The sequence below is a fragment of the Miniopterus natalensis genome, chromosome 4, assembly GCF_054644295.1.
Source record: "Miniopterus natalensis isolate mMinNat1 chromosome 4, mMinNat1.hap1, whole genome shotgun sequence".
Classification (NCBI taxonomy): Eukaryota; Metazoa; Chordata; class Mammalia; order Chiroptera; family Miniopteridae; genus Miniopterus; species Miniopterus natalensis.
In genome coordinates, this window is record NC_142084.1 from 72,872,341 (window position 1) to 72,944,429 (window position 72,089).

Sequence of the window (72,089 nt, forward strand, 5' to 3'; positions counted from 1 at the left end):
AATCAGAGAACCAAAAAGAAAAAAACAATTAAAAACAGGAGGATCTCAGAGGGCACCCATTTGGATCCCTGTGCTAAGTTAAGGGAGCTGTGGGACACGAAACATAACAATATTTGCATCAAATGAGTGCCAGAAGAGGTCAAAAATAAGAAAGGGTTAGAGAACCTGTTTGAAGAAATAATGGCAGAAAACTTCCCTAACCTGGTCAAGGAAAAAAGTCACACAAGTTCAGGAGGCACAGAAAGTCCCAAGCAAGAAGAACCTAAAGAGGCCCACGCCCAGACACATCATAATTAAAATGCCAAAAATCCAAGACAAAGAGAGAATCTTAAAGGCAGCAAGCGAAAAGCAAGCTATTACTCAGAAAGGAGCTCCCATAAGGCTTCCAGCTGATTTCTCACCAGATACTCTACAGGTCAGAAAGGAATGGCATGAAGTATTCAAGGTAATGAAAACAAGGATCTGAAACCAAGACTACTCTATCAACAAAGCTATCATTCAAAATATATGGTGAAATAAAGAGCTTTCCAGGCAAAAAAAGGCTAAAGGAGTTTATCACCACCAAACCAGCATTTCAAGAAGTGTTAAAGGGACTGCTGCAGTAAGAAGTTGAAGTAGAGAGAATGAGAAACATAGATAACTACCTATCAGTAATAACCTTAAATATAAATGGATTAAGTGTCTCAATCAAAAGACATAGGGTAGCTGAATGGATAAGAAAACAAGACCCAGATATATGCCATCTACAAGAGATCCACCCCAGAACAAAAGACTCATACAGGCTGGAAAACAAACAAACAAAAAACAAACAAAAACAATCAACCAAACAAACTTCTGGAGGACTTTAAAGGTGAGATCGACAGCAATACAGTCAAAGTAGGGGACTTTAACATCCACTTACTTTACTGGATAGATCTTCCAGACAAAAAAATCAACAAGAAAACAGTGACTCTAAATGACACACTAGATCAGATGGATTTAATTTAATTTATAGAACATTCCACTCCAAAGCTGCAGAATATACATTCTCCTCAAGTACACATGAGACATTCTCTCTCTCTTTTTTTTTTTTTTTTTAAATATGTCTTTATTGACTTCAGAAAGAGGAAAGGAGAGGGAGAGAGAGATAGAAACATCAATGATGAGTCATTGATTGAGCCCGCAACCCGGGCATGTGCCCTGACTGGGAATCGAACACAGATCGCCTGGATCCAAGGCCGATGCTCAACTGCTGAGCCACGCCTGGCAGGGCAACACATGAGACATTCTCAAAGCTAGGCCACATGTTAGGACACAAAACAAGTCTCTACAAGTTCAAGAAGATTGATATCCTATCAGGCATCTTCTCGGACATTTATAGATGGAATACTGTGCAGCTGTAAAAACGAAGGATCCCTTACCCTTTGAGACAGCGTTGTGGGACCTGGAGAATATTATGCTAAGAGAAAAAAGCCAGTCAGAGAAAGACAAGTGTCACATGATCTTACCCATATGTGGAATCTAATGAACAAAATAAACCAATGAACAAAATAGATCCAGAGACATAGAAGCATGGAACAGACTGACCAATCTCAGAGGGAAGGTGGGGGTGGGTGTGTGGGTGGGGAGAGATTAGCATAAGAAGTTATATGCATATATGCATCACCCATGGACACACACAATAGAGGGTGAAGGCCTGGGGGGAGAGGTACTGGGTGGAGGAGATCAATGGGGGAAAAAGGGACATTTGTAATGCCTTCAACAATAAAGATAAATTTTAAAAAAAGACAGAGAATAAAAAGTGTTGGTGGGGATGTGGATAAGTTGTAACCCTCCCACACTGATGGTAGAAATGTACAAATGGGGCATCTGCTTTGAAAAATAGTCTGGCAGTTCTTCAAATAATTAAACAAAGGGTTATGATTTAACTCAGCAATTCTATTCCTAGTTGAAAACATCTGCCCACACAAAAACTTGTACCAGTGAATGTTTATAGCAGCATTATTCAAAATAGCCCCAAAGTGGGAACACCCCAAATGTCCATCAACTGATAAATGGATTAATAAAATTAGGTATATCCATACACTGGAATATTTGACATCAAAAAGACCACATAAGATTCTATTCATATGAAATATTGAGAATAGGTAAATCTATAGAAACAGAAAGTAGATTAGTGTTTGTCTAGGGCTGGGGAGCTTGGGAAAAATTGGAATTGACTAGTTAGGTTTGTGATTTGTTTTTGAGATGGTGAAAATGTCCTAAAATTGGTTGTGGTGATGGTTGCGGAACTCTGTGAATATGCTAAAGCCATTGAATTTACACTTTAAATGAGTTAATTGTATGATATATGAATTATATCTCAAGAAAGCTGTTTTTTTAAAAGATAGTTGGAGGTGGATAGGGGTTGATTTGTGGCAGATACCAGAATGTCACCAAAATAAGTTGAAAAGGGCAATGACATACAACTACAATATGAGTACATATGAGTGATGCAGAAGAGGCAGCAAGAGTTTATGTGTGAAGTGCCTGCAAAGTTAATTTTTAATACATGAGCATTAGCAATGGTTGTCTGGTGGTCACATGAGCCTTTTAATGGGAAAGGAGAGAGTAATTACAGGATAGTCAGTTCCATCATGAGGAATAGATTTTGGTCTTAATGAATATGGCTTATTAGGAAGCTCTACCTTCTCAAGGTACACACCAAGATTTCTCAACCTCAGCACTATTGACATTTGGGGAGTTGGAGAATTCTTTGTTATGTGGGATTGTAGTAAGATGTTTAGCAGCATCTCTGCCTTCTACCCATCAGATGGCAAAAACAGCTTCCCCCTCCTCCCACTTGTGACAACCCAAAATGTCTCTAGACGTTGCCTTAAGGCCAGAATCACTCCTGGTTTAGAACCCCTGATTTATATGTAGGTTTTATAGGCTAGGAATAAGTGGTTTACTGGTAAATATTTGACAGCCGACTGTCTTGGGGAAAAAGTCTTAGTTTGTACCGTTTGCCAATTTCGGTGGCGTAAATGTTCCCTTGGTGGCTTATTTCAAGCTACAGATGCCATTAATCTGTTTTCAAAACTCCTAAAGATTTAACAGTCAGCTTTAGCAAGCTGATATAAGCCAGCTTCAGCACATTACAGACTGGTCTTTACAGTGCTGAGTGAGCAGAGCATTTCATCTTAGGATATCTGAGAATGCTGAGGTCAAAGTGACCCCTAGTGACCCCTGGGGCTGGGGTCCTAGCAACCAGGAATAGGCCCAGAACTCCAGATTTCATTGTGGACCTTGCCATCTGTTCTCAGTCTTTTTCTCTATCAAGTTGTTTTTTTTTTTGGTGTCTTTTTTTAATCCTCACCGGAGAATATTTTTTCCCATTGCTTTTCAGAGAGAATGGAAGGGAGAGAGAGAAACATCGACGTGAGAGAGACACATGGATTGGTTGCCTCCTGCACGTGCCCAGACTGGGCCCAGGGAATGAGCCTGCAACTGAGGTACATGTCCTTGGCCAGAATTGAACCTGGGACCCTTGGATCCACAGGCCGACGCTCTAACCACTGAGCCAAACCAGCCAGAGCTTTTCCTCTATCAGGTTCTAAGGACATTTGCTCCTCTTGGAACTCCTCAGTGGAGCTGCCGGAGCTGAAGTCTAAGACAGAAACGCCTTTCTCATTCAGGCAGGACTGAGCCCATGAGACTGCCTATTTTCTCCTGGCCAGTCAAGCAGACAAACTGGGTTCAAGGCCTCTAGAGAAAGCCTTTAATAATGTAGACTCAAGGTCCTGGCAGATTTGTTCTCCTCTTACATTGCTATTAGGTAATAAGTCAACTGGGTTGAACTCCTGTAGCTTAAAATGGTCCAAAGGTTGCATAAAGGTAGGGTACTTCCAGTAGGGTTAAGATAGCTGTGTAGAATTTTGGACAAGGGTCAGTCAAATCCCTGTATAGTGAGAAGAAAATGGTGATTGACGTATGAAGTCAGAGAGCACAGGTTTTAGAAATAATTTTGAAGGTCAATTTATGTACTGATTCTCCCGAATTTTCTTTGAGAAATTAGGCTAGGTCCAGGTAAATTCTCAGTTCTAAGTATGATGCTTTAGCCTTTACAAATGTGAAGTCTGCTAATATGTGACACATTGTGTTATTAAACTGTTTAAATATCTTGAATGGAAGGTATTGGAATTGGTACTGAACAACATATAAATAAGTTTTTGATAAAATAGTACTATAACTTTAGCAGTGATAAAAATGGCAATTAGTTTTACACTAAAATATCAAGTAGGAGAAAAATTACCTATAAAATTATATTAGTTTCTATAACATATCGAAATCACATAATAAAAGTAAAAGCACAACCATAAAATCACAGATGTCTAGGACAATTCTGCATTTACCTCTGCTTTCCTCCCTCCCTCCCTCCCTCCCTCCCTCCCTCCCCTTCCTTCCTTCCTTCCTTCCTTCCTTCCTTCCTTCCTTCCTTCCTTCCTTCCTTCCTTCCTTCCTTCCTTCCTTCCTTCCTTCCTTCCTTCCTTCCTTCCTTCCTTCCTTCCTTCCTTCCTTCCTTCCTTCCTTCCTCTACTCTCTCATTTGTTCACATAGATGTTTGAGTATCTACCCTGGTACCCAGATCTATGTTCGGTGCTAAGGAGATAGATGCTCTGAGTGGATTTATTTTATTTTATATTTTACTTTTGACAGTATTCCAGATGTCCCCCAATTCCCCCCCCCTTTCCCCCTCATCCCAGCCCAGGCCCCAGCCCAGGCCTTCACCACGCGGTTGCCTGCGTCCATTGGTCATGCGTATGCGTATGTATGTTCTTTGGTTAATCTCTTCCCGTCTGCCCCGCTCCTCTCTGAGATATGTCAGTCTGTTCCCTGCGAGGCTATGAGTGGATTTCATCCCAACTTCATGAGTATAATAATTAAGAAATGGACACTAATTTGCAGCACAAGGAGGTGATGACAAACTGTCAGAGGGAAAGCTGGGAAACGATAGAGAAAGAGGTACTTAACAGCTTGGCAGCTCCTCAAAGACTTAAACACAGTTACCATTGACCCAGCACTTCTGTTCCTGCGTGGGTACCCAAGAGAATGAAAAATATATTGTCCACACAAAAACTTGTACACAAATGTTCATAGCAGAATTATTATACTATGTTCTTAGTAGCCCCCAGATGGGAACATCTCAGACATACAACTGATAAATGGATAAATAAAATGTGTTATGTCTGTACAATGGAATATTATTTGGCAACCAAAAAGAATGTACTAACTCAAGCTTCAACATGGTGAACCTTGAAAACATTATGCTAAGTGGAAATGGCCAGTCAGAAAAAACACATATTATGTGTTTTCATGTGCATGAAATGTCTAGAATAGGAAAATCTATAGAGACAGAAAGTAGCCTAAGGCTGGGGCTGCGGGAAGGGGGTGAGCAGAGTGATAGCTAAAATGCTTCTTCGGGTGTAATTAAAATGTTCTAAATTTGATCATGTTTACACAACCGTGTGAACATACTAAAAATAATTTATTTGTATACCTTAAATGGATGTTTTGTGTGATATGTAAGTTATATCTTAATAAAACCATTTTGTATCACTTTAGTCATAAATGTAAAATTCTTGGAATAATGCCTGGCACATAGTGACTGTATGAGAATTAGCTATTATTATTATTGTTATTATTATTTACAATGAAAATTAAAACAAAAGGCCATTTTTCACTTTCCAGGTTGGCAGAGATTAAACAGTTCACTCATACACCATAATGGCCAGAATGTCTACAGTCACTTGCTTTTCCACACTGTGGGTAGAAATCCAAATTTATACATGTTCATTAGAGGACCTAGTGGATTTGCTTATGAAAAACATTTATACTTTATGACTCAATAATTTAAAAGAATTTGTCTTTGTTCATTATAGCATGGTTTATATTACTAAAAAGACCTAAATAACTATTAATAGGTGTCTGGTTAAAAAATGATGGTACAACCACAGAGAAGAATCTTACATGGCTCTAAAAAGAAAAGGGGCCCTTCTGCATGAGCACCTTATAGGTGAAAAAATAAGTTATAGAACAGTGCTTATGGTATGTTGACATTGCTGTAAAAAATAAGTTGTAAACGTGTGGATGAATACACATTTATGCTTGTAAATGCGTAGACTCTTCTAGAAAATACACAGGAGAGGGAACTTGTCGCTGCTGGGGAGAGACTAGAGACTAGAGAAGGACTTAAGTTTGGTTGCACACACTTTTGTACTTCTTGACATTTTGTTTTTTATGGTTTTATTTTGGTCAAGAATATATTTTTTAACAAAAGAGTTAATAAAAAGGAAGAAGAGAAACATATGAGGCCAGCAAAAAGCCCCAGATAAATGAAGTTGTCCTCCATTTCCCTAACCAGATAGATTTGGTCTAAGTAGACTAGATTATGGCAAGGACGGTGTGTGTGTGTGCACACCCACACATGCACGTTCAAGTTTCATAATTACTAAAGCTAGTGAAAATTTAAAATAAAAAATAACCCGATTTCTCCCCCATTTAGCACTGCATCATCTTTTACTCAGTGTTATTTATTCACCCAACAACTACTAAGAACCTCCTAACTTCCCAGCACAGCTGGATGCTGTGGGAAGTAACCACAGAGGTGAGAAGAGCAATGCCTCCTTCATAGATACATATAATTTTACAAAACAAACAAGAAAAACTCCAATAAAAATACAAGAGCTTAATGACTAAAGTCAATTGTTTCAAGCCTCTTACAATGGCTTTTTTGAGATGTTGCAGTGTCACCAGAAGTCAGCAGGGGGCACTTCAAGCATATCTGTGCTGGAGTCAGGCTCAGCTCCGGTTAGGCTAGGGTTTCCATGATTTGTCTGAGGCCATCTCAGAATGTGAAGCCCTCAGCAACATACATTCATGGTCTTGCATATTTAAGTCATCAATAGGTCTCATAGAAAGTCTCCTTTGATTTCCTACATGGGCTTAGGTTTTTAAGTTTTGGGGGTTTTTTTTGAACAGGGAAAAAACTACTTATAAATTAAAACATGAAAAATCCAGTGGGCTATTTGTGGGACTTTTTTCTTCAGTTTGTCTGAGTTGTCTTTTAGAAAAGGCCTGCATTCTTCCCCCTTGACCTGTGGCAGCTCCTCTGTGACAGCATCTGTCTCTCTGGCATGTTCTGACGTGTCCCTCTCACCATAATGCCTTGATCCAGCACAGGCCATTGCAATACATTGACATTTAAAAAAATTCACTCTTTAAAAAAAAAATTTCAGCCCGGCTGGTGTGGCTCGGTGGTTGAGCGTTGACCTAGGATCCAGGTGATCGGGGTTCAATTCCTGGTCAGGGCACATGCCTGGGTTGTGGGCTCGATCCCCAGTTGGGGGCGTGAAAGAGGCAGCTGATCAATGACTCTCTCATCATTGATGTTTCTATCCCTTCCTCTCTCTGAAATCAATAAAATCATATTTTTAAAAAATTCACTTTTAAAAAAATCTTTTATTTCTCTTTACTTAGTCAAATTTTTTAATGCTGATAGTAAAGTATTAATTAATAAATTAAGCTTCTTTTGTTTTGTTTTTGGAAGAGGGGAGGGGATGAATATTCTCAAACCAAGAAAACAAAAATCCTTATTAAAGTATGTCTGGATTATTTAACACCACATTAAAAAAAAAAGTCTTTATTGATTTCAGAGAGAGGAAGGCAGAAAGAGAGGGGAGAGAGAGAGAGAAACATCAATGATGAGAGAGTGATTGATCCGCTGCCTCCTACGTTCCCCCTCCCGGGAATGGAGCCGGCAACCCCGGCATGTGCCCTGACCGGGAATCGAACCCTGACCTCCTGGTTCCTGGGTCAACGCTCACCGACTGAGCCATGCTGGCCAGGCTAACACCACACTTTAATCATTTGAAGCAATTCTCTTCACGCCCCACAATTCCTTCACCCCCAAATCAAGGGACCCTTCACTCAAACTTGGTGAAGGGAGACAGTAGCAAACTGGCTACATATAATATTTATTTGTACTTTAACTTTTCCAGAATATGACACCCAGCTTTCCCAATGAGGAACTATATTCTGTCTGAGTTAATTTTTCCTTGAACCGTTACTTGGAATTTCTTAAACAGCTTTGTTGGGTAAGGAATCAAAGAAGGGGTCTGCAACACCAGCATCTCCACTTAACTGCTTAGTGGGAACAGCTCCAGCCTCGGGCACCATGTCTCCTCACGGTCACATCCCCGTCTCTGTCCAGGCGCAGCTGACCCTCCTCCCTGTCTACCGTTTAATGCTGGGTATGGATGGGTAGCAGCGGAAAAGTCTTTTATGACAATTTTTAGTAAACATCTTGGTTTAAAAAAGTTAAAAGTCAATAGATTTTAAAATAGTTTTTATATTTATGGTTTTGTGTTTGTAAATTTTATTTGTATTAGCCTTACTTTTTTCCTGTAATAAATATAATTTGTGTGATAGACACCAGACCCACTTCAGTACTACTGATGCTCTTTTAGAACCCAGACATTTCATCATAATTTAGCCAAAAATCCCCAAATAAAATCTGTAGTGAACCATACATGTACAAAAACCATCTGCTTTCCAGACTTTTCTGCTTTGCAAGTACAGCGACATCAAAATAGAACCCGTCAAGTATACTTTCCTTCTTTCTTGGGATCGCTATACAAAAAACACACCCAAAAAACCCCCACACCACTTGATGACTCTTGTTACTGTTAATATTCCTTGCATTTTATCTTCCTGCATCTGTACAAGAGGAATATTATTAAGGTCAGGATGTTTTTGTAATGATTAAATGTGGAAAGGAATGGAAAGTGCCCAGTGTGTGCAAGTAGGCCCACTATCGAAATAATAGATAGATAGATGATTGATAGATAGGTAGATGATAGATGATTGATAGATAGATAGATGATAGATAGATAGATGATAGATAGGTAGATAGATAGATAGATAGATAGATAGATAGATAGATAGATAGATAGATAGGTAGATAGATAGATGATAGATAAAATTTCCCTAAACGTGGGCTCCTGGAGTTTCTGGCCGTTTCTTTAGGAATGCCCATTTAACTTTTTACTTACGTCATTTTAAACTTATACCAGGAGCAAGCGTCCTGCCCTGAGTTTGTTAATACTTTTATAAAAAGCTTAGCTTCTTTTAATCGGAAGCTTTTTAAGTCTGTTACAAAGGAAAAGTCAATTACGGAAACCGCCAAGGCTCACGCTCTGGGCGATCAAATAACCTTGGAGAGTTTGGCGGGGGCGCGGCGCGCGCCCTGGCAGCGGAGCGGGGGCATCATGTGAGCCCCGCGCCGGCCGGGCCCGCAGCGCCCAGAGCAGCCAATCAGGGGAGCGCGCCGCCTCCACACCCACCTGCCGACCCGGGCTCGGGGTGCGGGCCAACCTGTCCGCGTCCGCGGCCCGCGGAGCTACTAGGAGTTAACTTTTTCTTGGGAATCTCCGCAGCCCCAACGGACATAGAGTGCGACACTACAGGCCACTCCAAAACTGGTTTCCTATTAAAAATAATAATAAAAAAGCATTACTCAAACTCTTTGATTTTGCTACCTGTTAACCTGGAAAATCATTTTAAACATACGCCATAAGCATCAGACTTCCCTTTAGCAATCTTCTTGCAGTTCTCTGAAAGGCACAGAAGAGTAAATTGGTTTGGTTGTATTAGCAAGTGATTTTCTAAAAAATTTATGTGTGAAAATAGGCTGCATGAATGTTCTATATAATGTAGTAGGCATTTTGCACTTCCGTTTATATGTCCTTTGTACCTGTACATGCAAATACAGTTACACTCCTCTCGTGTCATTTTTTAAAATTCAAATTTACTATATAACTTTTGGAGGACTGCCCCATCACAATTACTCATCCCTTGCATGGTCCTTCTTTACTTCTATTGTTCTTCTGAGGGATTTAATTTTCGGCACTTTTCAAAATTCCTCCACATATTTTGCAGGATAGAATGAATGTGCACAATATATTGTTTAATAATCTCAATACAAGACAATGTATTGTGTTGAGGCATTTAATGTATCAACTTAAAAATAGAAATCTAGTCTTCAGAATAGCACACTTTGAATGATTTGGATATTATCAGGTGTATTTCATTTTTGAGATAAACTTTAAACGTGAGCCTAGTTTAAAGAATATGTCACTTCACCTTCTATCATACAAGTGTGTTTGTGTGTGTGTGTGAGACAGAGAGAGAGAGGGATGAGTAGAAGGAGGCATTAAAGATATTCAGAGAAATAATCCAATATAAGACAGTGAATTAGAGGTTTTGATTTTCGAGCCTGTTTCTCAGATATAAAGTGGAGCGTATAGAGTTAATTGTCCTTTCCGGCTAATTCAAGTCCTTTACACTTAAAAAGATATTTGATAGTATTCTGGGCATTTTAGCCAAAAATACAATTTCCAATATGATTTCATTACTCTTATTTTAACTGCATACCTCAATACATCTTTGTTATAGCTTTATTAAGATATAATTTACATACCCAAAGTTCACCCATTTAAAGTGTGGAAGTCAATTTTTTTTTTTAGTGTATTTACCCAGTTGTACAACCATCACCATAATGTAATTTAAAACATTTTCATCACCACCCCCCCCCAAACTTCTCCACGTTCCTCTTCTCCTATTCCCCAGCTCCAGGCAACCACTAATCTCCTTTTGTCTGTAAGAGTTGCCCATTTGTGGATATTTTACATCTGTCTTTTGTGACTGGCTTCTTTCACTTTGCATAACAATACAGTTTTAGGTTCTTTGACCTCGATATTCTGCCTCTGAGGAGAAAATGTTATCCTTGCACTCTTTGATGAGTTTGGGTATAATCTGCATGAGGGAAAAATTAGAAATTAGTTACAGTAAGAGGGCTTTTCTCCACCACATCGGCTAATGTATTTTGCCAATGTTAAAATGCCGGATTGTCCAAGCACAAAGCTACAGAACAGGGTGTGTTTATGGACCCCCAAACTGACATTGTCCAGGATAATTTCGGGGGAAATAAACCCTACAAAGGACAAACGGGATCCATCAAAAGAGGAGTGGGTTTCAGTTTGGACCAAATGTAGTTGAACAGCTTAACTTCCCCTCCTTGGAAAACTGCTGACTGTGGAGTCCTTAACGTAAATCCGCATAAGCCTGTGTTTGGTGCTGTGCAGAGGTCCCGGGAGAGCAGACCCCTTAGGAAAAGCGAGTAGGAAATCCACAAACCCCTCCTGCTCTTTCACCCTCTTCTCGCTGGCAGGCCTGATCTTCATCACAGTTTGCTCAAACATTTGGAAGGGAATTTAGGGCCCTCCCCCCAACTTATGATTTTATAGCCAATAGGTGATGAGGTTTATTTGCATATTTCCAGTCACTTAAGCAGCCGTGGAGTGGGAACAGTGTCAGACTCGATTCCTCTTGCTCCGAGGAAACCCGCCGCTTCCCGCTGTCTGGCTCTGCGCTGTGTCAGGCGACTCGAGCGCCGCAGGACCGAGGTCCAGCCTGCTCCCGCCGCCGGCTCCGCGGTCCATCGGTCTGTCCCGCGTCCACCGTGCCCTGCAGTTCCTACCGAGGGACAAACCCGGAGATGGAGAGCAAAGCGCTGCTCCTGGTGGCTCTGGGCGTCTGGCTCCAGTGTCTGACCGCCTCCCGCGGAGGGGTGGCCGCCGCCAACAGTAAGTTTTGCGCGCAGACCCCCCCTCCACCTGCAGGCTCGGCTCAGCGGCCACTCGCGAACGCGCCCGGAGCGTGGGCAGGAGGAAGAGGCAGGGGGATGCGGACGCGCGCCGAGGACTCTCCGAGCCCGAGCGCTCCCCGGAGAAGTGGCTGGGGCGGGATCCGGGAGCCGGAGGAAGGGAATCCTCCCTCCGGTCTCGCCGGGGCGGCTCGAAGTTCCCGCCCTCCGGGTTCCCGCGCCGTCCGCTCCGCTCCCGCCGAGGTCGCGTTCCCAGGCGCCCGGGCGCAGCCGGGAAGGGGCGGGGGGGCGCGAGGGGCGGGAAGAGGGAGGCGGAGGAAGGGCTCAGCTGTGACCCGCTGTAACAACCCCGCGGCGGCCGAGGGGGAGGGCTGGAATGAGAGGCACGCGGGCCAAGGTGACCCTGGCTTGGCCCGGGATGCGGCTCGGCCGCCGCCTGCTGGCGCGCGGGCGGGAAAGTGGCCCCTTCTGGAGAAGCGGCCCCAACGCCGAGGGGCATGGTTTTCTGCACCCTGGAAGCACAGGACGCGCTCACTCTCTGCGTCGAGGTGGGAGGGAGGGAGGCAGGGACCGGGGGCGCGCGGCGCGGGGGACCCGGACGCGGCGTCTTGCTGGCGTTAGGGCGCCGGGAGGCTCTCCAGCTGCCGCTCCTGGACGCTTGGCTTTCTTAGCGCCCAGCAAACCTAGCGAAGGGGTGACCCTCCTGAAGACGCGGACTTGGGAGTTGCCAGGTTTTCACCGGCTGCCCTTACTGTCTTCTTAGCAGAGCCCCGCTCTGGGCGCCGCGGGGAGGCCGCGGTTGAGCCGCAGTCGCTGCGCGGGAGCCGCCGGCTCGCCGGGGTTCAGGCGCTGGAGGCCACGTGCGAATTTCCTTACGGGGCGGGGCGGGGGGACCCGGGCGCAGCCCGAGACCCGCCCGCGGCAGAGGCCCCGGCCTCCCTGGAACCCCCGTCCAGCTAACACTCAACAGCCACTGAAAAGAGGAACTATTCGGCTTAGAGCAGCCACCCCAGAACTTGGTGCTGTGTCTTTTCTTTAATGATGAAACAGAATAGAAAAGAAAACGGCCGGGTGGTGTTGCCTGGACGTCCTTTCAGGTGGCACGTGCGCAGTGGTGCAAGCGACAGTTGACTTTGTCCATGGCTTTTCTTTAGGAGTTTATCTCAGTACTGCATCGTGTGAGAGAACATTTTTGTTAGGGTAAAAAAAAAAAAGAAAAAAAGTAGATTCCATCAAAGCGGACTTGAATGGGAAAGACAAGTGTGTTCTGTGCCAGGCCCCTAGAGGTTCACTCCGAGAGCCCTAAACATCCCTCGGTGGCCTGTTCCCCCGGAGAGCGTTTGACACTGGCCAAGAAGATGACAGGCACAAACTCCAAATTCTCATTTTAAAAAGCACACCATAGCACAGTGTTCCTTCTACCATCACACACACACACACACACACACACCCACACAGATGTGTCACCCAGAGTTTACGTTCTCGCTGGGCTCCCTTAGAGGTTCAGGACCCTAAATTCCTGGGCTCCTCGGTGTCACCTCTCCGGGTTTATCTTCCTTAACTCTAAAAGAGGAGTTTGGGCCAGACTCAAATTTCTCTTAGGCCCCTCTAATTTTACTCTTTGATTAAATGGACACGTAAGTGATTAATGAATTAAATTGGATTTTAACCAACGCATGCTTTACCTGGCTATACAGGTCCTGGGGAATCATTTTTAAGTAGGCCTGAAGTGAATCCCTCTCATCCTTCCCTCTCGCTCTCACTCCACCCGCCCCCCCCTTTATATTGCGCTTCTCCTAGTACAGCAGCTCTCCCCCCTTTTCTTCTCCAAGCGAATTTTTCTAAGAAAGTAAGAGTTTCCGAGAAGAAAGGTAGAGCTGGGAGGGACTGGTAAGTCTGGGCTCTGGCTTCACTTAACTCACTCTCCGGCTCGTTCTAGGAAGAGCTTGGGGATAGGAGGCACTGCCCCGTGTCCTTGTTCTTGGAGCCACCACAGTCTCTACTGCGCCTCATCAGGAAACTTGAAAAAGGAGGAGACGACCGTATGAGTGGGTGCTCGGTCGCTGAGGTTCTGTTTGACTGGTCCCGGTGGATTTCCAGGCTAAGATCGGAATTAAACGTGTCGGGTGATGACAGCAACGTGGCAGATGCCACTTGCAGTGGGCTGAGCTCAGTAGGGACTGCCTGGTGACCGGCTGTATTGACAGGCGGACTCGGGCGCTGGGGAAGAGGTGCAGAGGAGCACTTTTCACTTTCAGGCTGGGTGTTTTTAGCTCAGCCCTCCTTTCTGGCTTCATTCCTGGAGGAGAAATCGGGCCGTATGGCTTACTACTATTTTAGATAACAGTATCGATTTTGTTCCCCTCGCCAAACTTGGTTTTTATTTTCATCAGTTCAACTTGTTCTTCAGTTCTTGACACTCTGCAGAAGCTGCCTGAGGCAGTAATTGTGACCATCAGTCTTAGCGAGGCAGATGAATGGTGATGAGGGTCTTTAGGAGTGTGTGTGTGTGTGTGTGTGTGTGTGTGTGTGTGTGTGAGAGAGAGAGAGAGAGAGAGAGAGAGAGAGAGAGAGGGAGAGGGAGAGAGAGGGAGAGAGAGAGGGAGAGAGAGAGAGAGAGAGAGAGAGAGAGAGAGAGGGAGAGAGAGGGAGAGAGAGAGGGAGAGGGAGAGAAAGTAGAAACCTCAGAGAGAATTGCATTATAATCGAGCTCCTGTACCTCTTGTCTTCTTATAAATGTCAATCAAATTCGTCTGATAATTGTGAGCTGCCTTTAGAATATCTTTTCTGGGATGCTCCCTGCTTTTCCTTTTCTAGCAATAAAAATGTACCCTCTCTAAATTTATCCTTAAAGTGCTTTGACTTCTCAACCTAATTTTATACCTGCGAGTTATTATCCACATCAAGATCAATTCCTTGTCTTTATGTACCTACTTAGATTTTTAGCTATCTATTTAGGAATTTAGGAATAAAGATTACAGTGATGAAATGCATTAACTTATAATTTTTCTGGCACCCCAAAATTTCCCCTTAGTGCTTAATAGGGACATGTCTGATGGGGCCAGGTTGGCGTGGTGGTGCTGATATGAAGAGCTGAATTCAGGATGGAGGTTCTTATAAAGAAATACACCTTAGGTACCCCCCTTTTTATGATTCTAGATGGCTTTAATTTCCCAGGGGACCTGTTAAAAGGTTCTTATCTCCTTAAAAGGATAAGTGTATAGTCACTAATATCATTTCCATGTATGGAAACAGTAATTTCCTTGGTAACAGTGAAGTCGTATCAGTTCATCTGCCAGCCAAGCACAGTCCCAGCGTGTAATGGACAACTGCACACATCCAGTGCTCGCGATCAGTACCCATCTTTCCCTGTCTCTACGTGGCCCCAGTCAGTTGTGTGAGGGCCGATAGAGGTTTGTAAAGCACATTTGTCTTTAGGATGCTGAGACATCCTTGAGGGGTAACAAACACCTGTAGTGTGAAAATTCCTATCAGAACGTCAGAGGGAAGGTAAGAGTGACATTTATGATTCCATTCATAGAACTGACATAGGATTGAAAACTTCACATACCGTATAGAGTGGTAGTAGTTTCCTGGCAAAGGCTTCATATGCTTTCTGTAACTTAAAATGAAAAATACTTTCCTTGGAAAGTGAAGTAAAGGTCTCCAAATACAAATTTGCTCGAGCATGTATGAATTTCCTATTATTTTTCTTTGCAAGCTATGTGCCCAACATTAAATCTTGGTTGTGGGAAATTGGAGTTCTCCATCAGCTAAACAGATAATCTGATACAAGATCTATGGACTAAAGAGACTGTGTGTGTATGTGTGTGTGTGTAAACGTACAGAGCCAGCCTTAATAATTACAAAGAATATTCTTAATCATTTCAAAATCACCAGCAACACCAGGGCCACCGTGTTGCATAATTCCAAGGAAAAATTGACTAAAAGTGGGTGACGTCCTGTGGAGTTGTGCAAGGCAGAGTCTTAAATATCAGTTTGGCAAATAGGTGGTGGGTGAGATCTATCTGCCAGGTTGTTCAGATTATTCCTGCCTTAAAAAGATTGCTAATCAAACATGTTAAAATAAGACAGAGAGGAGGCATGAGTTATTTCATGTGGAGAGATGTGGGAGAGGAAAACTGATTTAGTTTTAAATATTCTAAAGCACTTTCTAACAATAAAATAACTTCTTGCATATTGAAAGCAGAATCAGATTTAAAAATCTACAATATATTTTTTCCACTGTCAGATAAATAATAAGGCCACCAGGGTGCTTTCTGGTTAGGAAGGAAAAGCAACACCTACCTACATCTTCAAATAAATGAGAAGCAGAGTATTCTTGATGGATGAGTGCATTTCAAGTGCAACTTTACTATATGAAATGGGGAAAAAAAAGCTTTAAATACCAATCTCTTATTTGAATAAATTATCTTAGAATGTCTAGATTCTAGAGATTGTGTGTGTGTGTGTGATCACCTTGTTATGTATAAAAAATACATAGCAAGAAGTAACCACAATATTGTTTTAGAAATTTTGAAGATAATTAAAAAGGAAAACATTGGCCAGTTGCCAGATAAATCTATGATAAGTTTGGTCTGAATGCTTGTCTTTCTGTGTACAATATCATTCTTATTTTTATTTTTTGGCCTCACTTTTGCAGTGTTATTTAAAATGACAGATTTTCAGCTTTTGAGTTGTGGAAAGAGAGTAAGTTTAGATTAAGAAATTAGAAATATTTCTAAACAACCTCAGTTATTTATCTTCTGAAAGTTTTAAATAGTGAAATCTGAAACCTACAAGGTATTACCTTCTGACAGTGAAGAGACAGGTTATTTTTACTTGACAAGAAATCACATATTTCCCCCTAATGTAACTTCCCTTTGTGTTGGTTTTGTAAAATAGTGATTTTATCTGCAATACAGTTTACTTCAAGTGATATGTATTATTTACAAATACCCTGTGAAGATTTATCAACATTTAGATTTATTGTCCAGAAAGAAACAGACTAAATTTCTCTTTCTCTCCTTACTCATTTTGGGATTAATTACGAAGAACCAAAGTGGGTTCTCTCCAAAACCAGCTTTGTGGTAGTTTTTAAGCTTTGACTTTGTGGAACACTAAAGACATAAATGGGAAAAAAAATACTTGGGGAAAGAGTTAACCATTGCTCATACATAGCACAGATATTTATGAACAATCCACTGAATGACTTTTAAAAATATCTTGAACTGATGTGTCCTGCCATGGGGGTGGGACCCATTCTATACAAAAGCCTCCTTGTGTCTCCAACTTTTCTTATTGCTAATATTTAAAAAATTATGCTGGTGAAAAGGAAACACTCTTCCCTCAAACAAGCTTTATTGTATCCTATTGTGGGAAAACATTCCTTTGATATACTCAGATTTAAAGAGGGTGGCATATAGATGAAATAAGTGGAACTATGCAACGCGAGAGCCACAAGCCAATGTTCCCTAAGAGAATGAACTTTGACCTGGAACCCGGAGACCTGGGTTCTGGTCTCCACTCTTTCTCCCACTATTAGCAGCACGACCTTGGCCAATTCATATTTTGAGAGAAGACTGAATTAACTAAGGAGTTTCAAATAGCAGTTACACACACACGCCCTGCTGAAGGAGAGGAAGGAAGATAGAGGAGAGATCAATATTGCTTAACTCACAGTTATTTGAAGGCCGTCTCTGTCAACTGTGATCATGGCTAGAGAATCCATCATTCTCTTGCAATCCACGTTCTTTTTTTTTTTTTTTTTACACATTCATTTAAAAAAAAATTTTAGAAGCAAAAATAGTATCGGTGCTGGCTGCTTGTGAACTTAAAACATACTGACGATGTCATCAAATTAAAGAATCCAGTCCTCCAATTGACTTTCTATCCATTTTTTTTTCCTTTTCAGAAATTACAGGAGAAAGAGATTTTGCAGACATTGAAAGTAAATTTGCTCTACGGACCCCCGAAGACACAGTTGAGGACACTTGCCACCTCATTCCTGGAGTCCGAGAATCCTTGTCTAACTGTCACTTTAACCACAGCAGCAAAACCTTTGTGGTGATCCACGGCTGGACGGTAAGAGAGGCTCTTTGGGAAGGAGTGGCTTGGGGTGGCCTCGTGTCACTAGCTGCTGGGAACCCAGTGATGGGTCTCCGCACCCCAAACTTCTGCTTGCTTTCCGATGGCTTTGCTTTAAACTTGAGTAAAGGCAATTCTGGCTCAAGCTGGGGACTGTGGAATCTAAAGTCACAGGGTGACAGTCACTTCCCGCGGACAGTGCTGACCTTCATTTTACCTTGGTACCTAGTTGGTGCCCTTGAGCCAGCCGTTGCTGTGAAATGGAAAACACGGCTTTGCTCAACTGCAGAGCAGAATGTAGGTTGTCATTTTGGGGAACTGGTGGAACTGGCAGGATCCTGATTTGCCCAGCACATCACCAAAGGTTCTTTCCTAAGGAAGACAACCTGTGGGAGTGAGGAGGTGTTGGTTCCAGTCCTGGTTTTGCTGTTCTCCAGCTCTGTGATGTGGCTCAAGGCTCTTCTCATCTCTGGGCCTCAGTTTACTGATGTGTAAAACAAAGAGGTTGGACTAGACATCCTTCCGCGTCCAACATTCTCCATTTATAAACTTTAGGGAGCTTTCCTAGAGATGGAAGAGGGCTTGTCATGGAACTGTCATGCCAGATGACTAGAAGTGGTAAAAACTGTAGTTAAATTTACTTTAAAAAAATATGAATAATCTAGTTCTCTCTAAATATGCCAGACAGTCACTCTATGTGGTGCAGTTCTTACTTAAATACTTCAGTTGGTTTTTAATATTTTAAATCCCTAGTGAGCAGGTTTCATTGTTTATTAAAGAGGACTTAAATAAAATGGATGGTGAAAGAGATATAACCTTTCATTATGTCAGAGCTTGCAAATATGGTAATAGGTACTAAATTCTAAATGATTGACATACTTCTAGTCCCAACTGTTATTGACAGTAAAGGACAATTGCTAAAACTTTCATGGAGATAAAGGTAACTTCTAATAGAATTTACATGGGTGTTTATTTTAATAGAAGTATATCTGTTTACTAGAGTTAATTACATATCTTTTGATAAATATACATATTCAAATTCCTAACAAATCTTTTCAGAAGAGTTAAATAGGAAAAAGTAATCTTTGGTGGTTTTAGAGACATTTGGGTTGTATATAGAACTTGGCTTTTAAACCCTTCAAAAAGTTTAAACTAAATAAACATTTATATGACAGGAATAAATTGAATATCTTACACATCTTATCCACGAGAGAATTTTATACTTTAGGAATTTTTTAAAAAACGTGGTGTTTTTTTTTTCTCATGCTAAGATGACACAGCTAACCCAGCATCAGTAAATGGTGCCCATTTCTATCCCTGGCCCTACTGTCCACGAAACCCATTTGTATACCTCACATTGTGGTCCTGACGTTTTGAGAACCTGGGCTCCGGGCCTTGGCCGCTGTCTGGGGGGCTGAGGTTCACCACATGGAGCTGGTTGGTCCTCGCAATCCAGCCATGCTGGATATGGCCCGGCTCACCGCCACCGAACTCCCGGTTGGTTCAGCTGACTCCCTGGCGGAGGTGGCAAGGAGGGCTTCAGTTCAGCTGTGGGTCTGATAATAAAAACTTAAAAATTGGTACTGGCTTAAGGAACCTACGAAGGAAAACCTAGAAAAGAACACCTTTCCAGATTGAAGAAGGCGGGTGCTCACTTGGATTTCCCACCCCTTTGGGTTAGTTACAGTATATATGTTGAATTAAAAAAGGAAAGATTAGGTTAGTTGACAGGCAGTTAAGACAAGTATCAGTCACAGCAGGAGTAAGCTGGGTTACTTGCTCTTTGACAGGCTGCCTCATTTGGAAACGTCGATAGTACAGAAAAACTTACAATAGGGCCTTAGAGCAAACAAGGTTTTCCTGCCTTGTCTGAGGCAGACTGCTCAGCGACCAAGGGCTGAAGACCGAGGGAAGCGGGGGGCTCTGCAGCTTTGTCATGAGGAGTCCAGAGGCGCGCTTAGGGTGCAGCGTGCCCGGGGCACAGCTCAGAAGGCGGTTTAGACACCTGCTGGGGCTTCCCAGGCCCGTGCTTTAAGGGCAGGCTTCTCATAGTGTTGTAGGAGGTCCTCGCCCCTGGCTGGAAGGAGGAGTGATTAACATTGTTTTCTGAAGAAATGACATCCTCCTGCCCTGAGAAGCAGCTGCACCGGGTGGCGCCTAATCTCGAATAGATTCAAATAGAGCAGAAGGGGGCTGGACCAATTTCTCAGGGTTTTGTGCAAGGTGAGTGCTCCAGCTGGTTCCCTCGAAGGCCCAGGCTGCACCCAGACTTGAAGCAGACTTGCTGAGATATGTTCAAAGATTTTATGATGTTCCTAATGGGCCAACACCGCTTTTGTATTTTTTCTTCTTTGTTTTCTCTTCATGCTTAAAATAGCTATAGAGTTGGGATTTTATCACTGCAAGTAAATTGGAAACCAGAATGGTCCCAAGGAGAAATTTATGAGGTGGAGGGTAACTTGGAGATCACCTGAGTCTGACGCCTTTGCTCTGTAGGTGGCCTAGCAAGGTTAAAGCAGCGCCTACGTGGCTCATAGTAGTCAGTGGAAGAGCTGGGGCTGGAACCAAGGTCGGATTCTCAGAGCACAGCAATGTGGTGAAAAGCGTGCAGTTTGTTTGTATGAGGCAAAAGCAAGCGACCATGTTTAGATAGTTTGGTCTAGAAAATACACGAAACTAAATGGAAGCGTAAGTCGGAAAGAACCCACCCTCTAAATCAGAGTTCCAAACGAAGTCCCTTGGTTTGGAAATTCAAGAATCCTATTATTTCCTATTAGAATTACCTTTAGAAGATGAAAGATTTTCCAGGTCTGCCCTGAAAAGCTGCCTGACACATAGATTTCAGAATCTTCTTTGTGGGGTACGTGGTGACTAACCTTGACAATATGATCTGCTCTCAGGTCTTCTAAGGGTGGGTAGATTTGGAGATTTAAATCAGGTTGTTGCTGTACAGGTTTATGGCAGGATGGTGTGTGCAATTTTATAATCTGCAGTTTTTAAATGTGTTTCTGTTATTGCAAAGTGTGCATCTTTCCACAGGTGTCCAACGTCTCCTCTCTACATAAAGAGAGTTAATTTGAGGACCCCACAGTTCTTTTGACTTTGAATTTTGGGGCCTTTATTAACAAGAAGCGAAGAATTATAGTTGGCAGTCTGCTTACCTCCAAACATGACCGATCTAATAATTAGGGAAATGTGACCATTAAACCTCATTAGTTTCCACGCTGATAATGAAGAATTTGAGAAACTTGTGAAAAAGTCTGAGCTGAAGTTCATCATTTTCTTCTATATTAAGAAAGGGATTGCTAAGCAAACTTACTTCTGTTAGGGGACATTAGCATGTTTAAGACTATTTTTTTCATTAGCACATCAAATGTGTATGTGACTCTCTATAAGAAAAAAAAGTGCATTTGTATCCCCCAAAATGATTCTTTTGGGAAACATTCAATTAGCCTAATTGATAGTATTCAAGCTGATTTTTAAAATATAGTCTGTAATTCTGCTGCAAAATTTTAACTTGTTCTGACTGATCTTTTCTTTTGAATACTTTAAATTATTGACGTTTTACTGAATTCGTAAAACGTGCTTCTAAAATTGAAAGCGCGGCAAGCTGCGGTCTGCCGTCCCCGAGCCCAGCGCGCCCTTCTTGGGGATGCTCTAATTTGTCACCCGAGGGGCAGCTGCAGGTCTCCGCGGTCTTTTGTGTGGTTTGAGTCTTCTGTCGGAGCCTACGGGCTTCCTCGGGGGGTTGTCTCCCCCACTTCGTGTAGGGGTACTGGGCTGACACATCTGTGACAAGTTGTAGGTGGGCATTTTAAGAAAGCTTGTATCACCCTCTGCAGGTGACAGGAATGTACGAGAGCTGGGTGCCCAAGCTTGTGGCCGCCCTGTACAAGAGGGAACCCGACTCCAACGTCATCGTGGTGGACTGGCTGTCGCGGGCCCAGCAGCACTACCCGGTGTCCGCGGGCTACACCAAGCTGGTGGGAAAGGATGTGGCCACGTTCATCAACTGGATGGCGGTAAGACGGGGGGCAGAGGCCTGTGTGTCCAAAACAGATCTCCTGGCCAGAGCGGGACAAATGGCGGGTCTTTGTCCCTTTCCACTCAGATATAGTTCAAATCAGATCACCTCCCTGGGCCTCAGGCTTCTCATCTGGTGAATGAAGAGGCTGGACCATATGTGTCCGTGGTCCCTTCCCCTGTAATATTTTCTGATTTTTAGTCATTGCTTGGCTGACCTTAAAGAATAGAGTGATGCAGAGTATTTAGAGTAGGGGAAAATGGGTTAAAGTTAAATTTATGTGCGTGTGTGTGTGTATCTATATGTATACACATGTGCATCTATGCATATACATCTATATGTAACTCTACGTGCACACACATATTTTCAGATGTATGGAAATACATTTCAATTTCAGATGTATTGAAAAACTTTCAAATTCAAATATGTTGTTAAGGAAAGAGTAAAATCTCAGCCCTAGACTATGTGTCTTTCTTATCGGTAACACAAAATTAAAATAAGTAGAATCAGTTTTCAGTATTGCCTACAGTTTGAAAACAAAATTTATATTCATTTTATTTCTTTTAGCTTTGATCTTTTGCAAAGAACTGTAAGAGCGCTTTTTTCTTTCTGTCTTCCAAAGGAGGAATTTAACTATCCCCTGGACAATGTCCATCTCTTGGGATACAGCCTTGGAGCGCACGCTGCTGGCATTGCGGGGAGCCTGACCAATAAGAAGGTTAACAGAATTACGGGTAAGAAAGCGGTGCCTTCGCCTTATAACAGAAGAGTCGAGACGCCTGTCATTCTGAAAGAGAATGGGAATGTTTGTCAGATGGGCTCTGGGTATGCCCAGCCACTCGATTATCTCAGGGGAGGGCTCTTTTTCTGGAGTGAGATAGAATATAGGCTCTTGCTCTCATGGGCAGACCATCTGCTGGCAGAAGGGAAACAGAGCAGAGTTAAGGGCAGAGAGCCCACCAGTGTCCCTCCTCCCTTTGCCCCGGGCTTTGGGAGTGTGTTGCCCATATATCACCCCTCACATCAACACTGGGAAAATGGAAAAAGACCAACACCGTTTGGAAAAGGGAAAACATTCACCTGGGCCAGTGGCGACAGATGGTTTGGCATACGCAGAGAGGAAGAAAGAACCTACCACAGTTTAAGGGCCTCTCACCAGCTTCAAAAATAATTTACAAAAGGAAATCAGGTCATCCTGAGTGAAAATTACTAATTCATGGCCACTTTGAGAGACTAAAAATTCCATTTTAGAAGAGCTAAGCTTACTTTTCTGACTCTCCGTCATTTAAAGATTTAATCACCTTTGAATAGGAACTAATAAGAATCTGTGGGGCTGCCAGTTAGATTCGAATGGTGAGCAATGGAATGCTAAGGTGATACTGATAGAGACTAAAAAAATAGGAATTTAAAAAATCTGTGAGGCCTTTTTTTTCTACCCATCAAGGCCTAGATCCAGCTGGACCTAACTTTGAGTATGCAGAAGCTCCAAGTCGCCTTTCTCCAGACGACGCGGATTTTGTAGACGTCTTACACACGTTCACCAGAGGGTCACCTGGCCGAAGTATTGGAATCCAGAAACCGGTGGGGCATGTTGACATTTACCCTAACGGAGGCACTTTTCAACCCGGCTGTAACATTGGGGAAGCTATTCGTGTGATTGCAGAGAGAGGCCTTGGAGGTAAATATGATTTAGAAGTTAATTTAACATAAGTTGTGTTCTTAACTCTTATTGACCCAGTGTTCTACCATTCTCTGCCAGTATGCCATTTTAATATACACATTTAGACAAGTTATGTTACTGATGAAGTGTCATGTTCAGCATGATCACCTTCCTGTGGTCAGTCAGACACTTCATCTTTCATGCACTATGACCTAGACTACATGGAGCACTTGCAGGGACAAAAGACAAGAAAGGTGAGGTTTAGACAAGGAAACTCCTCTGCCTTTCATAATAGCAGCATAAAATGTCATATGGCCACATGTTATCATACTTTGAATGCAGTTGCAAGACCAGTGGGGTTATTTTGAATTTTATAGAAAATAAGGGACATGTTAATTAGTCCACATTTCTTTTGTCGGCATTTTAAAGAGATGCACAAATCAGAGACAAATCACCATTCTCTAACAACAGACATTCCAAAATTTTAATAAGAAAAAAGATAATATTGGCTTAATATTTACTTTAATATCTATGCTAGCTTCTGTTAAATTTATTATTTGTCTTACGGGAACTTTGCATACTTTGTGGACAATAGGACATGCCTGTAGATCAGGAGTGGGGAATGTCTGGCCTGTGGGCCAAATATGGTCCTTGGAATCATTTGGTCTGGCCTTGCCAAGGCAATTGCAGGTGGGACTTGAAATTCAATAAATCTAGGAGCTTTTTTAAGTAGCTAATTTTAAGTTGATAATTTTGTAAGGCCTGAGAATGATGTTAAAAATATCCAAATGGCCCTTGGCCTAAAAAAGGTTCCCTACTCCTGCTGTAGATAATATGTTCAAGACTTTTGTGCACATTATAAAACTTACAGCATAAAGTTACTATTTTAAATAATTATAAAAGTTTATGGTAATAGATACACTCTTATGACATTGGTGATTATTTCTATGATTCACTTAATGTAAAAATCATTAGTAGTAACAAAACCCTTGAATTTTATATAGCATCTATGACAAAATACTATTTATTTAATAATTATGCCCTTATGATGTGGTTTCTAGAAGTATGTTTCTAGAAGCATCTGGAAGTATTATATGCTTTAACCATAAGAGAAGGATATGATAAACTGGGTGAAATCAGCTTCTACCTTGGATATCTCTTATTATATTTTCCTAGACATACTCACAAATATAAGACAGCAGTAAAGCCCAAAGTTCCCTATAAATTGCAACTTTGACATTATTGGAGGTAGGTGAGAAGCTGCCACCAAGAATGCCCCCTTAAATAGAATATACAATAAAAAAGTCATAGATCCTGAGGTCATTCTATTTTATTTTTTTAAATCCTCACCCGAGGATATATTTTTTTAGAGGGAGGAAGAGAGAGATGAGAGAAAAACATCGATCGGTTGCCTCTTGTATGCACTCTGACAGGGGGAATCAAACCTGCAACCTAGGTATGTGCCCTGACTGGACTTGAACCCACAGCCTTTTAGTGTATGGGATGATGCTCTAACCAACCGAGCCACCCAGCCAGGGCCTGAGGACATTTCATTCTTAACACCACACAAACTCTTTTAGACCTGCTAGATGAGGCACTCACTGAGCATTGCCACAGAGTTGAAATTTTCTTTGCTTCCCTTTTCCCCCAGATGTGGATCAGCTTGTGAAGTGCTCCCATGAGCGCTCCATTCACCTCTTCATTGACTCTCTGTTGAATGAAGAAAACCCCAGTAAGGCCTACCGGTGCAATTCAAAGGAAGCCTTTGAGAAAGGGCTCTGCCTGAGCTGCAGAAAGAACCGTTGCAACAACGTGGGCTATGAGATCAATAAGGTCAGAGCCAAAAGAAGCAGCAAAATGTACCTGAAGACTCGTTCTCAAATGCCTTACAAAGGTAAGCTCGAGACTGCTATAAACAGGAAAATCAATTTGATCCCATTTTTTGGTCATGCTCATTGCATTACATGTACTGATTCTGTTCATTGCAACAGAGATGATAAACTGATGTCACTAAACACTGAGCCCAAACTTGTCTTTCTTGGTGGAGAGGAAGTTGATCTGATCTACTTTACTGAAGCTCCGAATTCCTGTCGCCAGTAAGGTCCAGTGCACAACCTACACTACCCTGTACAGCAGCCCTGCTGGCCACCCTCCTCTGGAATTGTGACCCTTAGTTTGGGCCAGCCCATTAGCACCAGATTCAAAGCTAATTTGAAACCATCCATCCAGGGTCAGCAAACTATGGCTCATGGGCCACAATCTTTTGTAAATAAAGTTTTATTAGAATAAAGTCACATGCATTTGTTTCTGTATTGACTAAAGCTGCTTTCCTGCCACCACAGCAGAGTTGAGCAGTTGGGGCAGAGACTGTATGGCCTCCAAAGCCTAAAATATTTACTATCTGGCCCTTTACAGAAAAAGTTTTTCAGCTCCTAAAGTTTGCTATAAGTGAAGGCAAGAGCCACCTGTATTTTAAAATACAACTATTCCTGGGAGGGGAGAATATACCAAACCTCCTAAGGTATTTCCATTTCATTATGAATTTGTTCACACTTGAATTGCAAACATGGAACTTGATTAGAGCAAGACCTACAGGAACTGAGGAGAGACGGGAGAAGAGATAGTCAGATACCTGGCTAGAAGGACTAACATCAAAAATGCTGGCTTATGTGTAGTCAATGGATTTTTCCTATCCACTACAACCACACTTTCCTGAAAGGGAGTAGGATTCAAGGTTTGACTTTTTCAGTAGCAAACACTGTACAGACATGAAGAAATCTTTCAAGCCACACTGATAGTCTAGTGTGAGCGCTTCCTGCTTGATTGCTAGTGAGATCCTGTCTGTGGCTCTGAATTGCCTGCTTTTGGGGGGCTGTGGTATCTCCATAAAGACTGACCAGCGCTTGTTTCAATTTTCTCCCTACAGTCTTCCATTACCAAGTAAAGATACATTTTTCTGGGACTGACAGTGACACACAGACCAACCAGGCCTTCGACATCTCTCTGTACGGCACTGTGGCCGAGAGTGAGAACATCCCTTTCACCCTGTGAGTAGCCACATGCACGACCTCCAGCATGTGGGTTTGCCATGGCACTGCTAGCTGCCATCAGCATTGGTCTGAGGAACAGAAGAAGAGTAGGGTACCTCGAAAAAGAAATATTAAAAAGAATTTAGAAAAAGCTATATGGCAAAAGATGTTGATTACAGTGGTACATATAATAGCATACAAAGTAAGCGTCCAACTTTGAGGCCATGGTTTAGTGAATTGTGATTTAACAAATCAACTAAATCAATCTAGCCTCTAAAAACTATAATTACATAAAACTAGGTAAAACATGGCAGAAGCAGAAGGTAAAATATGAAATGAACAAAGAAAGAACAGAGAATTGTATGTACACTGTGACTGTTACAAATTTAAAGAGAATATATGAAAATGAAAATAATGTCTCTGACTAATTGGCTAATGGGTTTTTTTCTTTTAAAATTGTATTAAATAGTTCATATTGTTAGGATAAAAGTTGGAATTGATGAAAGGGATGAAGATATCTTTTGAAATACGCTAAATGCCATTGACATTCATCTTGAGTATTTTGTGGGACATGTTTTGCATTTTTTAAATACTCACCCCACCAAACAATAAAGCTATTTACACCTTGGGAGGAAAAAAAGGGAAAAAGACACTTGATTCCCAGAACTAATCGAATATGTTGATTTTTGTATTCAGGCCTGAAGTTTCCACCAATAAGACATACTCCTTCCTCATTTACACGGAGGTGGACATTGGAGAACTGCTGATGTTGAAACTCAAATGGAAGAGCGACTCGTACTTCAGCTGGTCCGACTGGTGGAGCAGCCCTGGCTTTGTTATTGAGAAAGTCAGAGTAAAAGCAGGAGAGACTCAAAAGAAGTAAGTACTTTTATTTTTATCTATTTTACTCTGATGTCCTTACTTAGAGATAGTGTTTCTGGAGCCTTCAACACTCCGGTGAAACTTTAGTAAGCTTTGTCTTTAAAACGATATCAGCTAGTGAGTGAAATAAGTCAGACAGGGAAAAATGAACACCATATGATTTCACTTATACGTGGAATCTAAAAAACAAAATAGACAAAACAGAAACAGGCTCATGGATACAGAGAACACACTGATGGTTGACAGATGGGAGGGAGACAGGGGGCCTTGGTGAAAAAGGGGAAGGGATTGAGAAATATAAATTGGTAATGACCAAATAAATAGTCACGGGCACGTAAAGTTCAGCATAGGGAACCTAGTCAATAATATCGTAATAACTGTGTGTGGTGCCACGTGGGTACTAGGCTTATTGGGGGGAACCACTTTGTAAATTATATAAATGTCTAACCACTGTGCTGTACACCTGAAATGAATATACAATATTGAATGTCAACTGTAATTGAGAAATAAAAGAAACTATATCAGCTAGATAATTACACCGATCATTTTTGGGGGAGTGTTCCTTAATTATCATACTAGGGAAGTAACAGTATTTTTTTTTTTTAATCCTTACCGGAGGATATTTTTTCCATTGCCTTTTGGAGAGAGAGAGAAACATCAATATGAGAGAGACATATCATCGATTGGTTGTCTCCTACCCACACTCCAGCCAGGGCGGGGATCTGAGGTATGTGCCTTTGGCTGGAATTGAACCCAGGACCTTCAGTCTGAGGGCCGACGCTCTAACCACTGAGCCCAACCAGCCAGGGCAAGTGACAGTATTTTAAAATTTCATGGAAAGCCAACATAAGCCCTGCATTGGTCACAGTTATGTGTGAACGCTGAGACGGGAAGTTGGGAATCTCAGCTTCTCATTTTTCACTGCTTCTTGCAAACACAAATCAGTTATGGATGGAACCTCGGAGGGGTTACTTTGACATCCAAAGATGAGAACCATCCTCTGCAAGGAGGATGAGATGCCAGGAGAATCTCACCCTGTCCCCCAGTCCCGCCCTACACGTGTCTATAAAATGAATTGCCTGGAGAGCCCCGCAGGGTCGAAAACTTTTGTACTAAATGTACAGGGGTTTGCAAACTACAGCGTTAATATAATATTGTTAATAAAAATATGACTTTTAAAATTAGGATTGATAAGTTATTTCTCTTTGGGCATTTTCTTTTATAATAATAATAATAATATAATAATAATAATAAAAAAGAGGGTATGGCTGGAGACGCAGAGCGTTTGTTTCTGTAGCTGCGCCAGTTGGAGGCTGGTCTGCGGATTCCCTCAGGCAGGTACTCAGGCCCGACACCGATCTTGTGCCGTCCCTCGGTGAAAGCCTTGTGGTTTTAAGGCTGCTCCAGGCTGTTTGTACGCCGTCTGGATCGATTAACCGGCTTTCTTGCTGAACAGTGGGTTAGGCCCTCAAAGAACCCTCTGATTCAGATGTGTTGCTGACCAGGATAGCCCGAGTGTAAACCGTTAATTATTGGAAATATCCGAACAATCACTCAGACCAGCCTGACCCAACCGTACATCTCTGAACAGCCCTTTCCGTTGTTCCATGTGGCATGTTCACATCCATCTTTCCCCACAGGGTGCTCTTCTGTTCCCGGGAGAAGGTGCCTCGTCTGCAGAAAGGAAAGACGTCTTTGGTGTTTGTGAAATGCTACGACAAGTCTCTGAGTAAAAAGTCTGGCTGGTGAGCATCACGGGCTAAAACTCTGGGTGCCCCGAGTGTGCGCGCCGAGGGGTGCTGCTCATGCCGGGCTCTTCACCCCAGAACTGCAGGCCTGCGCTGATGCTGGTGACCAGAACCCCCCAGGGGCTTCCTTAGCCCTTCCGTGTGCACGTCAGACTGGTCTGTTTTGCTTCGGGCGGTACTTTCTCTTTTTTCTGTCTCTGTTCTTTCTGCCAGCTCTGACCTTCATCCCTGGCACACTTTTTAGATTTTATTTTACTTCTTGAACGACCACAAAATCTTTTCCCTGTGCTGCATGCCTGCTACCTGTATGATCACATATGCAGAGCATACACCCAAGTTAGTAGTCATGTCGCTGTGGATGTAGCTCCTCCCAGGACAGCAAACCATCAGCTCAGCCACATAGTCCTTGGATGGTGCTCTATGTGCCAGCCGACTTGGGGACAGAGAGCCAAAGCATCCGTCTCAGAACTCCAAAGGTGGAGAGTTAATGGAGTTAGAGTGTAGGAGATTGTTCTTTTCTACCTCAAAACAGCTCCCTGGCTCTTTCCTACCTGACCTTTAAGGCTAATCCACGTGGCAGCTGGCAGCTAAATCTTTCCAGAGCGTCAGTACTAAGTGGAGACTAAGCATGTGACCTTCCCCAACCCTTCCCGAATTCCTGCACTGTGCCACTTTCATTCCTCCACTCATTCCCCTGCCAGATGCCAAGTGCTAATGAGAGGCAGGGATAAAGAGGAGAAAGCTTAGGTCATGTCCTACAAGCCAGTGACATAAGAGACAATGGGACAGGCTGGTCACATGTTTTCTGGAAATAGAAAAGGCAATTGCTTTTGGTTTGTCTTCTCCTAGTTACATTTGTGGACAAAAGTACAGAATAAGAATTGCCTAATCAGAAAAAACATATTTAAAGACCCTATATGGAATATCTCTATTATTTTTAATTTCTATTTTTAATGTAATTTATCCATGGATAATTTTGGCTAGATTAGGAGAAAGAGGCAAAAAGAAAATCACTGTGACTCTATCACCTAGGGACAACCCTCAATTAACATTTTAATATACAGGCAGACCTTGCTTTATTGCACTTTCCAGATAATACGTTTTTAACAAATGGAAGGTTTGTGGCACCCTGCATCAAGCAAGTCTATCGGTTCTATTTTTCCAACAGGCTCGGGTGATGCTTAGCATTTTTTAGCAATAAAGCATTTTTAAATTAAGGTATGTGCATTGTTTTTTAGACATAATGCTATGGCACGCTTAATAGACTACAGTGTGGTATAAATTTCCTATGCACTGGGAAACCAAAAAATTCATGTGACTCACTTTCACGTGACGCTCACTTTATTGCAATGGTCTGGAACTGAATCAGCAATATCTCTGAGATACGCCTGTATATATTTTCAGGCTTTCTCTATGCATGTATAATATTTATATAGTTTTTATTATTCGACAAAAATGGAATTATGGCATACATCTTTGAGTGGCAAGGTGAAGCCATCTGGATTAAAAACATTCATGTAAGACACTCAAGATAAACTTGAAATGGAAGATAGTCACTGGTACTGGGCCAGGCAGTGCCCCTGAACTCTTACCTGCATGGAGACTGTTCTACTAAGAGGGTCATTGCTTTATTTTTCCTCATTATAAATTTGAGGCAATATCACATTTGCTTTGCCTCTTAGCAAGGGACTCCTATATGAAGTTTCATACATGAATTTATGTCACATAAAAACATACACAAACATCCTCCCCAAATTATTCACAACTTTAATTCTATATGTCAATGTAAAAAACAAACAAATCCCAAATTAGGAAATAACTCCATCTGTTTACAAGGCATTTCTGGTTATATTACTTAAGTTATAAGAATTTATCTGAGGAAGCCTAATGATCCATTCCTCGTCTGATTATAGCATCACTGAGGCAGCATTTTTTAATGCATCTGAACTTTGTCAAGGAGGCAATTATGAATCAGCCTAACCGCCTCCTGCAGTTTCCTCTGTGATTAAATTAATTTAACAAAATTTCCCTTTCTGCTATAACTCTTTAGAAGTCTCATGTCACAAGAAAAATAAAAAACACACAGGCATTTCATTTGGCAAGCTGTAGAAGTGAGACATCGCCCTAAATTTCGAAACCGTTTGGGTCAGCCTCCTGAAAATGATACTCTTCACTGTTCCATGGCTGAGCAGGTGTCAGCGCCTTTCCTTTCTAGGAACCTGCGTTTTCTCCGGCCCCTTTCCGCATCTCCCCTGGCCTTATGCTCACAGTTTTTGTTCTGCACGTCTCAGTTGACATTTTTCCATCCTGAAGGGGGGGGGGGAGGGCCGAGGCTTGTAAAACACTAAGCAGATAATAAATCACCCTTCTTTCTCTCTCTCTTTTTTTCTCAGAATCTACAGAAGGAAGAACAGCACATGAATTCTGCGGAGAATGAAGTAACTTTTACAAGAGAAGCCCAGAGCTTTGGGTGGTTCAAAGTGAATTTTCCTGAGTATTAATCCCAGCTATCCTTGTTAGTTATTTTCAGAGACAATCTCAAATACGAAAAAGTGGCTAATTCAATTTGAGCAGTACAGTGGCCAAATAGCACATTTTCCAACATTAAAAAACAGCAGATATGAAAAGCACTGTTTGGGCTCGTGGTAAAATAATGAAGATTCTTTATGTAGTGAGTTTTGTCATAGCCTACAACTGATTAGAACCTCATATTTTTGTTGGAATTCTGAATTTTCTGGATCGATACATTCTCAAAGTTTACTCCAAATCTGAATCTAGAAAATAATTTTTTGTCTGACTTATTTCCTTACTGGTCAAAACACCTGCCTTTTTGGGCCTGGTTCCCCTCTTGCCATGGGACGTGGCCCAGGAGCTGACCAGGAACCAGTGACTTGGAGCGAGGAGCTGAACCGAACCTTTAAACACTCCCTGTGGCTGGTTGCATCATAACTGTTACAAACTAAAGGAGACAGAAAATTTAGAACAATTAGGTTTTAAAAGGCTTTAGAGTTTATGGCTTAACCTCTCCCCTTCTTTTCTTGCTGTTTCAAAGCTATATTTTAACAGTGTTCCCTGGGCGGGTGTTGAAATGAGCCTGTTCCACTCAGCTGACACATAATTTTCACTGTGGAGAAAGAAAATGATCCCATAATTTTAGGATCAGATTTTCAAAACTGTTCATCGGGGTGACGCCCTTTACAATCCAATGGTTTCTATTCGGTTTTAGGCTTAGCTCAGTCATACTTCAGTCATACTCGGGGCATGTCTCTTTCTCCCCTGGTTTTGATAAGAAAATGTGTTCAAAGTCAGATTTTGCATCACACAAACGCCTACAAATTTTAGATAAGGACCGTTTTTACTAAGTGGAGAGATGGAAAAGTCACTGGGATATATTCATAAACAGTGCTTACAGCCATTATGGGAGATGAAAAGAATCCTCAATTGCCACAGCCACAGGAAATGTCATGAGAGTTGTTTTTAACAACTAGCCAGGAATGAGTGAGCAATTATTTATAAACTAGATCTCCTGTGTTCAGAATGCTTTTCTGTATAAAGAAGTCAAATATCTCAGAGGCTATTGCTGGGAATCCAAACTGTGAACACGTGTGGGCGCCTGAACACATACATACTCACATATGAACCCCGCACGCATGTTAATTACTTGGTGCGGCTTAGAAGGTGAATGATCTAAAGATGTGTTGGAATTTGTTGGCGTGGAAATTGTTCCAGAGCTGCCAGAAAGTCAGCCCTTCGTCTGAGAAATGCAGTTGTACCTATGCAGAGTAGGACGAATGTTGTGGTTGATATCAGCCAGTTTGGCATGAATTCTCTCTAAAAATAAAATGTTGTGTGATTAGTGGTTGGCATCCCCCTTTATTGCTAATTCATTAATTTCCTGGATTTGGGTTTTGAGGAAGGGTGCATAAACCTAAGAACATATCAATCAAATCAGTGCATGGCCCTGGGAACTCTGGCTTCTGTAGAGTTCACTCTATATCATATATTAACAATGCTTTGGCTTTGAGTGTTATTTATTAGCTGTAAATATATGTGTGTATGTGTAAAAGTGGGTTGTACATATGGGGAAGGTCACCATGGCCATCTGCATTTGTAGATGTGTGGTGCTAACTTTGTACATGCCTTTATCAGTGACAGTCTCACTGAGCCAGCTGACTCTGATGAAGTAATACAATAAAATGGGCTTTAAGAAAAACAAACTTACTTAATTATGTGAAGTTTTAATAAAATTGACAACATTTTATTACAACACCAAGTCATTATTTTGTATCATTTTAGTCCCCTAAAATAGAAATTTATTCTTAGGGCAGATTCATTCAGCAAATATTTACTGAGTAACCACTATACTTAGTAAAAAATATGGCTTCTAAAATAACAGTGTACATTATATATATTTTTATATTTACATTTGGATAGGGCCTTACTTAGAGATCCTTTATTTTTGTGTCACCTAATTACAGCCCACAGGACAAACAAATCCACTGTGACTTATTTTTCCATGGCCCACAAGCTGAGAACTTTTTTTAAAATAATTTTTTACTTTTGAATCACTGTTTACATACAATATTATATTGGTTTCAGGTGTACGACACGGTGATTAGACATTTATATAACTTACAAAGTGACCAGCCTGATAATTCTAATAACCATCTGATGCCATACATAGTTATTACAATATTATTGACTATATTCCCTGTGCTGTACTTTACATCCCTGGGACTATTTTTGTAACTGCCAATTTGTACTTTTTAATCCCTTCACCTTTTTTACCCATCCCCTGACCCCCTCCCATCTGGGAACCATCTAAATGTTCTCTGTATCACTGAGTTTGTTTCTGTTTTGTTTGTTGATTTCTCTTCTTTTTAAGTTCCACATATGAATGAAATCATATGGTATTTGTCTTTCTCTGTCTGACTTCCTTAGCATATTACCCTCTAGGTCCATCCATGTCTTAAAGATCCTTTAAACTAACTACAGAGGAAAATGATACAGGCTTTTTCCTAAATAAAATACACAGAACTTTTCTTGCCTGCATACTTTTTCATAAGTAAAATGTTAGATTAACAAAATATCTTTGACCACTTTCTGGAGTACATTGTCTCTTTCTGAGATCTAAATGCTAGCTACAAAAAGATTGCATTTATGCAATAAAATGAACTATTTGGGATGGGAGGTGCATTTTTTAGAACTTCGCTTTGGGTTGTCTTGATAGTGAAGGAGAACATACAAGAGCACCCACGCAACTAAGAAGGGGCTGCTTCTTAGTATATCAGGAAGGACTGAGTCCAGAAAACAATTGTTTCAGGGGTCACTGACCCGGAGCTTCATTGTCAGTCAGGCAAAGGTCTTCTGGAGCTGGGTCACCCCGACAGGAAGAGACTCCCCAGTTTACCCTTTCCTCACTGTCCAGCAGTGCCTGTTGATATAATAAAAATGGCAATGTGAAATGGTATAGCCAGTTTTTTGAAAAATTATAGAATTTAACCCATGTGACCCAGCCATTCCATTACTTAGGTATATGCCTGAGAGAAATGAAAACATGTCCACAAAGATTTGACAGAAACGTTCAAAGCGGCATTATTCATAACAGCCCCCAAGTAGAAGCAGCCCAAATGTCCACACACTGGTGAAGAGATGAACAAAATGTCCATAAAAATGAATATTATTCTGAAATTAAAAGAACAAACTGCTGCCTGGCCACGCGTGGCTCAGCGGTTGAGCGTCGACCTGGGATCCAGGCGATCAGGGTTCGATTCCCGTCAGGGCACATGCCCGGGTTGCGGGCTCGATCGATGACTCTCTCATCATTGATATTTCTCTCTCTCTCCCTTTCCCTTCCCCTCTCTGAAATCAATAAAAATATATTAAAAAAAACAAAACAGAACAAACTGCTGATACATGCTACAACATGGATGCACCTTGAATAACTTTTGCTACATGAAAGGACCAGATGCAAAAGACTATATACTCTATGATTCCATTTGTATGAAATTTTCAGAAAAGGCAATTTATAGAGACAGTAGATTTAGTGGTTGCCTGAGGATGGGAGTTGGAAAAACCATTGACTACAAATGGATATAAGGCATCTTTTGGGATTGATGGAAATGAGATTGTGGTTATGATCGCACAACTCTGTAATTTGCTAAAAATCATTGAATTGTACACTAAAAATAGGTGAATTTTATGGCATGTAAATTAAAAGTGTACACACCTAGACCTGTGGGGATAGACATTACCACATGCCACATACGTGACCTATAAAAACTATACTTTGGGGACAACCCCTCTGGCCCCTACAGGAGGAATCTCTGCAGCAATCTTCTAATGCCAGCCTTGACTATCCCAGGGGCCCACCATATGGCAGTTTGTCATAAGTGAATGCAGTCAATAACCTTGTTCTGATTCAGTTAGATTATAGACCCATTTGTGATACATTTCTCTTACGGTAGAAATGCTATGGTGTAGAAAATTGTACTCTGAAATGCATCTTATTGGGAATTTTCCATAATTAAAATATCATTAAATAACCATTTTTAGAAGTAGCAGTATTATTAGAAACCACCTAATATCACACACTCATTTTATAGTTGATATGATAAGGTCAGAGAGGTTAAGTGACTTGTCTGACGTTGTAGTTCTAGTTAGTAACACACACGGACCTAGAACTGATTCTTACTGATTAATACTCAGTGTATCCACATTTCTTTACATCATTCTGTTTCCTAAATACATTCTAAACTGTGTGCTTAAATTATAAGTTTGCTTCACATATAAACATAGCACAATACATTTACCATTAGAAGGTGCACGCCTTGGACTTCTAATAGTATAAATGAACTTGCATTAAAACCATCACACGTCTGTGTGACTAGTGACACAGTACATGTGTGTGCTGGTGAGCCTACCCACTGAGGGCACTCTGTACCACGGATACCAACTAGTTCATCACACCTCGAGTCTTTATTTGTCATTACAGTGTTCTAGACAGAGGAACCACATGGCTGCAGACCAAAAGTGTATAGAACAACTGGAATAGTGTAGTGACCAGCCATCAAGTTGGTCCCTCAAAATCTCACTTCCTAGTATTCTCATGCTTGGGCAGTTCCCTCCCACACTAATCACTGTGGCCAGTACCATACAGCAGAAGTGATGGGATGTCACTTCCAAAATAAGGTTATAACAGGACTGTGACTTGCATTTTGGTTGTTCTATTGTGTCATCCCTCTCTCTCTCTGGTCACTTGCTCTGGAGAAGCCGTATTGTGAGTTACTCTATGGTGAGGCCCCAATAGGGAAGGAGTAACCCCCCCCCCCCCCCCATCAGCAGCCACAGGGGAAACTCAGAAGTGGCTCCGCCAGGCCCAGGCGGCCATCGGAGACAGCAGCCCCTGCCAATGGCTTGAATGCAACCTCATGAGAGGCCCAGCAAAACACTCTCAAATCCCTAACCCACAAAAATTGTGAAATAATGTTTATTGTTTGAAGCTGCTAAATTTGAGGATGTTTGGTTATGTAGTAGCAATAGATAACAAATTCACATAATTTACTTTACCCGATAGGTGACCCTCCAATAGTTATTTATAAATTTGAACATTTAGAAAACCATGTTTCAAAAGAGCCAGGGGCACCTGGTCACCTTCTTTCAAGAAGGTGACATCTTGAAAGAACGCTCTTTTCCTCCCCCGGCCTTTCTTTGGTAAGGCAAAAGAAAATGGATAATCAGCTCTTTGACGTCTACTTCTGTTGTGTTTCATTTTTGTTTTTACAAAATAATATACTTCCTCTACACAACAGGATTGTTTATAGAGTCCTATCCAGTGAGATTTGGAACTAAGAGTAACCAATGAGCTTACCAGCTAAATTCTTTCCTTCCTGCCCACAGATTGCCATCCAGAAAACTGGTTTCACACATGAAATCTTAGGAGAGTCTGTGGCTTAGAAATTCTTTGTGTTTAGTTGTCCTCTCTGGCCATGCCAGTTTTTATTCAGTAGCATGACTGCAAGTCAGTATGTGGTTTCCCTTCTATTATTATATCCTTCAGTTCAGGGCCTGGGAGCTTTCTGAAGAGACACGCCAAGTCCTTGTCGAGATCTCTCCAAGCAAATCAAGGTGAAGGGACAAAATAGCCAGTCAGCGTTTGCCTCACAGGTGCTAACCAAGTTTATTGAGTATCTTCTCATGTTCCAGACACTATGTTATATGTGGTAAATATTCTGTCTCGCTGAGAGCCTGGTTGCCCCAGAGACAGGGGACAACCTAGAGGAAAGCTGAGCGGGCCTCCGGCTCTCAGCTATCCGAAACCTGAAGACTTGGGATGTAAAGGGAAGGAGTGAGAAAAGATTAACTTAAAAATTGGTGCATTGGTGGGGTGGGAGTTTCTCATGTCCATGCACATTCTTGCACATGACTCTCCATAGCTCTGGCCACCATGTCACTGAACAAATCACAGCATGTTTCCTGTTGCCAAGCCTGGGAGAAGTTGCTGACTCCTGCACTAATTTCTAGACCAGGGATTTCCCTCCTGGGACTCAGATTAGCTTACTATTGGTTTGATTTCCCAACCCACATTTTCTTCATTTAGATTGTTATGGGCCACATATTTTGTTTTCCTAGTTACCTTAAACTAACACAAGTAAGGTTTTATAAAATCTGTAATGATCTCTTAAGATGTTTAGAGACAGTTAGTTATTAATGCTCTAGAAACAGCCTCTCTTCTGTTCATTAAGGAAAGACTTTTGGAAAACAGAATTATTATAATTGAATGACACCTTCTAGTAAGGTACACTTACCAGTTACTTCTGGGATAACGCAAGCCTCCAACCCACTCTATTAGCATTCAAACTGTGCTGACTGAATTTCAGAAATGCAATATCTGAACCACTATAGCTGCTTTGGGACCCTAACTCATTTGGCCTAGGATACTGAAATTTGCTGAAGGCTTGAAATACATCTCCAAATCAGCATTTCAACAGGAAAAAAAAAAGTCTTCCAGTTGATTTTCTCAATCTTTTCACCAGAAAATGTGTGGTAATAAGGCTTTAAATAGAAAACTGCCCTCCACAATGTACTTAGGGATAAAAGTTATCTTAGAAGAGTTGTCTTTGGAAAGGTTTCCCACACAGGTAGACCTGGGCTTCAAACAACTCAGCCCAGCTGTTTCCTGAAGCAAGTTTCTTTTTAGCAGCCAGTGTTTTCACTTAAATTCAGGCTTTCAGATTCCAAATTCTGTCTAATCTCCCTTATTGTCTTTGAGGAAATATAAACACTGGTCGTGATTTCAGGTGGTGGAGGTACACGTATGTGCACAGGGTGAGAGCCTTGGCCTTTGGGTGCTGTGTGTGCGGCTGCCTAGGGCTACAGGAAGTGGCACCCCAGGTGCGTCCAAGTCATCTTCCTAAAGGCGAGAGCAAACCCAAGGAGCCAAGGTGAAAAACAGGAGCCAAGGTCTGAAGATAAATTAGAATAACATGCTGGGTTTAGGAACACTGAAAACCAAATCAATACAAGACAGATATAATCTAAGCCCTTTTCTCTATCCTATGAAGGCAATAGATGAAATTTTATCTATTTCCTCTTCTTTCTATTTCAGTTAGAGGCAGTCATTTGTGATGCCAAATATCTGGTTATCCACATGTCCAAACTCTTAATGCATAAGTTTGTTTCCTTACAGCATTCTTTTGGGCCCTTTTTCAAGTTAGGTGGGATCTAACACCAGGACTTTTAGATTGAAAGTTACCAATGGAGTCAGCCAATTCCTAAGCTTCTTTCCATGAGAAAATAAAGTTGCTTGAAAACACAAAACAACAGACAAACACAGTTTCTTAAAAAATACCCTGATGCTTGTTTATGAAGAGGATTTTAAAAAAATATTTTTAAAAATTGATTTTAGAGAGAGGAAGGGAGGGTGAGAGAGAGCAAAACATCAATGTGAAAGAGAAACATCAATTGGCTGCCTCCTGTGCGCCCCCTACTGGGGATCGAACTTGAAACCTGGGTGTGTGCCCTGACCAGGAACTGAACCAGTGACCTTCTGATGCATAGGATGGTGCTCAACCAACTAAGCCACACCAGCCAGGGTGGTAATTAAAAAAAAAAATGTTCAGTGATCTCTGAACTTTTTATTGGCTTCCTTCCCCCACAAGGGGTGCCCCACTTCTGCTGCCTTTAATGCCTCAGTACTTTGGTGTCATTGACCTCAGACACCACTTTGCTGTCTACAATCCTGAGGGTGGTGGCCTCCAAACTGGCCAGATTTCTTACTGAGTCCAAGTTGATCTCCAAGGACTGGACCATATGTCTCAGCTCTGTGAGTGCAATCTTAGCAGCTCCTGTGTCTGCAGTCTGCGAGGCGACCGCTGTGGTGCTCTCCTCCACCTGCTGGAACCAGTACTTGCCCGGCTCCTCTTGGTTCTTCCCAGCCAGCTCATCATACTGGGCCTTGATATCTACTATGATCTTGCTGAGGTCCTGAGATTTGGGGGCATTCATTTCCACAGTCAATCCAGGGTTGGCAACCTGGTTTTGTAGACCATTTACTTTCTCTTCGTGGTTCTCCTTCAAGGAGAGCAGCTCCTTCTTGAGAGTCTCATCTCTGTCTCCAGCTGCAGCTGACTGACATTTGTGTTATCAATGACATTTCAGAGCCTACTGATGTCTCTCTCCAAACACTGGTGCATGGCCGACTGTCTCATACTTGACTGTGAAGTCATCAGCAGCAAGATGGGCATTGGCAATCTGCAGAGTGATGCAGACATTGTCCACAGAACTTGCAAAGAACAGAGCCCTCAGGTTCTCGATGGTTTTGAAATAATGGCCTCAGTCTCTGACGTGGGGTCTCTTCTCCAGGTGTTTCTGGATTTTGCTCCAATTATCAGCCTCTAGGCTCTTCACCCTCTCCAGGTAGGAGGATAGGCAGTCATTCAGGTATTGCATAGTCTCCTTCTTGCTCTGGATGCCCACCAGAACCCCTACCATCTCTGCAGCCAGGCCCTGGAGCCCCCAGTTGCCCTGCACACTGGTAGAGTAAGACAAGGAGATCCAGGAGCCCAAAACCCCAGTGCCTGCACAGATGCTGGCCTTGCTGCTGGCTGGCTGGGCAACTGCACACAGCCCAGGGTTCCTTAGTTTGTGGAGAAGTTGGAGCAGGTGCTGAAGCTCATGTTGTTCAGGGAGGAAGGTGAGAAGCTGAAAGTCAGGTTCAAGCACAGATGAAGAATAATTTTTGAGCTACCCTGTTACCAATGTTTCAATGGTCAGTTTCATTTTTCCTTTGTTCTTTTTAAAAAAAACCTGGCTTTGGCCAGCAATACCCACTTCACCACTTTTCTGACTGATTAGAGGGTTTAATCTCAATCAACTGTCAGATGATGAACCTGATAAATCCAGTAAAAGCACATGGTAGGAGGGGAAAGAGGACAGAATTGGAGGAAGGGAAGGAGAGAAGTTAGTTTGGAAATGTCTTCTATCCTTAATTGAGGATCTCCTTGCCACTTGACCTTTGGCTTTCACAATATTGGTATTTTTGTTGGACTACACTCACTCAGTCTCCAATATCAAATATGGCCTAAATAGCTCACTTTCATATGTAAGAAGCATAATGGAGTAAAGAATGTGGGTTTTGGCAAAAGACACCTGGATTTGATTCTAGTGCCTGTCATTTACTACTTGTAACCTTAAGCAACTTACTTAATCTCTTTGTCTCAGTTTCCTCACTCTAAAGATCAGGCTTCAGAGAGAGTGATCCTGAAAGGCCACTGTGAGTCATGAACATCTTCCTCAAGGGGACTGAAATTCATTAATCAGGTTTAAAGCATGAATTCTCCTACAAAGAGAATGTTTTCAGGCTTCTACTTCCAAATAAGATGAAGTAATAGGCAATAGAGACTGAAACAAAGGACAAAACCGGACAAATAGATGAAACAGTGGTTTTCAAGTCAATGGACACTCAACAACAAAGGACAGTGATCCCTGAGAGAAGCCAAACAAATGATGTGAGCCCTACAACGATCCCAGGTTAAGATCTGGGGAGAGTTTTAAGGCTGCAGTGCAGGAGAAGAGACCCACTCTGAGTTTGGAAAACAGAGCTGAGTATCTAGGGAGCAGCTAGAGCTGGCCAGGAAGAGTACTTACTAAATATGAGGGAGAGACACAGAAAGGGAGCTCTAGAGTCGGCTGAGGGTTCCCCTTGAGTCTTCAGTTTCCTATGGATCAGTGTGTGTGTGTGTGTGTGTGAGAGAGAGAGAGAGAGAGGGAGAGAGAGAGGGAGAGAGAGAATGAGAATGAACTACCAAACATTCAGGAAAGAATGGTCTAAAAGGAATAGAGAAAATAGTACCTGCATAGCTCACACAGAAATAAGATATTGTCTGTCTCCAACTCACAGACTAGAAAACCTTATAATTAATAGATTATCAAATAGAAAACACAAAGGGTTTTGCCTCGGTAGTGGAACAATATTAGCTCTAAAACAAACACTTCACTGGTCCTGCCAACACAGCTTGAAAGTAAGACCCCAAAGGCTCAAACTGTTTCCAAGAAACTGCATGCCAGAACAAAGCTAAAGAATATTTACAAGAATAAGAATTTTGAGCACCCACCAAGGTAAAGTTCACAATGTATTCAATTAAAAATTGTCAGGAATGTAAAAAGCAGAAAAATGTGACCCATAACTAAAGAGAAAAAAAACCCCAATCAGCCACAACTGACTTAGAAATTTTAGAAATGGTAGAATCAGTAGACTAGGACATTAAAACAGTTACATTCCATCTATTCTAAGAGCTAGAGATAAGACTGTGTTACGTAGAAACATGGAAGTTATCTTAAAAAATAATCAAACATCTAGTGATGAAAACTATAACGTTTGAGATTAAAAAATAAACTGAATCAAATTATATAGCAGACCAAGCATTGCAGAAGAAAAGGTTAATAAGATAGACTGGAAGACATGCTATACAAAATTAAAAAGACAGTAAAAAGTGTCAAAATTAAACACAGCATCAATGAGCTGTGGGACAACTTGAAGTGTCCTGTGATATGTGTAATTAGAGGCTTTGAATGGGAGGAGGGGTTTTGGGAACAGAAAAAAATATGTAATGAAAAAATAGTAAAAATATTTTCAAATCTGATGAAAACTATTAATTCATTGATCTAAGAAACTCAGCAAAACCCAGGCAAAAAGAAAACTGCATTAAAACACATCGTAATCAAGTTGCTCAAAACAAGTGAGAAAAAGAAATTTTAAAGCAGCTAGAGAAAGAAGATGTATGCATACAGAGGAAGAAAGACAAGGATGGCAGAATATTTCCTGTTGGAAAAAATGCATGAGATACCAATGAGTAGCATCTTCCAAATACTCAAAGAAAAAAACTCTCATAGAATTCTTACCCAGTAAAAATATCTTTCAAAAACAAAAAATTAAAAAACACAACTTTTTCAGACATAAAAATGATGAAAGAATTCATCACCAGCACATTCAGACTAGAAGAAATGTTAAATGTTCCTTAAGGGAGAAAGAGAATCGTATCAGATGGAAATGTGCATCTACCCAACATAATGAAGACCACTGGAAATGTTAAGTATTTGGGTAAATATTTAAGATTTTTTTCTTATTACTTAAATGTGTTTAAACACTCACCTGTTTAAAGCAAAAGTAACAACAAAGAATCGTGGGGTTTAACACATATGTAGAGAGGAAATGGATGGCAACGTGGGCCCGAGGCTGGGAGGGGAGATGCAAATATTCTACGGTAAGGCCCCTTATGCTACAAGTGAAGTTGTCTCATGTAACAGCATTAGAATGAAACTGTGATAAGTTAAAGGTTTACACCATAATTGGTAAAGCACTGAATAAAAGAACAAAACAGAGCTAATAAACCAAGAAAAGGGAGGGCAATTCCATCCTGCTCAATAACTTTGTTCTCATTGCTCACTGAGGAAGCTCGAGACTCCTTATGACTCTGCACATTCCTTAATCTTACTGTCTCCCACCCATCCCCTACCTCACATATCCTTCCAGTTTCTTCTGAAATTCTTGATTTGTCATTAGCAAAGTCCACTGTATACTCAGCCTCCCGGCTGAACATGGTCTTTACCTTCTTTCTCTGAGCCTGGGCTATCCCTTGAGGATACCACTTTTCTGTGGCTTTCTCAAATGGTAGATACTCTCCTTTCTCATCACTCGGCCCAAGGGTGGGGTAGATCTCCTTCTTGCTACCCCTTGTCAACTTTTAGACCATGGTTTCTTTCTCTTCTCTCAACCCCAAAGTTTGCTGAAGCTTATGTCAACAAACTCATTATTGTCTCTCTCCTTGTTGACACATACGTACATTTCTTCTGCTGACTTTCTCACTTTAAATGAGTCACAAACTCATTTAAATGGTCCCTAATAGCTGCCCAGAAATCCTTCTTCATTTCCAAACACTTTTTTGCTCTCCCAGTTGATTATTTCATCTCTCCTCACTCTCAGGTGATGGCTTAGTCTCTTATTTTACCGAGAATATAAAGGCAATCATAACAAGAACTTCTGTGTGCCCCAGTCCTAAATCTACCAATTTCCTAGCTACAGTGTCCATAGGCCATGCTTTCCTCCTGATAGATGTTTTCCCTGTTCCCATCTAAGCCAAAATTCCTACACATATCAATTGTGCAGAAGGAATTCCTTCTCTTCTACTTAGACATTGCTATAGAGTTGTTCCTGCTCTCTCCTGCCCCTCACTTTTTACTTCCCTTCTGAATCATTTTATCAGCCTACAAGTGTACAATAATAGTTCCTACTTAAAAAAAACAAACACCTCCTCACATTCATCATCAACTATTGTTCTGTTTCTGTGTTCTTCCTTACACAGCAATATTGCCTGACTTGTCTTTACTCATTGTTTCTACTTCCTCTCTCCATTCTCAAAGTCCAATCAATCAGTCACTTTCACTTTACCAGTCTTACTCTTCTTAAGGTTACTGATAACCACCATGAGCTAAACCCAATGGTCAATTCTCTTTTCTCTTCTTCTTCTTTTTTTTTTAACATTATCTTTATTGATTTCAGAGAGAGGAAAGGAGAGGGAGAGAGAGAGATAGAAACATCAATGAGAGAGTCATTGATCAAGCCCGCAACCGGGCATGTGCCCTGACTGGGAATCAAACCCGGATCGCCTGGATCCTAGGTTGATGCTCAACCACTGAACCACGCCCAGCCGGGCCTCTTTTCTCTTCTTTCTTTACTTCCCAGCATAATTTGACCTAGCTGGTTGCTCTTTCCTTGAAACAGCTTTTAACTGATCTCCAGAATCCATTATTTGCTATCCTGTTGTCTGCCTATTACTTTCCAATTTTGTTTGTTGGTTCCTGCTCATCTTCTTGAACTTTAAAAGTTTGACTGCTCCAGTGCTCAGTCCCCGGCCACCTCTTCAAGGTGATCCTATTTAGTTCCATGGCTTTAAGCATCAGGTACCCGATGATGAACCAAAATTTACATCTTCAGCTTGTACCTCTCTTCTAAATTCCAGACTTGTATACACCCAATTGCTTATTAAATATATCCACTTGGAAATGTTTAGTTGTAAGATGAAGTCCTAGGGATCTAATGTATAGCATAGTGACTACAGTTAATAATATGGTATTGTATACTTGAAAGTGGCTGAGAGTAGATCTTAAGCATTCTCACCACACACACACACACACACACACACATACACACACACAGAGGGAGAGTGTTAACCATTTTATTATATGAGGTGATGGATGTGTTAATATCTTGATCTTGTTAATAATTCTGCAATGTATATCAAATCATCACATTGCCCATTTTAAATATATACAATTATTTTTGTCAATTGTTTCTCAGTAAAGTTAATAAATAAAGAAATATCTCCAGTTGGCTGTAATAGGCATTTCCAATGTAATATGTTAAAAACATAGCTGTTGATCGTAAAAACAGTGAATTCCCCAGTTTTCTTCTCCCAGTTCATGGTAACTTCTTTCTTCTGGTTGCTCAGGAAGAAAAACTTGGACTCTATCATTGAATCCTTTCTTTCTTTCCCCAAGTCTTAGTCAGTCAGTTGAGAAACCCTATCACCCTGGCTTCAAAATATATCCAGTATCTGACCATTTTTTACCCTTTAAAAGTATGTCTTATTGATTTTCAAGAGAGAGGAAGGGAGAGAAGGAGAGAGAGAAACATCAATGTAAGAGAGAAACACCCTGCGCCTGACCAGGATCAAACTCGAAACCCAGGCATGTACCCCTGACTGGGAATCGAACCAGCGACCTCTCAGTGCCCAGGACAATGCTCAACCAACTGAGCCATACCAGCCAGGGCCACTTCCTACTCTTTTTAATGCTACCACCATCAGCTCTTACTTGGATTATTGCAATAGTCTTCCCCTAGTCTCCTTGCTTGCCTTAGCTATCCATTAGTCTATTAATAACATAACAGCCAAGCGAAATTACTAGAATAGAACATAACATCCCCTTCTACTCAAAACTTATTTTTTCTGGCTAACAACAGAACTGTAAATTATCATTTGCCTATATGAGCACATGTGTGTGCAGGTATGTGTGTACATGTGTGTGTGTGCATTGTTGTTCACTGTTTTACATTTAGCCCATTTCTAGTTAATTATTTTATATGATGCAAGCAATACATAAATGTGTTTTTGTTATTGATGTTGTTGCTAAGGAGGTGGTGGTAGTAACTGTTTGCTTTTGTTACATAGTCAAATTGTTCCAGCATTATTTGCTGAAAAGTCTATCCTTTCTTCATTGAATAACATTGGCAACTCCCATTCTCACAAACCAGTAACTCATAATGATTGATTTTTTTTCAGCCATTTTGGGCTCTAAAAAGACTTAATTCAGAAAACCTGTACTAAAGCTCCAGCATGAGGACCTCCCTATTTCATCATGGCTCAAGTTCTTTACCTTCTCACCCCAGGTTTTGGGACTTAAAAAGGAACCTTGCCTAAGAAGTGAGATTAAGGGAAGTACCCAGACCTAAGTTATTTCTCTGACTTCTCCCATTCCTCTGACAGAGTTCCAACATTTCTAGTCTTTTTCAGACTTGGAAATCTCTTAATTGCTGAGCTGAGACAAATTCTTCTTTAGCCAAAAGTGATGAACAAAGATTTCACAATCTAAATGAAACCCATTCTTGTGACACAACTGAAGGAATTTCTAAAGGAGATAAGATCAGTAATAAGATTTGCAAAATTTGGATGCATTATCCAAGGCTGGTGAAATTTTCTTTACAGTCTTTGCATCCCAAGAAGAGACTAGTGTGGCAGCAGAACTCATGTCAGGGATGAGACACTGAGAGTTGGGACATGATCTGCCTCTGAGATCCTGAGGCTATATAGTTCCAGGCTTTCACAGGCATATTCTTTTCTAATTCTTGTGATAATCCTGTGAAGTTGTCAACATTGTCCCATTGTTGATGAGGAAAGTTACATGCAAAGTCCAGGCTCACACCACCACAATGTGGCTGCCAAGAGATGCAATCTTAAGACCATCTCCTGAGTTAGGCTGAGCTAAATAAAAATTGGGAGTTCTTTAAACCCCTTAATGGTGATCTAATGGCCCAAATTGCAAGTCAAGAAGAGTGGCCAAGTAGAGAGACAATAAATGATTGTACTCACTACTTCTCCAATTCAACCAAGTTATTCTTCATTTATCTAACATGGAAGCTCTGCCCAGACAGCATTGTCTCTTATTTCTCCCCAAACAAGTTTTCTCAGTCTGACCTCAACATTTTTGCTCATGTGGAGGTATGCCTGAGATTTTGGGAGAAGGGATTAATCTGTGGATGGCTAGATTTGGAATACATGATGTGGGGTCTGGGTGGGAGCTTTGACCCAATATTTTTCCAGTAAAGTTTTAATGCACTGGGGGGGGGGGGGGGCGTCTCTGGTAGTTTTTATAAGCTGTATACTGGCTTCTGGGGGACTCAGTCAGTCAGGAAACCTCGACATCTCTAGCACTTAATGCTTTGGTGGTGGGTTGTAACAAATGATACTATTAACAGCTGGAGGGACAGAGGATGAAACATGTAGGGCCATTCTAACTTGACAAATGTTATTAGGCACCTACTACATGCAGGCATTTTATAAGGTGTTAGGGTCATGGTGCCATTGGCAAGTTTGAGCAGGCATATAGGAATAGATAGGAAACTATGCATCACATGGATCTTCATATGCTTCATGTGCTCAGAAGTGAATGCCTTCTTATTACTCATCTACCCAGTGTGGGCATCTTTTAGTAATTCATGCAAAGACATTGTACATGCTAACACTGACTTTACTCACTGCCCTGCCCCTCACCAAAATTAATTAGAAAAGATTTAAAAATGTTAGAGGTACCTGAGTATGAAGTTAAGGACTAGAAAAATACTGTTGTGCTATATTGTGCTTTGGCTCTATATTGCTTCCACCATTTTATTTTCCCAGAAATTGATTTACATCATTGTTTGTTTTGCCTTTTCAGATGGACAGTAGAAACCTCTGTAGGTTTCTAGGGGCAGTGAGTATAACCAAAATTCACCAATATACTCATTTTTCTTGGAAATAGGACATTTAGGAGTCATTAAAATTAATTTCTTAAGAATGTAACAAACACGAACATAATTATCTCTAGGGAGAAATTTTTCTATATGTCCTAAAAAGAAGCAAACAAAAAGGAACTGAGATACCGACCCAAAAAAGCTAAGGAAAGAGGGGGCGAGTTGGAGTTTTAAAAAAAGCAACAGAAAACAGAAGTTAGAAAGAAGGAAGGAAGATATTTGTGTCATAACACTATATCATTAATACTAATTTAAAAAGAAAAAATAACTTTCTTTTACCACTGAAAGTGCCAACATCATGTGAGATAGTGTTATATACTGAGGGCAATGACAGTACAAGTTAAATAAAGTGTTGGTTGAGTTCATGACTGTGAACTCAGCACTTTGATATCCAAGTAAGAACGAGAAAATTAGGCTCTTGGAAGTTCCCAAGTTGGAGAGTCTGGGTTATAAAATAAGGCCCTAGGAATTCTCTACTACCATATGTGATTTGAGCTAAGATGCCAATGATAAGTATATTACCAGGGATATGGAGCATTCTATCTGAAACTAGGCCACTAATCATTTCAAGATGACCATGAATCCAAGGGTACATTTTAACTCCGTATGTACCATATGCACAAATAGTGTCACTCTGTTTCTTGACCTTTACTGCTCTTTTAATCCTAAAGGTATAATGTGAGGAGTAAAGATAGTACCTTATATCCACACCAGTGAAAGAAGAAACGCTCAGGATAGTTTAAGAAACCTTTGATACCACCAATTATTACCCATTTCTGTTGATGGACATTTTGCTTGGTCCTTGACTATTAAATAAATAAAGTTCCTATGAATGTTAAAAAAAAAAAAAAAAAAAAAAAAGAAGCCTTTGGGACAACATGAAGCTTACCAACATCCATATCATAGGGGCACCAGAAGAAGAGAGCAAGCAAAGGACTGAGAACCTATTTGAAAAAATAATGACTGAAAATTGTCCTCACCTGGTGAAGAAAAATGACACAGATGTCCAGGAAGTGCAGAGAGTCCCAAACAAGATGAACCCAAAGAGGTTCACACCAAGACACAGCATAATTAAAATGGCAAAGATTAAAGACAAAGAGAGAATCCTAAAAGCAGCAAGAGACAGTTACCTACAAGGGAGCTCCCATAAGACTATCAGCTAATTTCTCAACAGAAACATTTCAGACCAGAAGTGACTGGCATGAAATATTTAAAGTGATGAAAAGCAAGGGCCTACAACCAAGACTACTTTACCCAGCAAGGCTATTTAAAATTGAAGGAAAAATAAAGAGTTCCCCAGGCAGTAAAAAGTTAAAGGAGTTCATTACTACCAAACCAGTATTATAAGAAATGTTAAAGGACCTTCTTTAAGAAGAGGAAGAAGGAGGAGGAGGAGGAGAAGAAGAAAAGAGGAAGGAGGAACATAGTTAAAAGAATAAAATGGCAATAAATATGTACCTATCAATAATCACTTTAAATGTAAATGGCGTAAGTGCTCCAGCCAAAAGACATAGGGTAGCTGAATGGATAAGAAAATGAGACCCACATATATGCTGTCTACAAGAGACCCACCTCAGAATGAAACATACACACAGACTAAAAGTAAAGGGATGGAAAAAGACATTTCATGGAAAAGGAAATGAAAAAGAAAAAAGCTGAGGCAGCAATACTTATATTTGACAACAGACTTTCAAACAAAGGCTATAGTGAGGGACAAAGAAGGACACCACATAATGATAAAGGGAGCAATCCAACAAGAGGATATAATCTTTTATATCCTCTTGTTATCGTTGTAAACATTTATGCACCCAACATAGGAGCACCTAAACATGTAAAGCAAATCTTGCCCTGGCTGGTGTCGCTCAGTTGGTTGAGCAATGTTCCATGCACTGAAAGGTTGCTGGTTCAGTTCCTGGTCAGGGTACATGCTCAGGTTTTGGACTTGATCCCCAGGAGGGGGCATGCAGGAGGCAACCGATCAAAATTTCTTTCTCATAGATGTTTCTCTCTCCCTAAACTCAATAAAAACATACTTTTAAAAAATATGTAAAGCAAATTTTAATGAATATAAAGGGAGATAGCTACAGTACTACAGTCATAGTAGGGGATTTTAACACCCCATTGACATCAATGGATAGATCTTCCAGACAGAAAATCAACAAGGAGAGAGCAGCCTTAAATGACAAAGTGGATCAGATGTATTTAATTGGTATCTTCAGAGCATCTCACCCCCAAAGCAGTAGAATATGCATTCTTTTCAAGTGCACATGGAACGTTTTCTAGGTTAGACCACGTGCTAGGTCACACACAAAAACATGAAGGTTAAATAGCATGTTACCAAACACTGAATGGGTTAACAATGCAATCAAGGCAGAAATCAGAAGATATCTTGAAACAAATGAAAATGAGAACACAACAACCCAAAATCTATGGGACACAGTGAAAGTAGTCCTAAGAGGGAAATTCATAGCATTTTGGGCCTCCCTCAAGAAAAAAGAAAACTCTCAGGCTATTTAATTTTACACTTAAAAGGACTAGAAAAAGAACAACAAATGAAGCACACTGTGCTCCTTCCATAGCAGAGCTTGCTGCTTGCTTTGTGGGATCTTCCCAGCCCTGAGGTGGGAGGGAAGGCCATTTTGTGAACCCTCCTCCACCCGCCACCCCAACAGGGCAGAGTGGCTGAGAGAGGCTGTGGAGCTGCGATGCTGTCCTTGGAGATGCCCGCTACCCCCACCATTGGTGCTTCATTGTCAAGGCCATTAGTAGGTCCCCTGTGCCCTCTCAAGCCCTCCTTTCCCCCCATGCTTCTTCGGTCCTTTGGCCTAGGAACACCAACTGAAGAGTTGACCATAGTGAGAGGGACCCATCCCTTGGGGCCCACGGCAGTGAGTGCCTGAGCCACCCTTCCCAGTGATGAAGCTTAAGACCTACAACCTGCTTTTCAAGCTGCTCCTGCTCTGGGTTGCGAGGCTGGGGAAGACCTGCCTCCTTTTACGTTTTCTGAATGATGCCTTCAATTCCACCTTTATTTCCACCATGGGAAAAGACTTTAAGATCAAAACATATGAATTACAAGAAAAGAAGATCAAGCTGCAGATATGGGATAGGCAGGCCAGGGGCGACTTCCCACCATCACAACCTCCTACTACGAGGAGCAGTGGGTATCGTGCTAGTCTATGACATCATCAATGGCAACAATTTTGAAAACATCAGCAGACGGCTTAGAAACATAGATGAGCATGCCAATGAAGGTGTGGAAAGAGCGTCACTAGGAAGCAAGTGTGATATGGCTATAAAAGAGTTTCACCTAAAGGAAACGGAGAACAGATTGCAAAAGAGCATGGTATTAGATTTTTTTGAGACTAGTACAAAAGCCAGCATAAACATTGAAAAGGCCTTTCTCACATTAGCTGAAGGTATCCTTTGAAAGACCCCTGTAAAAGAGCCCCACAGTGAGAATGTAGATATCAGCAGTGGAGGAGGCTGGCAGGCAGAAGAGCAAATGTCGCTGAGGGTTCTCCTGTTTTATCAGTTGCCATCCACCACCCCATTTTCTTGCTGCAAAAAACCCACTCTGCCCATTTTAAACTCTAAATAGATATTTCTGTTTCTCATTTGAACTACCCAACCCACCTATTTTGTTTATTCTTTCATCTGTGACTGCTTGCTAACTTTATACTTTTCTTCAAAAAAAAGTATAGAAAGACAATCTGTGACTTCGTTTTTAAACGTTCTTGCTCAGCTCACCACCGCATTTCAGCTGTATTATAGTCAAGTTCTTACCAACATTAAAACTTATAGCAATCTTCCAATTCTACTCTTCAAATTTTGTAAGAATAAAAGTTAGAATTAATTTTATTTTGTACAGCAGTGAAATTTTTTGTCATGGATAATGTGCTTGAGTCCCTAAAAAAAAGGAGGGGGACAGATAAATTAATAAATTAATAAAGATACTTTTTTTAAACAATGTCATTAGCTTTATTTTGAATATTTAGAAAATTTAATCAGTGTATAGTACTTACTATAGTGCATTTTTTTGGTTTGTTTATTTTTGTTTAAAATATTACAGATGTCCCTTTTTCTCCCAAAGGGGCCTCTGCTGGCTTGGCTCAGTGGTTGAACATCAACCCATGAACCAGGAGGCCAGGGCACATGCCCGGGCTGGGGGCTCGATCCCCAGTAGGGGGTGTGCTGGAGGCAGCCGATCAATGACTCTCATCATGGGTGTTTCTATCTCTCTCTCTCCCTTCCTCTCTCTGAAATCAATAAAAACCTATTTTAAAAAGGGGGAGGGGATATCTGTAATACTTTAAACAGTTTTTCAGTGTTATTTTTAACTTAAGATTTAGAAATACTTTAGTGCATTATTAATTTTAAGTCCTCTCTTCACATCCATTTGGAAAACTTGTATTACGATGGCTTCGGAAAAACTTCAACAAAAGGCTTTTCATGTAAAGATAAGATCTCTAGCTATCTCCTACCCTGTCCTTTTTTTTTCCACTTCAGTTTTCTAGTTTTGCTTCATTGCTTATCATTAGGATAGGGTAAGTTAAGTTTGCTATGCTGCTAGCATCCTAAGATGATAGTTCTGTTGAAATAGCTGTGACTAGCATGGTTCATTTCTAGCAGAGGCTGAGTTTAGGGCAGCAGCTTACATTGAAAAGCCTTTCTGTGTCGTGGACAACATTTTAATACCCTCTTGGCTCACAGAAACAAACATAGGGACGTATTTGCTACAAATATCCATGAATTTTTCAGATAGTGTCCTAAAAACAATTTTATATGCCTCACTGGTGGTTTTTCTTAGGTTTCCCCCCCACTTGACTTTATCATTGTTTATTTATTACAGGTAAAAGCAGTGTTGCTAAATAATCCTCAATTTTCCACTAAAAATAATAATGAAATGATGTTAAACGTCTTAAAAAGTTTTAGGTTAAACCTACTGTTGTTAGATTAATTTGACGTGTCTATTGCTTTTCTTTACCTGGAATGTGGCAGGAGCTTTTTTATTTTTAACCTTTAATCTTTATTCAATTCAGTCAGTGACTTAAACCCACTTTCCCCGCCCCCCATATATAAGCGTTGTGAAACTATTGTAAATCATTTAGGGGAGAAGTGACTTATTTATTTCAGAAATAAAACTATATGTGAAAGAAAGAGTGGAGACATGCTGAAAGAGCATTTGGGAAGCAATTGCAAAGCACGAGTTGAGGGTGCGAGACTGCCTTGGAGGATGCAGAAGTAAAGGCGCACCAAGATCTTTCCCCTGGGGGAGTAGGAGGGTGGAGAGTGTTCCCAGTGACTCAGGCAGGAAGCATCTCAGAAGGACTTGGTTTAGGGGGTGAGAACTGAAACCAGCTGTGTCTGCATGACTTAGACAAGTCTGTAGACCACCTATGTCAACATGACGTGGTTCTTTGTTCCAGAAGAACTTCCAGAGGAAAACAAGACTCTAAAACAAAAATAATTCCAACAATTGTTTTAGGAAATCCCTACAGATAAGTTTATTGAAGGTTAGATCTGTTCTCTTGAGCAAACAGACTACTTACCAAACAAAAATGTGCTTATCAAGACTTTCTTTAGATTTTGTGCAGTGCCAGTTAGCTTCCATCTTGAGGAGGCAGCCTTAAACAGCTTACGCCTAGATGCCAAAATACTGTAAATATTCCACTTTTGAGACACTGACAAAAAAAAAAAAAAAGAGTAAAAATATCAAATCAAATTAACAACCTAACTTTTCATTTTAGAACACTGGAAAAGAAGGAAAAACTAAACCTAAAGCAAGCAAAAGGATAGAAATAATAAAGATTAGAGCATAATTTATTAATTTAACAAAACAAAGAGTTAAAGAAACAATACAGAAAAGCCAATGAACTGAAAAACTGTTTTGTTGACACAACCGACACAATTGACAAATCTTTAGCTAGACTGACCATGAAAAAAAATCATTTGGTCTGGTCCTGCCAAGGCAACTGCAAGCGGGACTCGAAATTCGTTATATCTAGGAGCTTTTTTCATAGCTAATTTTTAAGTTGATAATTTTGTATGGCCCAAGAATGATGTTATAAATATCCAAATGGCCCTTGACAGAAAAACGGTTCCCCACCCCTGATGTAGAGAGAGAGGAGGCAGGCAGATGTGGTTATAGAAAGGCAACATGAGCCCGGCAGGTGTGGCTCAGTGGTTGTGTGCCAACCTAGGATCCAGGAGATCAAGGTTTGATTCCCGGTCAGGACAAATGCCTGGGTTTCGGGCTGGATCCCCAGCAGGGGGCGTGCAGGAGGCAGCCGATCAATGACTCTCTCATTGACGTTTCTATTTCTTCCTCTCCCTTCCTCTCTTTGAAATCAATAAAAATATGTTTAAAAAAAAAAAAAGGCAACATGAAAGATCCGTGTGATTTTGAAACTGTTCGGCATCACTGACTGTGGTGGTGGATACACTAACCCGCACATGTGAGAAAATGATATAGAACTGTTACCCGAAACCTGGGCGGGGTTCGGGCTGCCTGTCTCTGCGGCCAGTTCAGCGGAGGCAGGGTTGAATCACGTAAGGCGTTTATTGAGAAGGCCGGCCAACCAAGAAGACAGGGGGCATGCGAGCATCCAAACCCTGTCCTGAGGAGTGGCCTGAGGGACAAGGTTATATAGGGAAATGGGGCAAACTGAGGCTGGGAACGGATTGCAGCTACGTGCAGTCCTAGAAGTCCAAAGATGTCATTCTTTGTTCTTGGTCATCTGGTGATGTCTGGATGAGGTGATATCTTTTTTTTTTTTTTTTTAAATATATCTTTATTGATTTCAGAGAGAGGAAAGGAGAGGGAGAGAGAGAGATAGAAACATCAATGATGAGAGAGTCATTGATCGAGCCCACAACCCGGGCATGTGCCCTGACCGGGAATTGAACCCTGATCGCCTGGATCCTAGGTTGACGCTCAACCGCTGAGCCACGCCCGGCCGGGCTGGATGAGGTGATATCTTGACTCAATGTTCCACAGCTTCGTCACCTCCTTAATTGCTCCGTCCGGGACCAAGGGGAGTGTACGAGCGCAAAGGCCTAGGAGAGAGAAACTTCAGGAAAAAAGAAACTTAACTGCCTGCTCACATACGTATATGTGTTCTACAATTTTATAAGCAATATAATTTCAGGTTAATTCAGGCGCTCAATCTTTGGACATTATAAGTGCCCCTATCAGAACTAAATATGCACACAAATGAATGTAAGCAGAACTGGGAAAATCTAAATTAGCTTGGTAGACTGTATCAACGAGAACATCTTGGTTCCGATGTTACGTTTTTGCAACGTTACCATTGGAGGAATCTAGGTAAAGTATACCAAGGATTCCTCTGCATTATTTTTAAAAAACTGCATGTGAATCTACAATTACCTAAATAAAAATTTCTTTAAAAATTACACAAAATCTGGCTGTTTATTTCTAAGATTTCCTGGCTCTGTTCTCTCTCCCACTTTCCCTTGGATGTTCTCTTTCCCGTGTTTCTATCGCTCTGCTCACATTTAACGCCACACTCAGCAGTTTTCCCTCACTGTGTTCCTATTTTGGAAGACAGCCTTGTTTATCTGTTTCAAAAACTGAGAGCACTAGGCTGTCCAGCCTTGAAGACCTTCCCGTGAACTGCTTGCCCTTCTTCTCTTGAGGAGGCAATGTCTCTGCCCTTCTGTGTTCAGCTGCTCTCCTCAGATCCACCAGCAACACTTGCCAGGGAACAGTAACGGTTACTGCAGGGCCCTCCTACTCCACGGTTCCCGAGCTTCCTCATTGCTTCCTCTGATTTTTTTTTGGTGCACAGATGCCAATGTCGTGCTGGTTGTATGAGTTTTGGTAGTTTGTCCCTTCCTAGTCACTTGCTTTTGAGAGCCTTAAGATACCTCTTCACAGACTTTTGTTGCAAACATTGCCCATGGACTTTCGGTTTTGCCATCCGTTTGCTCTGTTTTTCACTGGAATATCCAAAAAGTATGCTCTCACCACCGCTGCCATCCTTCTAGAATTCCCAAAGGTAATTCTTCCTCTTGTTTTCAAGTGTGTGGATATACTTACTATCTTCCCTGACTAGATCCCACACCGCCAAGAGTGTGATCGGCTCCTTTCATGTCCTAGTGCCAACGAAGATCCGTGTACAAGGAATATTTAAAATACTTCCTGTATTTTCTAGTGCAGAGCTGCCTTTCTGCTATTAAGTTTAAGTTGTAAGGCTAATTGCTCTCAGGGAGGAAAGGTGAATTCTGCTTGGGGGGTGGGGGGGAGGGGCTACAAAAAAGTAACTTTCCTCCCATCGTTCTTAGTTTTTCTGGCTGGGCTAATAATCACATTAACATGAGACAGGCTAACAGGAGCAAATGTCCGAAATTCGTCACTGACGTACATTTGGTGGTGCCGTAAGAATGAGAGACCCAAACACACATTGGGCAGTTAAGGCTTAGATACTTCTGGAACTAAGTAGAAGGGGGGTTGTGGTTTGGGACTTCAAAGGGCAGGAAGGCAATTCACATGGAGATAGAAGAGCAAATGTTTGGCAAATACATGTTTGCTGGGCCATCTTTAACAATGGGACACAGAGAGGACTTTGAACAATGGGCCTTACTAGGTTCCTCTCTATCGCTAGTCTATATTAAACTATAGTTATCTGTGATGGTATCTCCCTTCCTGAAGCATGTCCCTCTAAGTATTTTTTAGGTAGTTAGGAAGAAGGTCAAAATTTTTTCCGGAGTCTTTTGTTTCATAAAAATAACCAGCTTAAAAAACACACACATAAGAAAACCAGCTTAAAACAATCAATATCCCAAAAGGCACATTTTGGGGTGGCAAACTCTGCTTCCCCTGGTTGCTTGTAAGGAAGTCCACAAGGTGAAAAAGCAGCAGGTAGGATTACTCACTCCAGGTTAGAAGGGAGAATTAAAATCCCCTTTAAAGAGAAAGGATAGATAATTGAAAGTGACCCAGGCCCCTGGGCCTGGGCTTTGATCTGAGATAGTGGTTGGGGCACAAGAATTTCCGAATGATGCCCAGATTGGTTGAGACAGAAGTGAAAAAGCAAGGAAACCTGTGTCCCAATCCTGTTAGGAGTTCTGTGAGATGACCATGTAGGCTTGGTCAACACAAGATGTCTAATACAGAATAGTGTTGGCGAGGAAAACTTTTTTGATATGCTCTTAGATTTAGTAGCAGGGGGCCTGTGAATGACATTTACAAAAAGGTAATTAACAGGTCAAGTGGCACATAATTTTTTATTAATATTAATGTGCATTGGAGTTCACCAAAAGAAGTAAAACTCAAAGAAGCAATTAGACTGGGGGTTTATATACCCTTTTTACAAAGGAAAGAGAGTTTGGGCTTCAAGGGATTATATACTGGGAAAGTGACTAGAAAACATATAGAGTAACTGATGGGAGATAAGGGCTATTTTAGCAAGATCTGTTTATGAAAACTCATCTTGGTATTAGTTCTCTATCTTTGATGGTAAGTTGCTCTTCTTTCCCTGGCATGGGGAAGTTGGGCATCTTCCTCAAAGAGAAATATATACTGTTACTGAACTGAATGAGGACCATTTATTTTGCAGGGCACCAAGCAAGGAGAATGGGAAGCTATCACTTAAAACCTGTGAAGTATAGCACTCCTTACACAGCACTGCCCTCCCATCTTCTACCCTTACAACCGCTACTTTAAGATAAACAAGAGCAACACAATTTATTATGTAGAAACAATGACCTCTTCTCCTTTCCTGGCGCTGTGTGAAAGATCGCAGCCCACAAAATTCCAGAGGACAGATAACCGCAGAAAGTTGACTAACGCTTATCTTAGCTTCAGTATTTCACTTCATTAGTTCCACCACCTGCGTCCCCTTAGCTGAACTGCTCCCCCCTTAAGCAAATAGAATGTAGTTTTTTTCGCCTTTATATCCTCCCTGCAAAAACTGTTCGGGGCTGCAAGTTTGTTTAGGGCAAGAGCCCATTTGCCACCGCCGGCTAATAAAAAAACTCCAAACAAACAATTCGGTCTCTGTGTGAATTAGTCTTGAGTAAACTGGGTATAACACCTGAATTCCCCGATGGCTTTTAACCACGGGTTTTTAAGGCCAGGATCGAGGATTAGGGGTTAGGGAGAATAGGCTGGTATGTGGACGTGCTGGTGGTGTAGGTTTTGATCGGAGAGCTTTGGAACTTGGCCGTTTATGGGAGGACGTGGTAAGGGGCTTCAGCACGGGATCTTCCTGCACAGCGGGCCCGTCCTCCTGAAAGAGTTCTGGTGTTCAAGTCCCGGTCATGTCCCGGTATTTCAGTACCACGAGTGGGGTGAGACTTTATTTCCTTGTGTAGCTGGAGGTCAAAGTTCTCTCCTCTGCACATGTTTTGGCTGCATGACTTGCAGTTTTGGTTTGTTGATGCTGAAAGGCAACTCAGTGTCTTGTCAGAAACTAGATAGGACCATTTTGGGTTGGTCCTGTGATTACAATACTCTATTTAAAAAAATAGATATGTTTTTATTGATTTTAGAGAGAGAAACAGTGATGAGAGAGTCATTGATCTGCTGCCTCCTGCACGCCCCTGCAACCCGGGGTAGGTGCCCTGACCAGAAATCAAACCTTGATCTCTTGGATCATAGGTCGATGCTCAACCACTGAGCCACAAGTTCTTGGGGCATATGTTCTTTTTACGTGGGTAAGGGGAAAGAAGAGAATTCTTCCTGCACCTGTTGCTTTCAGCTCAAAATAATCCTTAAGCCAAAGTGGCACATTTTGGGGTGGCATATCCTGATCTCCAATAGACATAGTGGTGTGGTCTCTTGATCACAGAAAAGGCCAGCACTAGACAAAGCTGAGACCCAGAGGACAGGGCGCAGCTGGGAGAGCAAGGGTGAGGCTGAGTCCCAAGTCTAGAATAGACTTGTAGAATAGAAAAAATGCCTCAGAGAAACAAAAGGTTCTTGTTAACTAATCTTGGAGGCTGACTACTAACAGAATTTGCCCCCATGGCCCGGGTGTTAAATCTCTGTCCAGCCAGATTAACAGAGAGGCTGTATCACTCTGCCAAGCCTCCTGAGGGACTGAGACTATTAGGAATATAAGAGACAGCAACAGATTGCTAGCCCAGCTGTTAGAGGCCAGTTAAAAGCCAGAATTTTTCTACCCATGACAGTAAAGGGTGGAAACCTCCAGTAAGGCCAGAGGCCATCAGAATCTCTCATGTGGAGTTAAACGCTCCACACCTGGACAATTGTGTTGCTACTTTTTGCTGCTTCGGGGAGAGTCTCTGGCTCCAGTGTGGGAGGAGACTTGGGGCTGAAGGGCCAGTCCCCCAGCTGGCGTAGGCAGAACGGGCCATGGGAAGCCAAGACCGACAGGGTTACAGGCCATCCTGGATTTTGGTCTGTGACAGCGGAGACAGCAGAGCTAGGGAGCATAGAAGAAATTCATGCCTCCCTCAGCTACCAAATCTCCCTCTCAACAGGGTGAAAGGTTTTTCTCCCTGTCTTAGGATGATGAAGGTTTTTCCCCCCGAAGTCAATAGGCAATACAGTCTCAATTCACGGTGCCTTAAGAGACTCTTTTAAAGTACATACTCTGGCAAGTAATTTAAGTCTGGGAAAGAAGTGACTGTTTCTAAAGTGCTAATATCTGGTCTCCAAGAACTCTTATCTGAGCCATCATTGGAATGCAGATTCTGAAAATAGATCTTATCTGAGCCTAAGCTACCTGAGCCAATCAGTTTAACTTAATTCCCTTATGACTTTGAATTATCAATGAGTTTTGCTGTATACCTGTCTCATGGAAGTATGTCTCTTAAAGCATAAGTGTGCTTGCCAGTGAAGACCCTATGTTTCTAAAAGTTATGGAATGTGTTTGCCAATCTTGAGAGGTGCTAATGGCTTACTTTTAGCTTTTTCTCCCTACCTGATCCCTCCAGAATTTGGCAGTTCTTCATGAGCGAGTCATGGCAATATGTTTCTTTGCATAAATTCAATAAGACCAGTCTTCACTTGTGGTCTTATTAACTAAGATTTTGACTAGAATGCCACATTTAAGAAAGACATGCCTGGATCTGGATGTCACCAGAAAACCTTAAGGAATTAAGACTGACTTCCAAAGCGAATCAAAGTCCACTGCAGATATGGCCTAATACCTTGCTTGGTCACGTGGTTCACAGCAGTTTTTCCAGGTATGAAATGAGGGTTGCTTTCCTGAAAGACGGCAAGGAAGGAACCTCAAGACATCCTGGGGATCTCAAAGACTTGAGAAATTGACCCATGCATATGGATATTGCAGGCAATGCCTGATGGAAACTGTAGCTTGGCTTCTTTGCCCTGAGGGGCTGACTATTGCTCAATCTAAAGATTGCTTGTGAAAATTTCAGCAAAGCAAATTTGAAAAAGCCTGTGTGATCTATTTGATCAGTTACTATTCTTGTTGTGTTTATGCAAATAATCAGGCCAAATTAAAAATGGACTTAATGCAATCTCTTTGAAAATGAGGGTAATTATGGGGAGAAAAATTGTGTTTCAATGAACATCACAATGCTCAATTGTGGAGATTGACTCCAGTACAGTTAACTGTCTTCAAAGTTTTGTTTTTAAGACTATGTCTGCATATGCCATACAGGCTTCAGCATCAGATGACATCACCAGAGGTGTTCTAACTGAAGACAAAAAGGATCTGCAGGACTGTGGGTTCGGAGGACCTATCAGATTGACCTATCAGATTGTCACTGCTTGCTTTTATTCCAGCAATAGCCTTGCATCTGGAAGTCTTCTCATCTGGTTTATGATTTGCTGTGTGCATTAACCTTTGTGTTTCGTGTTCTTCCTTCTGATTTCATAGAATATATGCCTATGTCCTTATATACCTGGTTGTGCGTTCCCACAGTACGGACCTCACTTGTGAGTTAAGTATGGTGAACAGGAGGGCTTCGGACAGGTGTGACACAGAGTAGCCGATCCTCCGACCTAATCAGGGACACTGTAAAGTGAGTCCTTCCCATTATCACATTGTTTTTTTACCTCTCACTAGACCTTTAGTTGCTATAAGTCTCCTTGCTTTTGAATTATGCCTTTTAACCTTCTTTTCAAGTTTGTCGTTTCTAGAATACAACAAGGATGCCAGCTTATCCAATACATCATCCTGTGGACATCACCTATGCCACCTCCCAGGACACCAGATTGACCCGGACATGGCAAAATCCCCCTTCCCTGTATGAAGACTCCCCTTCCCTTTCCTTTTTCTTCCTTTTCTGAGCCTTGGGATAGTCAGGACTATGCCCCTCTGACAGCAAGAAGCAGCTACAAGAAGATGGAGACCTTCATCCATTGACCCTTTGTAAGAATACAAGAGGCTTGTATTTCTCTTAAGGGGGGATTGATGCCATTGTAATTAGCTAGTTATTAATAATAGGAAAGGAGCAAAGGAAAGGCCAGACACAATAAGCATGGCCATCTGAGCAGCTTCACCAGAAAGCGGCAATTTTACGCTACCCAGGGAACCACGGGCCCATTCTCCACAGGTCAGATAACTGGGGAAAGGAGTCCAACAAAGGGGAGATAGACATGTGTGCAGTAAAGTTGGGGTGACATAGGAAGGGTGACTATCAGTCTAATCTGGAACAGAGATCACTGGCTAGAGGGGAAGGAGCCAGTGCAAAGTTAGGGATACATAATCCCAGACATAGGAATTCTCTCTCTTGGCTCTCTTGTTCCTTTGGTTTTGCTCGTTTCCTTGTATTTGCCTGTGTTCCTAGAAGCTGCGTGGCCCATGGCTATGCGGACGGACCCCTCATGGATCCCACACGCAATGGACAGATGGACGGCAGCTGGGAACAGGAGCTAAGCTAGCCTGGTGCTGGACTAGACTTTGCAAATGTAGAATGGAAACTCTGGGCAACAGCTTTCATCTTAGCCCTGCTAAAGACACAGCTGGACTTCTTCCTTGGAGGAACAAAGGAAAAGGGGACTTTGGAAACTCGGGGATGTAATTTCACACAAATAAATGCCACTCGTTCTCCTGTGCGAGTTTCAGAAAATTCCTTCCCTTGGGACATTGCAAGGACTCCACTTCCACCAGCAACGGGTTGGGACACAGAGAGCTCCCCACCGATAACAACAGAAGCAAGTAAGGGGGGGAAGGGGAGACGACAGGAGGGCAGAGGAGAGGTGGAGAGAGGAGAGAGGGGGAGAGGGACTGACAGAGAGAGGGAGGGAGAAACTGGAAATGGGTGCTGAATGATTTCTTGAATAATTAGAATTATCCAGAACAATTTAAAAATTGCTAAAGTATATCTTGCTTAATTTGTGTATAATTGTATCTAAGTAGAACTGTGAACAGAAGGCAGCAGCTCAAAGGGTTGTTTTTTCATCCCTTGAAACCTTGAATCCCCAATGTTAGTCTATACATACTGTCTCTGGATCTCAACATTCCCCAGGTAGACTCAGGCCAGACTCCCTCCTTTCCTTTTCCCAACAAAGTCTGAAGTTGTGCTAAAGCACCAGGTTCCTAGTGCACCACTGGAAAACACTACAATTAAGTGTTTGAGGAGAAATAGAAATGACCATGGTCAGAGGAGCCAGCTAGCCCCTGACCCAAGAAACAAACATTAAAAAGAACTCTCGCCCGGCTGACTTGGCTCAGTGGTTGAGCATCGACCTATGAACCAGGAGGTCACAGTTTGATTCCCCATCAGGACACATGCCCAGGTTGTGGGCTCCATTCCTATTGCGGGGTGCGCAGGAGGCAGCCGATCAATGACCCTCTCTCATCATTGATGTTTCTATCTCTCCCTCCCTTCCTCTCTCTGAAATCAATAAAAAAAAACCACACCAAACACCCACATATTTAAAAAAAGAAAAATAACTCTCTAAGGTTTGTGAAGGGAAATATTGTTGGCTATTGTAACTCTTGCATTGGCTGTCTCTCCTGAAAACAGTCACTTATGGTAGATTAAGCATGAAGAATGGTGTTAAAACAGTATAATTCCAAATTGGGGCATAGTCAGGGAAGGTTACTTTAGGGCAAATTCCTTCTCATAATCCCTGACTGTGATTTACATGTGACTACAGCCAGCTCTGAAAGCAATATGTGGGCTTGACATTGGGAACTCCCCTGTAGAATTATCTCATTTACTGTGTGGTTTCTTTGTTTTGTTTTTCACACAAAGTGCAAAAAGACAAAACTCCCCATCAGAATCAATAATTGATATCAGCTGAAGCCTATACAAAGCAGATGCTTCTCAAATTTTGCTGCATATTAGAATCATCTGGGGAGATTTGAGAGCTGCAAGTGCCCAGCCACACCCCCTATAAACTAAATTAAAATCTCCAAGGATGGGACTCTGGCATCCGTATTTGTTAAAATTCCCCCAGCTGATTCCTATGTGCAACCAAGTCTGAGAACCATCGTCCTGAGACACACCTCCAGGAATGGAGACTGAATCAAAATCATAGGCTCCTGATGGAATGGGCTTCTTGCCCAATTCAGAGCCGCCGCGATGAGAGGACAGGACCTTCAGCACAGATTACAGCTAGAATCATATTATTAGACACAGCTACTTACGAGCGGTAGGCAAGCCCCCCTCCCCCTAGCTACGAGGGCAGTTAGGAAAGTCAAAGATCTCCAGTTTCCTGGGATGTTTCGAGTCATTCAGACAATCCATCAACAATTACTCAATACAAGTGCAGAGGGTTTATGGCCACAGGATGTTAACTGTTTTTGTTTTGCTAAGATAGGAAATGCAACTTGCTCTCCGCGGGGAGTTGATAAATTGGTCAGAGGCTTGGGATAAAGGGCTCCGCCAGAGAACTTAATTAACACCACTGGAGCACACTTGAGAATAGATAATCAGGGTTATATGAGGTTAGAGAAGGGATAGGAGACCTCTTGTAACCCTGATTATCTGTAAACTATCTGGCTGTAAATTGGTCAAATTGTTCCGCCTTGATTATGTCTCAGTTTCCCCATTCCACTTGCCCAGGAATTTTCCTAGCTTCTTACTATCCTGCCTCATTTTCAAGGACCTTCAAAGCCCTTGGCTTTGGGGAGTGGTGATCTGACCCTTTACCCTTCCAGCCACATCTTTTAACCAACCCTCTTGTGATCCCTGCCCTGCCCGCGTCCCCCCAACACGGAGTTCTAGCCACACTGAAATGTTCCTGGAATTTGTTTCCCACCTGCCTATAATGGGCTTCTCCAGATATATTCCTCTTGGCTCATTTCCTTACCTCTGTCAAGTTTCAAATATCACAGTATCAGAAGAGGCCAGCTCAGAACACCCTACCTAAAATCGTGTCATTCTCTCTCTTCTTACTCTACACCTGACACCATATACACATATAAATATGAATGTACATGTGGAAAAGTTATTTGTATATAACTTGTCTCTCCCAATAAAATGCAACCTCCTTAAAGATAGGAATTTGTTCTCATTTGCTTCTGCATTCCTATTATTTCTGAAATGTCCTATCATTGTGTTTTTGCCTGGCCTTTGACACATCGCAATTACTATGCACTAAAGATATTTCTTTATATGTCTTTTCACTTCTAGTGGACTTCAAGCTTCTTAAAGTTAGGAACTCTGTTTCAATCATGCCCGCCTCAGATTCTCTCTCTGCCTAGCTTAAGACAGTACTTTGTAGATAGTCAATGCTCAAGAGATACTAATTGTTCGGACCATGTTTTTACAAAGAGATTTTTTGTTATGATCCAGAGTTTTAAAGTATACAACTGTATAAACTAAAATTAGAATGAGCTCTCCTATGGGATCTTGGACTTTCAGGAGTTCATTTTGGGAAGAGAGCAATCCTATAAAAGGTTATAATCCAATTATTCTTTTAGTGACAAATGATCTTGTTTATTCCTTTTGATATTTATTAAATGCCAACAGCACATGTAATACTTGGCATATTAGATTTTGTTTCTTTAAAAAGGCCTAACACATATTGCCAAATTCAACAGAAATCCTTATCAGTCCAATGACCTTTCCTGAGCCGTAGAGATGTGTATGTGTGTGTGTGTGTACACAAACCCATACAACTGAACATTGGATGTCCCACAGATATATGAAACTAAACATGACAAAAAAACCCAACACATTATCTTCTCTTGAAATGTTTTCCTGCAATTCCTCCTGACCAGCCATTCACTCAGCCAGAAACTTGATGATCATTCTCAATATTTCCTTAGCCCATCCCCTCATCCACATCTAATTAAGTTCTATTAATGCCTCTTTTATCATATCATTCATATTTCTTCTTCCCCTTTATTGTGACTTCAGGGTGCTCACTCTCCAGTCTTAGCTGAAAATCAAAATGAAGACAGGCTTGTCATAAAGAAAACCCTGTATGTGTATCTTCTGTCTAATGGAATGAATTCCCCCAAAGAAAACTATACTGGAAAAAATTACACTGATTTGGACTAAAAAGGGACAGAAACAAAATGAAAAGAAACATAGCACTGGACCCACAGTCTCACAGGCAGGAAGCAAGCAGAGAGACTGTTCAGCTGCAAACAGAAGCAACCTTTCATAGGAAAGGTAGGATAACTCAGAGGATGGCCACAGTAGCCTAGGTGACAGAGCCAAGTTATTCCAGGAAAGAAGTAGGAGTGAGTCAAGAAACTTCCAGTCAAGAAAATTCCAACTGGATTTCAGAATTGGTATAGGAATGATCACTTCTACCCCTTTCCAAATGGGACTCTCTATAGTAGTTATCATATGTCTGTCCCACCATTGCATGTTGGGTGTGTCTCTTTAGTTCACAGGTTTTCAGACTAATAGGACCCGTACTCAAGTATGCACACCTATACCTACACTTGATTTAGATGGCAAGATCCTGGACTTCAAGTAACAAAAAAATAATAGAACTAATAAATAAATCCCAAAGTTAGGTTTTTAAAAAGATTAAATGAATATATTATTGTCTAATTTAATCAGATAAAAAGGAAAACTCATAAATTCCAAAGATAAGAAAGAATATTAGAAAATAACCATAGATCTTCAGGAAATTTAAATTGTCATATATAATCATAAGAAACTACTTTGCTGAACTCCATACAAATAAATTTGAGAACCTGGGTGAAAGAAATGATGTTCTATAAAAATATAAATCATAAAAACCCAAGAAGAGATAGAAAATCTAAATATAATACAATTTTCATAGCAGAAATATTTTCAGAGATGTCCTTCACCCAAACCACAACCAGTTAGTTTCACAGACTTATTTTGGGGATTCAAGAAGGACTCAATATCATGAAATCTTAATAAATTTATAATAACGGATCAAAAGTAAAAAACTATATGATTGACTCCACAGGTGCTAAAAAACTATACTTTGATAAAACAGGAAAAGATGGATACTTTTTTAACATAAAAAATATAACATAAAATATCTGAGTCATTTATGTGCATATATGCACAACCCAAGGGCACGGACAATGGTGGGGAGAGGGACTGGGGAGAGGGATGGGACGGGGTGGAACAGGTCATTGGGGAGAAAAAGGAACATCTGTAATATTTTAAACAAAAATAAAATTTAAAAATTAAAAAAAAAAAAATCTGAGTCTGCCCCAGAGTCAGCATCAATATTGTGGTTAGTCAGAAAATCTTATAAAGATTCCTGCTAAAGCGAGAGGAATAAAGGATTTCTTTTATCATCACTGTTATTTTATGTTCTAATAGTTCCAGACAACACAATTAGAAAAGATTAAAAATAAGGTTATATAAACATTAAAAAGGAATATAAAATTATGATTACATGAAGATAAGATTATGTATCTGAAAACCCTGATATAATCAATTGAAATTTTATTTTATTCAATACAAAATTCATTATGGTGGCTGGGGATGAAATGAGTAAAACTGAAAGTCTATAGCCTTCATATGTACAAACAGTAAGTTGGAATTTAAAATTAAGAAGCCACTCTATTTCCAACAAGCAAGAAAAATGATCAACTACCTAGGAATTATTTCAATAAGGAAGAAGAACAGACTTGAAAGTTATTGTTTTGGACACAAAAGCGGACAAACAAATGGAATGACATACCATGATCTTGATTAGGAATGTTGATTTGAGATCATAAAAATATACTTTATTCCAAATTAATCAGTGGATTTTATGTGAAGCCGATAAGTACACCAGTAAGATTTTTTGACAAGAAAAAAAATTCACATTTCTAAAAATCACATGAAAAATAAATAAGCAAGAATAAGAAGAGAGAGTCTGAAAAAGAAGAGAAATAATGCTTGGTCCGGGCCGGGTAGCTCAGTTGGTTAGTGTCATCCTGATATGCCAAGGTTGCGGGTTCAATCCCTAGTCAGGGCACATATAAGAACTGACCAGTGAATGGATGGAGCATCAAGTCGATGCCCCCCCACCCAAGATTTAAAAAAAAAAAAGAATGTCTAAGAAAAATGTGCCAGTAAAATATATTATAGAGCTAAAAGTAATTAAAATAGTGTTGTCTGGTAAAGACAGATCAACAGGAACAAATAGACCCAATACATATATATAATTTTAGTGCATGTATATATATACAAAAACTCCAATTCTTGGAAAAGAATTAGATTATTTAACCAATGGTATTGAAACAACTGAGTAGCTACCTGGGAAAATAAATTGATCACTATTTTACATCTTACACCAAAATAAGTTCCATATGGTTTAAAAATTTAAACATAAAAAAATTAGACCATAAAAATGATGGTTTAATGATGAGTGAGTTTTTCTTTAAATATTCTTGGAGTTGGTAAGGCATTTTTGAGTAATGCCTACAGAATCCAGAAGCCAATTAAAAAAAAAAGATTAAGAAATGCAACCACATTGGATTTAAACATTTCTTTGTGGTAAGAAAACACCAAGACAAAAATCAAGTTAATTTCCTTAGCACCACAAATCAATATGGGAGAGTCGAATGAATTATTAGAAAAGTGGGCAAAGATATGACTAGATAGTCACAGTTAAGAAATGTAAGTGGTTTTATAATTTATGAAAACATATTTAGCTTCAGACTCAGTCATAATAATAGAAATGCAAACTAAAATCTTGGGGTGACATTTAAAAAAAAGTTTAATAAAAACAGTGCCAAGGAGAGTGACTCCCTTAGACTGCAGGTGGGAGGACATATTGGGCAGTACAGTGTATCTATCACAATCAAAAGTTAATATATGCTTTGGCCCAGGCTATGAAGTTTTTATCCTATATATAAATTCTTACTTGTGTGAAGTGACAAATGCACACCGATATCAATTGTTTGTAATAACAAAATATTTAAAATAATTGAATATAGCAAAGTGTTAAATACATTATTCCAAAGCACTATATTGCTGTATGCTGTCATTTAAGAAAAGTAGCCTCATATGTACTGGGTTGGGAAGATCTCCCAAAAATTTGTTAAGTGAAGTAATTGTAGAACAGTATGTGTTGGCTACCACCCATGTGTGGGGAATATGTAGAATCATGTAAGTTTTTAAATGCATTGACCATTTCTGCTGGGACCCTCAGAAACCAGTGACAGCAACTGGTTCTGGGTCAGGGAGCTGGGTTGCTGAGGGACAGAGGTAGGAGGAAGACTGCCTTTGCACTGTGTTCCCTTATGCACCCTTTACACTCTGTACATATGCATATATTTGTTAAAAGTAAATAAAAATAACATTACCTAATTTGAATATTTGTCCCTGAAGAAAGACACTGATTTTTAAGTCAAGTCCCCAAATGGTATGTTCACATAGAAAATGATTAGAGTTGGGAACACGAACATGGAGGAAATATTCATGGACTTGGCATCATTTCATCTGAGGCAGGGAAGTCTGAAGTGGTTGTTTTCAATTACGGAAAGTGCTGGTGGAAGAAATAATGACAACCAGCTGTGTTTAATCTCGGCTGAGCCTGCTGCAAGGAGGAAATAGGGCCAAAGGGACTGGAGTTATGAAAAGTAAGACCTTTAAAGAGCTCCAGGCTCGGAGTCTGAGCTCCTTAACTAGGTCACTGGACCATGCTCTTCTAGGAAAGTTGCTTAATGGTCTCCATGATCCGATCTGCGTATCATCTTCACCAAACACACAGGTGATTGTTTCCCTGACAGCTCTGATTTCTGCCTGACACGGGAGAGCTGGATGGGATCACCCCAGGGCAGTGGGAATCAGCAGGCCTGCTCTCCTGACTGGTAGGACTCAGCACTTCTGATGCAGTCACAATGGCCTCCAGACCAAAGGCATGGTCCAGCCGGTTGAGCTTGAGAAGATGCTCTTGCTAGTCCTGCAGCGGGCTAGAGGCCCTCCTGCCCGAATGTTTGATGGAGCCAGCACCTGAACTGCATGGGCTAGGGAGCGCTCTCAGCAGGGGGCCCAGGGGAGGGAGCGCTGGCAGGACCATCAGAGAATTCACATGAAGGCCAAGTAAATCAGCCTCTTCACACTGGGGATTAGTTCTGTTTTCCCTGTCAAAATACTGCAAATGAGAGAACCGTTGTTTACCTTTAAATTCTTTGAGGGGCTCATTCTCCTGCTTCTTGGCTTGGTTTTCTCTAAGTTTCCAAGCACGTGACCCAGCTGGATGCTTCATCATTCGCTTAGATCTGGAAAAGACTGCCCAGGAGTAAGAGGCTTCTGCAGCCTCTTTGAGGGGGCGGTGGTGAGGGCAAGACACCTCCCTTCTGTTAGTGGGATGGGCCAGGACTATATAACTAAATGGGGTGATCTAAGAGGTGAAAACGCCTTAGGGAAAATAAGCATTTCTCAGTTGCTGGGGACATAGTTATTTCTCAACTTAATAAATTATACTCTGTCTAGCAACAAAAAGGCTCTGACATGCCTTAAAATATAAATGTTTTTACAATAAAGAACCCAATAGAATGAAAACTTAAGGCCAAATTTCAGTATGAGAGCAGAGGAGCGTGAAGAAACAGAAACAACACGGAGTCCTAATGGTTAGTACAAGTGCGCCAACATTCGGTTCTACTCCTTGTAGCAAACGGAAGGCAGCTGAAATACAAATGTCCCTTCCAGAGGTCATTTACTGACTCGGATTGTGTAAGTGACCGAGAGCAGATCCTTTTCTGGGAACTGGGTTTGAGAAAAAAACACACACAAGTTTCCCAAAGACAATCAAGTCTGTCTCTAATATTCTGTCCTGCTCCACTCCCAGGATCAGCCCCAGAGAACTGCTCTGGCTCCAGCGCTCCAGCCTCTGACCCGGCCTCCATGGAGGACGCTGTTAACAGGAGGGCTGGCCCAAGACAACAGTGTGAAGTAGTTTTGGTTTTCGGCTTTTGTTGTCATTTCATTCGTGTTTTTTCACTCAAGCTCTTTTCCCCCCTCCCTTCCCTGTGCAGCCTTTCTTATTCTCCATTTCTTTTTTTATCAAAGCATCAAAGCACAGTTCTCAGAGTGATTCCTTGGTCAGTTGGTATAGAACCATGTTCCAACAGAGTGGGACAATTGCATGGCGTACTTTTCCTGCCACCAACAATGGTTTTCAGCATATGAGTAAAATGAGTGTTACAAGGAGCTTTGAAGGGGAAAAATAAGAGGGAAAAGACTGTTGGAGTCAGAAGACATGGGCCCCAGTCTTGGCCTCTCTTCTATTTCCTAGCTGTGAACCTTTCAGTAAGTCATTTCATTTGTGACTTATTTCTAAACCTGGCAATAATATACTAACTGCCTCAGAGTAGAGCCAAATCTCTGCAGGATCATTTAGGATCCTAATTCTGTAAGAGAAGAAGTGAAAAGGGGAGCTATAGCCAAGTACAAATGCGCAGGCTGGAAGGGGAATGACTATATAGAAAATGGGCCTGACTGTAAATTGGTGCAGCCACTATGAAAAACAGTATGAAGAGTCCTCAAAAAATTAAAAATGTTTTAATTTTAACCATCATGTAATTCAGCAATCACACTTCTGGGTGTTTATCTGAAAAAATCAAGAACACATCCAAGAAGATATGTACACCCCTATCTTCATTGCAGCATTACACACAATAGACAAGATATGGAAGCGACAGATGAATGGGTAATGAAAATGTACATATATGCAATGGGATACTACTTAGCTGTATAAAAGAGTGAAATCTTGACATTTGCAGCAACATGGGGAGACCTGGAGGGTATTATGCTAAGTGAAATCTCATAGAAAAAGACAAATACTGTATGATTTCACTTATATGTGGAATCTAAAAAAACAAAGGAACAAAATAAAACAGAAACAAACTCATGGATACAAGAACAAACTGACAGTAGTCAGATGAGAGGAGGTTAGGGGGATGGACAAAAAAGGTGAAGGGAAGTAACTAGTACAAACTGTCAGTTATAGAATAAGTCCTGGGGATGGGAAGCACAGCATAGGGAATACAGTCACTAATATTGTAATAACTATATACGGTGCCAGATGGGTACTAGACTTATTGTGGTGATCACTTAGTAAGGTATATAAATGTCTAATCACTATGTTGTACACACAAAACGAACATAATATTGCATGTTAATTGTAATTAAAAATAAATTTTAAAAAATGAAACTAGGTTGATTTTAAAGCAAACTGGTCAGCCTGGCCAGCGCGACTTAGAGGTTGAGTATCGACCTAGGATCCGGGAGATCATGGTTCGATTCCTGGTCAGGGCACATGCCCAGGCTGCAGGCTCAATCCCCAGTTGGGGGCATGAAAGAAGCAGCCGATCAATGACTCTCTCTCATTACTGATGTTTCTATCTCTCCCGCTCCCTTCCTCTCTCTGAAATCAATAAAAACATATTAAAAAACCCCAAAACCAGCAAACTGGCCAGTTCCCAAGACCATGTTAGGACCTAGTGGAGACTTTGAACTCCTATTTGTGGAACTCCCACCCAACATCATGAAAATATTACCATGTACATACCCTTAATCCACATTAATTATCATCTTTTATTTAAAATGTAAAGTATATTTATATTTTTACTTTTGAATTTTTTTTGTAATTTAAACTATGATGAGCTGATGCTCTGGCAGTCTTGCATTCTCAGGAATTCTTGTAAACTGGAAAAAATCTAACTTGAGGTTGTGTTCAAATGTAATAAAATTTTTATAAGTACTAACTTCAGCACTTAATGAAGTTAACATGTATTTGTGGACATTTAATTAAATATTTTCCCATTTTGATTTTGTAGCTTTCTCAGCATATTTTGACGCCAATAATGTATTCTGTAGGTCTCAAACCTTAACAAGCTTCGTCTCCAGGCACTGCAGGTTGAGTGCCTTTTGAGCAAAGCAGCCCTCCAGCTGCCTGGTCCTGCAGCAGCAATGGCTAGGAGTTGAGGCAAATGCCAATGACCTCAGGGAAGGATCCGTCCTGAACTGCTGGCCTTTCATCAGACTGACTTTCATGTGGTGGCTTAGAACCTGATGAAGAAAGAGATAGAGAATCCAGTCAGATGTCATTTAATTTCTTTG

At 41.2% G+C, this 72,089-nt stretch overlaps 1 protein-coding gene and 2 pseudogenes across 1 annotated transcript; 2 read left to right on the top strand and 1 right to left on the bottom strand.

Moving 5' to 3' along the window:
* The first annotated feature begins 11,384 nt into the window (after nucleotides 1-11,384).
* On the top strand, nucleotides 11,385-29,114 carry LPL (lipoprotein lipase). The gene is made up of 9 exons (XM_087816843.1): nucleotides 11,385-11,663; nucleotides 17,598-17,767; nucleotides 21,613-21,792; nucleotides 22,417-22,528; nucleotides 23,239-23,472; nucleotides 25,106-25,348; nucleotides 26,381-26,501; nucleotides 27,180-27,362; nucleotides 29,006-29,114. Exons 1-9 carry the CDS (start codon nucleotides 11,576-11,578, stop codon nucleotides 29,112-29,114), a joined length of 1,440 nt encoding a protein of 479 aa, XP_087672969.1. The 5' UTR covers nucleotides 11,385-11,575.
* A 10,181-nt stretch (nucleotides 29,115-39,295) lies between these two features.
* LOC148093373 (keratin, type I cytoskeletal 18 pseudogene) lies at nucleotides 39,296-40,105 on the bottom strand (annotated as a pseudogene).
* Nucleotides 40,106-50,594: 10,489 nt separating this feature from the next.
* Nucleotides 50,595-51,108, top strand: LOC107535439 (ras-related protein Rab-10 pseudogene; annotated as a pseudogene).
* Nucleotides 51,109-72,089: the final 20,981 nt, after the last annotated feature.

Bases quoted from the DNA above. Each gene is read 5' to 3' on its own strand.
- LPL (XM_087816843.1), top strand. From the start codon at position 11,576: ATGGAGAGCAAAGCGCTGCTCCTGGTGGCTCTGGGCGTCTGGCTCCAG. The intron at 11,664-17,597 runs GTAAGTTTTGCG...TTTCCTTTTCAG, and splicing joins AGGGGTGGCCGCCGCCAACA to AAATTACAGGAGAAAGAGAT. The intron at 26,502-27,179 runs GTGAGTAGCCAC...TTTTGTATTCAG, and splicing joins GAGAACATCCCTTTCACCCT to GCCTGAAGTTTCCACCAATA.